We start from the raw sequence: 71,812 nt of genomic DNA, 5'->3' as shown, positions 1-71,812 counted from the left end.
AGCAATGTTGCCCTGCCCCTTACGGCCCAAAACCTGCCCATATTTTAAGTTGTCTAAAGCCAGGGGCACCAGGTGCTTCCTTTAGTGTGAGCCAAATACAGGGCATTTTCATGCACTTCTTTTTCTTTTCCTTCCTTGTTTCTTCAAACTTTCTCTGTGTGGCCCTGGCTGTCCTAGAACTTGCTCTGTAGACCAGGCTGGCCTCAGACGCACAGAGATCCGCCTACTGCTGCCTCCTGAGTCCTGGGGGAAAGGTGTGTGGCACCACCTGACTTCTCGCGAACTTTTATTTCATTCCGTTTGTATGTGTCCTGCTTGCCTTGGTCAGATTTTTCACTCTGGTGACAAAATGCCTCGCATGAATATGCTAAGAAGAGGAAAGGTTGCTTTGGCTTGGTTATTCAGGGACTCTGGTCTGTACTCTTCGGGGGATGGTAGCTCTGAGCCTGAAGCAAGGTCAAATATCACAGCTAAGGGTGTGGATGTTGCAGGAGGAAGCTTAGCTCATGACAGCCAAAAGCAGAAAGAGAAAAATGCCAGGGACAAAATAGGCCCTTTAAAGTTGTCCTCAATGACCCATCTCCCCCAGCTATGGCCTGTCTTTTGAGGTGCCACTAACTCCTAATAATATCATCAAATTATGTCTCCATCCATGGATCATTTCATCCGCTGGGTCAGAGCCCTCAGGATCTAGTCACCTCTTGATGATTAGACCCACTAGCTGGGGACCAAACCCATAACGAACCCTAGAATTCTGGGAAACATGTTGTATCTAAAGCACCATCCTGGTCCTGCTGCTGAGGCTGAAGAAGTCACACATGAGGTCCTTAGTCTTGTGGGACTTATACTTTAGCAAGACAAAGTAGGAACAGCAGCCAACAAGCAAGTGGGGTTGCCATGAGCAGAAGGTTAGCATGGCTGAAGCAGAGGATGGTGGGAAGTGGGCCCTGTCTGACTGTCCGCTGTCCTCACAGTAGGGCTGCAGGATACAGTGCCCACTCTTGCTACCAGATTCACAGGCTCCCCCTCTTTCTTCCTCCCTCCAGGTTTCCATCCTCTCACAGGTGACGCCTCCCTGGGCTTCCCTAAAGTCAGCTCACCACCTAGTGGACACACATCGTCACTGCATGATTTTTTTTTTAATTTTTTTTTTTTTTTTTTTTTTAAATTCCAGTCAACCATGAAATTCTGATTCAAAACCTGAATGTCTTCGGATTTTATCCTTCTGGTTCCTCTAATATTTTTTACTCTTGCCTTAGCCAAACAGGGCCAAAATAAAACCCCAGAAGGTGAAGGGCCAGCAGACACGCTGTCAGAGACAAACTGGAAGGCTGGATTGAGGTTCAGGCTCTGCCCTAAGCTGGGATCCGGCATGGAGCCACCAGGCTTTGGGGTCAGCACAGTCCCATGCATACTTTCTGCTCAGGGTCTCATGCTTGGTCTTATAATGAGACAAAGAGGACAGGAGGGAGGGCACATCTCTGTCACTGCTCATTTTATTGCTCTTTTATTTTCTGAAAAAGGGGAAAAAATGTTCTCCTGGGAATTAAATGTTTTTCATGCTCTTTCACAGGGAACAGATGAATTTATTTTCAAAAATTATAAGAAAATTATTTCAGCATGCTTCACAACACTCTCTTAAATTTTGAAAACAAGAGACATATTCTGATCTCATGTAAAATTGTATATTATAATAATAACATAATGTGTTCCACCTTCTTAATTACCAAGTACTCTTGCCTCCTTCTAAATATACTCACTGGACTGCCGCATGCCCAAGTTTTCCTTAACAAATCAATCCAAACAGAAACCTTTCAGACTACTGTCATCTCCCACCACTCCCTTGTTAATTTCTTTATTAATTATTTGTACAAATATTTTCTGAACACTTACAATGTACCATGTTCTGGTTAGGTTCTGGTATGAACAAGTCTTGATTTTTCTGCCCTACCCTTTCAAAGCCCTAGGGGTTGGTTATCAGACAAGGGCTTTTAAGTCTTTCTTTTTTTTCTTTTATTGGATATTTTCTTTATTTACATTTCAAATGTTATCCCCTTTCCCTGTTTCCCTTCTGGAAACCCCCTATCCCATCCCCCTCCCCCTACTTCTATGAGGGTCCTCCCCCACCCATCCACTCCCTCCCATCCCCCCATCTTGGTATTCCCCTACACTGGGAAATAGAGCCTTCACAGTACCATTGATGCCAGACAAGACCATCCTCTGCTACAGACGCAGCTGGAGCCATGGAACCTTGCATACTCTTGGGATGGTGGTTTAGTCCCTAGGATCTCTAGCGTATCTGGTTGGTTGATATTGTTCCTTCTATGAGGTTGCAAACTCCCTCAGCTCCTTCAGTCCTTTCTCTAACTCCTCCATTGGGGACCCTGTTCTCAGTCCAATGGTTAACTGTGGGCATCAGCCTCTGTATTTGTCAGGCTCTGGCAGAGCCTCTCTGGAGACATCCATATCAGACTCCTGTCAGCATGCACATCTTGGCATCCACAATAGTGACTGGGTTTGGTGACTGTATATGGGATGGATCTCCAGGTGGGGCAGTCTCTGGATGGCCTTTCCTTCACTCTCTGCTCCACACTCTGTCCACATATTTTCTTCAGACAGGAGCAATTCTGGGTTAAAAATTTGGAGATGAGTGGGTATCCCCATCCCTCAACCAGGGGGCTTTGCTTAAACTCTAGATGTGATCTCTACAGGTTCTCCATCCCCTTTCTTGGGTATTTCAGCTAAGGTCATCCCTGTTGGGTCCTGGGAGTCTCTTGCTTTCCTGGCATTTGTTACTTTCTGGTAGCTACCCCCAATCCCCCAACCCCCACTGCTACACACCTCTGTTAAGGTTCCTGACCCTCTGTATATTATCCCTGTCTCCTCCCATACCTGATCCACTCCCCCCTTTCCCCTCCCCCTCCTCTCTTCCTCCCAAGTCCCTCCCTCCCTCTACCTCCTGTGAGTATTTTGTTCCTCCTTCTAAGAAGGACTGAAGAATCCACAGTTTGGTCTTCTTTCTTCTTGAGCTTCATATGGTCTGCAGGTTGAATCGTGGGTGTTCTGAGCTTTTTGCCTAATATCCACTTATCAGTAAATGAATACCATGTATGTTCTTACGTGACTGTGTTACTGCACTCAAGATGATATTTTCTAATTCCATCCATTTGCCTGCAATTTTCATAAAGTCATTGTTTTTAATAGCTGATCTATTGTGTAAATGTACCACATCTTCTATATCCATTCCTCTGTTGAGGGACATCTGGGTTCTGTTCAGCTTCTGGCTATTATAAACAAGGCTGCTATGAACATAGTGGAGCATGTGTCTTTATTGTATGTTGGAGCATCTTTTGGTTATACGCCCAGGAGTGGTATAACTTGGTCTCCAGGTAATACTATTCCAATTTTCTGAGGAACTGACAGACTGATTTCCAGAGAGGCTGTACCAGCTTGGAATCCCATCAACAATGAAGAAGTGTTCCTCTTTCTCCACATCCCCACCAGCATCTGCTGTCACCTGAGTTTTTGATCTTAGCCATTCTGACTGGTGTGAGGTGGAATCTCAGGGTTGTTTTGATTTGCATTTCCCTGATGACTAAGGATGTTGAACATTTCTTTAGGTGTTTCCCAGCCATTTGATATTCCTCAGTTGAGAATTCTTTGTTTAGCTATGTACCCCATTTTAATTGGGTTATTTCATTCTCTGGAGTCTAACTTCTTGAGTTCTTTGTATATATTGAATATTAGCCCTCTATCAGATGTAGGATTAGTAGAGATCTTTTCCCAATCTGTTGATTGCCATTTTGTCCTATTGACAGTGTCCCTTGCCTTACACAGCTTTTTAATTTTATGAGGTCCCATTTGTCCATTGTTGATCTTAGAGCATAAGCCATTTGTGTTCTGTTCAGGAAATTTTCCTAAAATCAGGCACTAGACAAGGTTGCCCACTCTCTCCCTATCTATTCAACACAGTACTCGAAGTCCTAACCAAAGCAATTAGAAAACAAAAGGAGGTCAAAGGGATACAAATTGGAAAGGAAGAAGTTAAAATATCAATATTTGTAGATGATATGATAGTATTCTTAAGTGACCCAAAAATTCTACCAGAGAACTCCTACAGCTGATAAACAACTTCAGCAAAGTAGCCGGATACAAAATTAACTCAAACAAATCAGTAGCCTTCCTCTACTCAAAGGATAAACAGGCTGAGAAAGAAATTAAGGCAACAACACCCTTCACAATAGTCACAAATAATATAAAATATCTTGGTGTGACTTTAACCAAGCAAGTGAAATTTTTTTATGACAAGAACTTCAAGTCTCTGAAGAAAGAAATCAAAGAAGATCTCCGAAGATGGAAAATTCTCCCATGCTCATGGATTGGCAGGATTAATATTGTAAAAATGGCCATTTTGCCAAAAGCAATCTACAGATTCAATGCAATCCCCATCAAAATTCCAACTCAATTCTTCATAATTAGAGCAATTTGCAAATTCATTTGGAAAAGCAAAAAACCGAGGATAGTGAAAACTATATTCAGCAATAAAAGATCTTCTGGGAAAATCACCATCCCTGACCTCAAGCAGTATTACAGAGCAATAGTGCAAAAACTGCATGGTATTGGTACACAGACAGGCAGGTAGATCAATGGAATAGAATTGAAGACCCAGAAGTGAATCCACACACCTACGGTCACTTGATCTTTGACAAAGGAGCTAAAACCACCCAATAGAAGAAAGATAGCATTTTCAACAAATGGTGCTGGTTCAACTGGTGGTCAGCATGTAAAAGAATGCAAATCAACCCATTCTTATGACCCTGTACAAAGCTCAGTCCAAGTGGATCAAGGACCTCCACATCAAACCAGATACCCTGACTATAATAGAAAAGAAGGTGGAGAAGAGCCTCAAACACATGAGCACAGGGGAAATTTTCCTGTACACTGCACACTTTTTATCTTTTTGTTCCTCTCTCCGAGCAAATTAAGAAATATTTTAAGTGGCCTGGACTCAGATGCCATATGCCTCCTTCACTGAACAATGTTGGTGCCTCAAAGAAGGATGGTCGCTCCAGAATGTAGTTCTGGCTCTGAGGCAGCAGCGGGGAGCAGTCTGAAGGAACTGAACCTCAAACAGCTGGGCAGAAGCCTACTTACTGATTATTACACAAAAGCTGTTTTTTGGGTAAAACTAATTCCCCATCCCAAGGCCCCTCATCTAATCTATATGTTTCCTGGAGGAAAACATCACTCCCCCACAGCGTTGGTCCTTACTGTGCACTGTTTGCTGCGCTCAATAATGCAAGACACGTCAGTTGTGCTGAGACCGTGTGCGACCAAAGTTGTGCAAAGGCTTTAAGCTCCTTCAGAAAAACAACTCTATTGATAACAAACAGAAACAATCATGCTTTCCTATAGTGATTTCTTCAAGATCAAAGTACTTCTAGAAAACAACTATTCATTCCGATGTCTACCCTAGAAACAGTGAAAACCAACTATTGCATTCTAATGCTTACCCTAGCTATAATGATTCTATTACCGTTCCACTGCAGAATAAGTTAAGGGTCTACAGAGAAACGGAAGCAAGAGGATGTATTTAGGTACACAGGAAGACATCAACTATGAGGGGTGGGCTCATGATGATGCAGGCTGGAAGTCACACGATTATGTGTGAAAGCTGAAAGAGAGAGAGGAGAGAGAGGGAGGGAGAAAGAGGAGAGAGAGAGAGAAGAGAGAGGGGAGAGAGAGAGAGAGAGAGAGAGAGAGAGAGAACTTTCAGTGTCTTTTTGTCCTTTTGATTCTTGGTGAGTCAAATGATATTCACCTATAGTTTTAGAAGCAAACACTTTTATTCACTCCACTAATTCAAAAGGTAATGTCTTCCAGAAACTTCCTCACACATAATCAGAAATAAGATTTTCCCAACTGCCTCGGCTTCCCTTAGCCTGGTAAACACAAAGTTAGCTATCACAGCCACAATAGTGAAAAAGGACTAGAGCTATAAAGTGAGCCAGTGAAGAGGAGGGGCCGTGTGGGAGCAGTGACCAGACTATCAGATGTACCACCCTGAGCATCCCCTAAAAGACCTTAGTGGGATACAGGAGGAAGAAACCGGAATGTGCTACCCAAGCAGGTGAATCTGAGTGGATGGATGAGGCAAAGAAGCAAGAAAGGCCAGCAGAGAGGGTGGGCGGCTGTGTGGAGGAGGCTGGAGTCCCTGTCACCACCTCATGAAAGGGGTCTGTGCCCCTCATATAGAAACACATGGTGAAGGTGGCCACCTAGAACCCTAAGCACAAAGCAGGCACAGGGCACAATGACATATCCACCATGTCCGTTCCCAGGGACTCATTAGTGCAGAGCGGATTTTCCTTCACAGGAACATGTGTTTCTGTCATAGGAAGAGTGCGTGGTCAGAAGTGCTGGCTGAGTAGGAGTGAGGCTTGGACTCACATGGGAGCCACAAGCCGACTGTCAGGCTTCCAGCAATTACAGTGGGTTTTTTTTTCATTTATTTCAAGTTCATTTTAAATACTCCTGCTGGGAGTCTCCTCCTCCTCCTTCTTACTCCCCACTGTAGTACAGGCTGTGGTGGAGGGTCGGGGTGGAGTTTCTGGGTCAGATAGGCCCCTCCCTTGGCATTGATTACTGCCTCTTATTGTCTAGTTTTTTTTTTAAAAAATTAGTGAACTTTATGTTTTAGACCTGTTTAGGTTTACACTAAGCTGAATACAAAGTATAGAAGATATCCACCATCCAGGCCTCCAGCTCTCTCTTCCCATCAATAGTTACGCCAGCCACATAAGCCCCTTACTGTCACCCTAAAGTCACAGTGTCCTGCGGGGGTCACTTCTAATGCTCTCTCTCTCTCTCTCTCTCTCTCTCTCTCTCTCTCTCTCTCTCTCTCTCTCTCTGTGTGTGTGTGTGTGTGTGTGTGTGTGTGTGTGTGTGTGTGTGTGTGTGTGAGAGAGAGAGACAGACAGACAGACAGACAGACAGACAGAGGCAGAGACAGAGGCAGAGACAGAGGCAGAGACAGAGAGGCAAGCCCCTTTACTTTGAGACAGGATGTCTCACTGAAGCTGAAACTTGTTTAGACGAGACTAGTTTGCTGACAAGGCCTTAGGATCTTGTATCTGTCCATTGCACCCAGCTCCGGGGTTATAGACACCACCATGCCTGCCTTTTCCAAGGTGTGGTAGTTTGAATACTATGGCCCCCTTAGACTCATGTGTCTGAATGCTTGACCCATAGGGCCAATTATTATGAGGCCCATAAGGCACAATCTGGACTTCTTGGAGTGGGTGTGGCTCTGTCGGAGGACGTGTGTCACTGTGAGGGTAGGTTTTGAGGTCTTCTAGGCTCAAGCTATGCTCAGTATAACACAGATCTCCTGCTGCCTGAAAATCAAGATGCAGAACTCTCAGCTCCTTCTCCAGCACTTTGTCTGCTTGCACACTGCCATGTTTCCCGACATGATGATAATGGTCTAAACCTCTGAACTGTAAGCCAACCCCAATTAAATGTTTCCTTTATAGGAGTTGCTGTGTTTATGGTGTCTCTTCATAGCAGTAAACTCCAAACTAAGAAATGTGGGTTCTGGGGATCCGAACTCAGTTCCTCATGCTTGTCCAGCAAGTTCTTTACCCACTGAACCATGTTCCCAGAGCCTAGGCTTATCCCTCCTATGGGTTTTGTGATGCTTCTCTCTTGTGACGACATCATGCAACCTCGGTTACACTGCCAAGCAGCTCCTCTACATTCTTACTCATCGTCCTGGCCCCACGTCTAGCATCCACTGAGCTCACTCTTCCTGGATGCCCTCTGGTTAGAATCATATGAGCATGGCTTCTTCAAATCAGCTCCTCTCAGCAGAATGCATTTAAGCTTCCTCTGTCTTTTGGTAGCTTGACAGCACAGTCTGTCTTAGCGCTGAACACAGTTCCACGGGATGGCTAGGCTAGTTTGGTTATTCGTTAACTATTGAAGGACATCTCTGTTGCTTTTAGTGCATAGAGTATGAGTTTTCTACTCCAAATTGATTTTAGTCTGCTCTCAAGGTTGCTTACATCAAGGCTGACCTTTGAACTCCTGATCCCCTCTTCACTTCCCTGGTGCTGGGATTACAGGTGTGTGCCATAAATGAACAAAAAAAGTAAACTGAGTGGTGGCTCATACCCTTAATCTCAGTACTCAGGAGACAGAAGCAGGTGGGTCTCTATGAGTTCGAGACCAGCCTGGTCTACAGAATGAGTTACAGGTCAGCCAGGGCTACACAGAGAAACCTTGTCTCAAAAAGAAAAAGAAAAAAAGGATTCTGGGTTCTTGCTTAAAGTACTATTTCAAGGCTAGAAGAAGGCTTAGCCTTTGTCTTTGAGTGACATTTTTTTTTTTTTGCTTCTTTTTTTTCGGAGCTGGGGACCGAACCCAGGGCCTTGCGCTTCCTAGGCAAGCGCTCTACCACTGAGCTAAATCCCCAACCCCTTAGCCTTTGTCTTTGAGAGCACTTTACTCTTGGAGAGGGCCCAGCTCCAGTTCCCAGCGCCATAACAACTGTCTACAGCTGCAGTTCCAGAGGTTCTGATGCCATTTTCTGGCCTCCACAGGCACTGCATGCATGCGGAACAGACATACATGTAAACAAAAGACCTAAACACATAAAACAAAAATAATTTCTAAAACACTATTTTAAGTATTTTAACTAACAAGAAAACTATGTTTGATGAATGTTTACTTACTCCCTCCCAGCCTTCAAAATCGTCAGTCTACCTCCTGACCTTAAGCCAGCCAGAACTTCAATGCCTAGAGTATCTGATGCAAACTTCGCCACTGCACTGGAAGTCAGCTTATAGGCCTTGGGGGTTACACAAGCTAACTGTTACCCTCTGGCTCTTGTAGCTGTGGACCCTTGAGCAAGGGAAGGTGCTTCTCTGAACTTCTGTTCTCCCTCTCTCAAGAACCATCCATACATTGGCTACAGTATCATGGGAAGTCAGTTGGGGTGTTGACCCTGATGCCTCTCCCAAAAGTGGGAAATGACCTGACCAACCTCCACCCTGCTCCCTGATTCAGAGACTACTGTCCACTTTGATCCACTTTCTTCTGTTGTCATAAAACACTGTGACCAAAAGAAAAGTGAGTGAGGAGCGAGACTGTGTGGCTCACACTCCCAGGCTGAAATCTTTCACTGAGAGAAGCCAGGGCATGGACTTAGACAGGAACTTGAAGCAGAAACCATGGAGGAGCACTGAATGCCGGCTCATTCCCAGGCTCATACTTAGCTCATGTTCATGCTTGGCCTTGTTAGAAAACTCAGGGCCACTTGCCCACGTCAATCAACAAGACAATTCCCCACAGACACGCCCACAAGCCAATCTGATTGGACAATCTTTCCATCGAGATTCCCTTCTCAAATGACTTGACTCATTTAAAACTAACTATACCACCATCTTTCTCAGTTTCAGTTCTTAGACCCAAGAGGAGTAATTATTGAGAGAAAAGCAAGGATTAGCAGGGTAGGAAGTGGTTGGACAGTGAGGAGAATGGGTTGTGGGAGCAGTGGGGGAAGATAGAGCTGTACACACAATCCGTCTTGGTTTCCTCTTCCAACGACCCCAGAATACCTTCCCTGAACTCTGCAGCAGTCAGGGGTCTAAACTTGCAGAGTCTGAGCTTTGACCTGGGGTTGCCTTTGGACTTCATATCCTGGTTCAATGAGTTGTTGAAAGAGAACATAGTAGATATTGCAAGATAGACAGACTACTGCAAGTTCATAGAGCCTGAGCAGCTGCACAAAAAAAGGTACATGTGCCTACTCCCTCTGTGTACCTACCTGCTCCCTCTTACTCCCGACAACACCCATGGTTCCTGTATAGCCATCAGTGCCTGTGGAACACGATGAGAATTTATCAGTCTCACAAACTCAGTCGCACACCTACCCTAAGCCCAGGTCAGGCCAGCTTTTCTTTAATGCTACTGAGATGCCATTGTAGAAAGTAAGACTTCAGTTTCAAATGTCACTGGGAGTCAGAAAGAGGGGAATCATAGGGTTAAGGAAGAAGGTTCAGAACTTGGCATCATGGCTTCCAATATGTCAGCTACCTTTCCTCTTTGTGAGCAATTTCAGGCTGGTCACTGAACTGCTCTGAGCCTCAATGTCCTCATTTGTCGCATTCTAATACTGCCTGTCTCTTGATATCAGGAGGCTGTAGCTACCTTCAACAACTGTCTCCATGGCTAGTGTTGAAGACAGTGATGGTGGATGAGGAAGAGGAGACGGGGAGCCCAGTGAACTCCTTAGCATGCACACCTACCTTACCTGACCTGGTAAATAGGAAGCTGTCTCCAGGCAAAAGCTGAGTCCTTTTTAGATAAACTAAACAAAAAAATGCACATTAGCATTTTCTGCATTTGATCCTCACTGGCTCTTGACTGGGGCTCCACACTGAGGCAAGAGCTTTGCAAAGTTCTAAATGAAACCACCAAGTGGTATAGGAAGGCCCCTCCCCAGGCTCTCTCCCACCTATATCTTGATGAAGTAGCAGGGGGTACATGAGTCCAGCCCAGCCAGGCCCCAGACACTGGACACAGTGAGACCACCTCCCAGCTTAGCTCTCCGAAGACCAGGCTAGATACCCTAGAAAGGCATGTATGACTGCAACAGACAGACATGATTCGATCCTAAGCACTGGCATCTCGCTTGGCATTTGAGCACCTTTCATGATTCTACTAGGCTGGAAGTTGGAGAGCACGGGGTATCCAGCTGGAGCTAGCTGTAAGGCTAAGTGAGACACCAAAGAGAAACCAGATCCACATATACCAGAGGGTGACATGTGCAGCTCTTCCAGGGATGTGAGAAAGCTGTGGTGCATACACAATGCCTGCGAAGGACCAACCAAGCAAGAAGGAGGCAACATGGCGTTGGAACTCTCAAGTCATATGGTCATTCATAAATTGTCAGTGTTAAAGCCTCAACTGGCCATTAATAACCTGGTTTTATGGAACTAGGTGATAATTACAGAGATAGTGAGGAGGCAGGGGTGGGTGTGGGGTTAAATCTGACTCTACCTCTCTCCAACTCTTTGGGCCTCCATTTCCCTCACAATAAATGCCTACTTGGCATATGTCAGTGTTCACTCTGCACACACTGTGAAGAAACGACAGATTAGTGAGGGTGGATCTGGTTACAAAGAGCACACGCATGTGCTGTGCCTCCTGTGCCATCCACTCCCTAGTCAGACCTCAGGAGCTGTCCATGTCACTGTCACGGTTAAGTTTAAATTAACAACTTGACACAGTCTGGAATCACCAGGGGGAAATGTCTAAATAAGAAATTGTCAGGATTGAGCTAGCTTGTGGGCATGTCTATGTGGGATGTTCTTGATTGTGTTAGTAGACAGAGAAAGACCCAGCCCACAATGGGTGGCACCATTCCTTGCGCTTGGGTCCTGGATTTTATGAGTGGAGAAAGTGAACTGAGCACTAGCATTCATGCATCCCTCTGGTCTTGACTGTGGACATGACTGATTGCTAAAATTACCTTGGGCTGTCTTCAGTCCCATTAATAACCATTAATCAGTCACTTCTGTGTCTGACCTAAAATTCTTTAGACTACCAGGTACAAACATTTAAAATGTCATCAAGTAGGTTAGAGGTGGCAAAAGCCTTTAATCCAAGAACTTGGGATGCAGAAGCAGGAGGATCTCTGTGAGTTCAAGGGCAGCCTGGTCTACAGAGCAAGTTCCAGGACAGCCAAGGGTATACAAAGAAACCTGTCTCAAAAAACTGAAACAAACAGACAAAGAATATCATTAATAGTGTCTGAGGCCAACAGCAAAGAGCCACCTTGCTGTGACCCATCTACCCAATACCCTCACCCATGCAATTGCAACAACACTGGTTTATGACCTCTTTTGTTCTATGACCATTAAGAGCTTGGATAAACAGGTCCGTAATGGAACATGCCATTTGGGGCAACCCAAATCCAAGGTCTAAGGCTATGGTCACCCATATCTGGCTCAGAGCATTCATGCTTCAAGCACCTGCATGCTTTCTTATGGCTACCGAGAACATTAACACTTTTACACCATGTCCTTTCCTGATACTCCATCCATCTGCCATCACTTCATTCCACACAGGCTTTAGAGGGCTTAAAGGAAATCTCTCACTGTCACAGCCACGGAACTATGACTTCATGGGACACCCTGACAGCCAGAGGGCTGTGAGCTCTAGGCAGTGGGTGGGGCCACCTGAGCACAGGTCCACTCCTCGAGGCAGAGATGGTGGGGAAAAGGGAGTGTCTGCTGTGTGGAGGGCAGGAACAGCAGGCTTTGTGTCAGATAGTAGAGAAATAACAGCTTGTTAGAAGAACAGTAACAACAGCAACCGCAGCATGGACTCATCCCTGAAGGAACAGAGAGGTGACCTGGGAAGGCAGCAGGGACCAAGTCAGATAGAAAGCTCTGGGTCCTGGGACAGTGTTAACACCTGTTCCTGAGGGCCTAAATGCCCAAGAGTGTTCATGTGTTCCCTAAGCCCTGTGCCAGAGACCTGAGCTGTCTCTGTCTCCAGACTGCTCCCTGCTTCTACACATGCCCACCAAACCATACCCAAGGCTCCCCAGTGACCAGCAGGGTGGCCTTGGGCAAGCTACTTCTTGCTGATTGTCACCTCCATACCTATAAAACCAGGATGCAGCAGCTCCTATTTCTGGTCACTGAGAGGCGGAAGGAGGTGTATGTACGATGGCTGCACTGTGTCTGGTTCAGATATCCTTGCCCATGGTGTGAGAATTTGCCATCCATTGTTCTAGTTGTAATCTGTTGTGTCCCCAGACTCATCAATTTCCTTTTACAATTTGCCATCTCCCAGTTTTTCAGTGTGGGCAGCATGAACTTTACACGTAGGTTAAAACAAGGACTTCCACCCGCCACCAACACTTCCTCTACCCCCAGACAACACCTTCCCCGTACATCTAAGGATGAACCTGAAAGCTCTTCCCCATTAACAGACAGAACACAGAACACATGCTAAGGACATAAGACTGTTTGGATCCTTCCTAATTTGCCTGCATCATCACAACCGAGAGCAGAAGGCTGGACCGGGATACCAGGCCTAGAGATACTCCACACTAGTACTGGCATATACTTTGTCTAATGCCATCGAAGATCCTGCTTTCTGGCCTTCCACAGCCTCTCCAGATACTCCCAGTAGAGAAATTAATAAACTCCTCTTTCCAGAGGCTGGACCATATTGTTGATGTTATTGATTATCCAACCTTTGACCCCACCTCACACACTATCCCTCAAGGTAAAGCCACACACTGATTTGTTTGAGTGCAGCTGTCCGGGGTCTTGTAAAGTTTTCCCAGGGAGAAAGAGTGCAGCTGTGGAGACTATACTTGTCTCAGAGAGGGGCGGCTCTTATTTTGGACCTAGAGTAACTGAGTCTGCCTCAGGCCATTCCTGTGTCCTGGTCTACACTGGCTGTCTTTCAGGAGACCTGATTGACTACTAGGAGCCCAGAGAGCAGATGGCTTGTATCTCTCCTGCTCTGGTTGTCCTCAATGCTTGCTCCACAGCAGGACAGATGTAAGGACTTTTGGCACAGAGCAGAGGGCCAGGAAATCATTGCTGATGGATTGCATGATGAATGAGATCTACACACACACTCTCCTTAGTTTGACAAGCCCCAGAGAAAAGTAGAACTGTCCATTCAGTGAGCCAGGGCGGCCAAACAGGGTTGTATAACACAGGCAAATCCCAAAGGGGGATTTTGAAATAACTCGCAGGGCCGAGCACAGTGTAGCTAAATGAGGAGTGCACACGCGCTGACATAAAAGCCATTTCAAAAGCGCTGCAGTCTGATAAAAGAAGCACACCAAAATCTAAGTATGAAGAAGTATTTTAATAGCTGAAACTCAAAGTCATTGTACTCCTGATTCCAGGATTCCTAAGAGGCATTTTTTGGCCATCTCAGAAGCCAGGGTCACCCACCTGTGGTCTCAGGGCATCAATTTCCTCTGAGTGCTGACTCGGAGTAAAAGTGTAAACACACCCAAGACCAAGGCTGCAAGGACTGTCCTCTCATCCATCTATGCGTCTGTCAAGTGCATTAGTCGGACAACTGGGGCTAAGGGCAGGGACAGATGTTGACTGCTTAAGCAGGAATAGCCCAAGCTTGTAAGAAAAAGCAGGCTGCATGCGTAGCATACAGAGGGCAGGGCTTCGGCCTGTGCACCTCCAACATTACATTTGTTTTGCCCGCAAACTATCAAGGAGGATTCTGTCGACAGGGGTGTTCCCCGAACAAGCAAAATGTTGGACAAAGTCCTGGGTGTCCTGCGTCACCAGCTCAGTTCTCATGCGCCATCTCCTGGAGTCTTTGAGGGAAACATGAAGTCCAGCTCCTGCCTCTGCCTAGGGATCAATTTCTTCAGGAACCACCGTAATCACAATGTCTTCATTCCCTCTGCGGACAACCATGTTCAGGGTGTTCTCCTTTTTGATGACATCACTGACATCATTGGCAGTGACCACAGACTGTCCATTGATGCTGATGATGACGTCATTTTCCTTGAGCCCTCCACTGAAACACAAAGGGAAACACACACTGTTAACATTTCCATTCCTCACAGTCATCAAAAAAGGCACATCTTAGAACCCAAACAGAACAAATGGGGGTTATAGGAAATGGTGATGGAATGACTTCAAGGAGAGAAGATGATATTTCCTGTCGAGATTCTTTTTAAGCCAAATCAATAATATTTCTTGTAGAAATGCTTTACGAAATTTTTATGTGAACTATGATCAATTATCCTCAGAGGGGACAAGGAAACACCAGGTCTGATGACCACAGCCAATTTGCACATAAATGGGACTGTAATTTAGAAAGTGATTCTTCCAGGAATGTTGGATGCCTCTATTCCTCTGTGCCGCGGTTGGAACCTTAGTTCATACGTGACAGGATCACTATGCTACCGAGGTCCTCCTTGTTCTAATACAAGTCTACAGACTTTTTCCACAAAGGGCCAGATGGGAAATAGCTTAAGCTTCACAGAGCATCTGGTCTCTTTGTCTCAGCTATTCATTTCTGCTGCGGCAGCATAAAACTTGTTCCAGACAAGATGTCATCTTGTCAGGGGACACGACTGTGGTCTAATAAAACACGTGTGCATATTTGCATTTCGAGAATTTACAGTATCACAAAATACAGCCACTTGGATTTTTTTTTCCAACCATAAAAATCATGCGAAAACTGATTTTTCTCAGCTCACGGGTCATCCACCGAGAGGCATCAGGCCAGGTCTGGCCCTAGGGCCTCATGCGCAGCTCTTCAGTGCGTGTTACTCTCTAGATGTCATGGGGTCCTGGAAACAAGCCTCAGTTCTGGATGAACTACTACTATTGCGATGTCATCGGATTGTTTCCCTTTAGGTATTGGCAGCTATGACTTCACGAGTCACAAGTACAACTACAGAGGTTCCTCAAAGGATGAATCCTGCTCTGTGAAGCTCTCTCAACAGCCAGGCTTCCTAGGGATTCCCAGTGAGGCCATTAGTGAGTGCTCTCCCTATGTGGATGACCCTGGAGATGACCCAAGAGAAGAAACATCCTTCTGTGGACAAGCCCTGAACCCAAAGCAGTCAGGAGCCCTGGCTGATAGGAAAGGATGGGTACTCGGGGCCATGAGAGACAGCTCAAATACCTACACTGCCCCCTGGCCCACGAACCACATAGATTTCATGAAGAGGGATATAATGTCACACTCACGCTTCTGCGGGGGTGTCGGGGATGACTTCAATGATATATGCTCCGGAGATTACATCCGGGAAGTCTCGGTGACGATCCTTCAGTTCTTTGGCTTTGCTGCTTAGGAGAAAAAGTGCTTGTGTTGATATTAACCTCCCATGGCCTCCTCAGGCCAACACTCAGCTCTCACCAAATCCCCCCCTGAGTCTCAACTTCAAGTCTTCGTGACACCTATAGAGGCTTTGGCACAGCAAAACATGTATATAGAGGTCTGAGGACAAGCTCAGTACCTGCCTTACTTGAGATGAGGATCTCTTGTTTGCTGCTGTATACACTAGGCTAGCTGGCCTGCTAGAGGAATCTCCTGTTTACCACAGAGAAAGCACTGGGAGTATAGAAGACACATTCTTCTATGCCGGGCTTTACACAGGTCCTGGGGATTTGAACTTAGATCTTCATACTAGCATAGTAAGCACTTTATCCACTGAGCCAGCTCCCTAGCCCCTGATTCTGCTTTAAAATGGCCTGCCTGCCAGCATCAACAGTGCTCTGTGTAGTAGTAAGAAACTACTCCAAGCATCAGCACAGAACTGCTGCTGGCTATACAGTAGGCATGCCTACAGCATCAGCCTCACCCTGAAGGGAAGGGTACAGAGCACTCAGTAAGCTAGAAGCATAGGAGCTTGGGGAATGACTCAGGAAGGTGACCCTTAGCCTAGCTTCCCTCCCCAACACTTGTATCTCTTCTGCTTCCAAAGACAACCTGTGTGATTTCAGTCTCAGCTTGCCATCCTATGCTTGGCAACACTAAGTACCAGTGTTCATAACCTGTGTGGAATGTCTTAATATTTTAACAGTTGGATAAAACAGTACCATCAATAAATGTCAAGCTCTCGAATGACTCAGACATGCCAGTCACTTCGGTTTCCTGTATTTCATGAAGGCTCCCTCCCCACTTCCCCCCCCCCCCAACTCTTTCAGGGATGTCAGGAGCCTGGTAAACCCAAGCTGCAACTTCTACACTCAGGGAAACAAGTCCATCAGTCACCAGTCCCCGGAGGCAGGTCCTCGGCCTGCATTCCTGCAGCCACACCCCTCACACCAGCATGCAGGGGAGGTGGGTGCTCCAGGCTGGGGCAAGCCCTGGGGCGGGCACTGGGGCACTCCTGGAATGTAAGTTTCAACAGGATGCGTGGAGAGAGGCAAGCACAAAAGTGTGCCGGCTAGCCAGCCTTTAGATGCTCAGGCGTGCCTTCAGGGAGGAGAGTGGAGTCTTCCAGGTGGTCAGAAATACAAAAACCAGGCCCGAGCCCACACCCTTCCCTTTCCCCAGTGCACTTACTTGTAAGCAGAAACTATGATGACTGAAGGAAATAGTTTCCCTTCAAGAATGCCCAAGAAGTCTTGCAAAGCCCAAGTTTATATAAACATAGGCCTGACATTTATATTTATATAGTAATGTGTCCTGTTTACCCACCTAGATGTAAGCGACATCATTCGTATCCCAATATACTTCTTCTTGGTGACAGTTTTCCCTGGTGTGTCAACAAAGGGAAAAAAAAAGTCAGCCTAGTCCTCTGGGGTGTGGGGACATAGGATCCAGAGTTCTAAAGCTCCACCTTGTAGCATGAGGCACAAGAGGGGCCCCCAAAAACTGTACTTCAGTCCTGGCCTGGATTCCAGACCCGTGGTGTGACCCTTTGTTGCTAACCTTTTTGGGTGTCTGGAACGAGACTCCCTTTGTTCAGTCTCCACCACCACCACCACCCTGGTAACATATTCACTCTCAGCTTGAGAGGCCTGATCTTAGAGACTGTCATCTTCCCCTCTCCCAAGTCCTCAAGGGGTATCGAGGCCTCTGGTGTGAACCTACGAAGGTCCCCAGGATGCCCGGATCTACTTACCTTTGGCCTGTCGATCATGGGACTCTGTCAAGAACTTTTTTATCTTATCGGATGGAATTGCGAAGGAGATGCCCGCCGTCACCTTCAAGGTGTTAATCCCAATCACCTCGCCATCCTGAAAAGCAAGGGGCATGCTCACTAACTCCAGGAGGTCAGAGGCAGGCACAGGTTGGAAGGGAGCAGAGAATCTATAGGACAGGAGTCTTTAAAATGTGGCGCCAGGTGTAACGCCTCACACTGGCAAGACCAGCATTCTAGAGTATCCGAGATAGGATCACTGTGAGATCCTGGCCAGCCTGAGCCACCATTTGAGGCCTAGTTTCAAAAAAAAAAAAAGATTGAGAGGAAGATGCTATCTTACCTGACTGGTCATCCCACGCTCTACCCCACAAATGTGTATAATTAAAATAGTAATAAAAAAAAAAAGTGTGGGCTGAGAAGACAACAACGTGGTTAAATGTCTGCCTTGCAAATGAAAGCTCTAGAGGTTGGGATCCTCCGAGCCAAGCTTATCCTGGGTGTGTGTGGTGACCTGCCTGTAATTCCAGCCTCAGAGGCAGAGGTAGGATCCCAGGAGAAAGCTGGCTAGAGGGACCAGCTGTCACACCTAGCTCTGGGTTCAACTGAGAGACCCTGCCTCACTGAATAAGGAGAAAAGGGAATGAAGACAGCCCCTCATCAACCCCGGGCCTCCACAGGGCCTCCACAAATACACACATGTGCACAGGCAACACCCTCCCCCTCCAGTGCGCGCACACACACACACACACACACACACACACACACACACACACACACTTGGGGCCACATGCATGCAAATACTCATATATACAGGCACATGGGGGAGAGCAGTATTTGGGCTGTGTCTGAGAATCAGGAGGGCTGGAAAGAGAAGGGTCAGGGATAAAAGGAGAGACATTTGTTGGGGCACCTGGGTAGTGCCACCCACGCTCAGGTGTGGATGGAACAAAGAAGCCTCAGTGGAAGCTAATAGTTGTCTTATTGCATATATTGCATATATCAAAGTCCACCCTATCTTCTCTTTTCATAGGAAGGATGTTTCCAGAATCTCTGAATTGCTAAGGTGACTATCCACCCTCCCTTCCTCCCCTATTTCCAATGACCGTAGATGCTGGCTTGAGCCACAGGCCTTACTCCCAGCATCTGCCCCAGGGTATGGCTGGAGCAAGTTAAAGATGTGGCTCTTCCCTAAGAAGTTTCTGGTGGCCCGATGCTGTGCTGACAAAAAGGACTCTGTAAACTTTCAGTATAAATTGTTCCTGATGTGCTCTGTACATATCAGCTCCTGACACCCAGGGGACCCAGGAGGACATACTATTGGGTAGCCTCAACTTATACTCTCTCAAACAACCCCCAAGCTCTGGCATTCTATGACCTGAAGCCTTCAGCTTTATACTGAAGTCTCGGTTGAGTGAGACATCTGTGAGCAAACAGGTGGCTCCCCGTCATACCCACAGGCATTCAGGGAGAGTTTTGGCATGGGCACGAGCCAGGCCAGCTCGTCTCCACTCAGTCGCCCTCAGGGCTGAAGGTAACTTTCTGCAGCTGGCAGTGCCATGTGGACTTTCAGTCCCCTTTCTGCCTAGACTGGGTTTGAGCTCCTTAGCATCCACCCATGGCTTGAAACACCAACGTGTCCTCTGACCTTACTGCTTCCGGAAAGGGCTGGTGGGGAAAGGTGCAAAGAAACGCTCACATGGCTATCAACTGACTGCTTGTTCTGACAAGCTCACATGCAAGGGGAAAGCAAAGGTGTGCCCACAGAAGAAAGAAACACGGCGTAGGTACTGGAGAACCTTACCAGGTTTACTAACGGGCCTCCGGAGTTTCCATACTGAAACGAAACAGAAGGCAAAGGTTGGCTCTGTGTCATACCAACACCTAATCAATGTCTCTACCCAGATTTCAAAGCGCTGATGAAGCAGCCAGCAGGCTGGGCTTCCCTAGGCTTTGTCTAGGATCACCTAATTTTAACTGAAGAAAAGGACCTTGACCACTTTTCACGAAGCTTGGGGTGTGCCATAGTGAAATGGTTTAGTTCTGAGACCACGGTAAGCAGCTAACCCCACTTTTACCTCCTCCTCCGATGAGACTGGCCACCCACTGGCTTCAGGACCCCATAGTTCAACTCTGAACAGCTCCGAGAGGAACATTAACACCTAATGCCTAACACCAGAACATCTCAGATGTTCTGGGAATTCATGCAGTCTGTGAGACGGTTTGGGAATAGGAAGAAGCCCAACTTCCTCTGGGAAAAACTCGTCCCCAGCCCAGCAGGCAGAGGGAGCAGAGGGCTCACATTGATGATGGCGTCTGTCTGAATGTAGTCCATATCGGAGTTCCGGAGCCCCAGTTCTTTGCCGCCTCGCTGGGTGGTGCTGACGATCCCAGTGGTGACCGTGTTTTGAAGAGAGAAGGGGCTTCCGATGGCAACCACAAATTCTCCTGGCCGCAGCTCGGAGGAGCGGCCAAGCAGCAGGACTGGCAGCTTACCCTGTAAGCACAAAGGGAGTCATTGCTGCACAATTCAAATACAGAGAGCGAAGAGCAGTCCCTAGGGACTGAGCTTGGGGTGGACACTCCTCTCCTGAGGGCCAAGCCCCTGCCATAATCCACACACAGGCCCTTAGCGAGTCAATGAAATGGAAGCGCTTGTACCAGGGAAAAATGGGAAAAGGTGATAGACAGTTTCTAGGCCTCACATTTTGGAACGATCTGTGCAGCTGGAGAGAGGACAAGAGGAGACAACTTTGGTTTAAGGCTTAAGGATCAAAGTCCCAGACAGGGATCCTGAGTCCGTGTGCCTTAGGGGAAGCAAGGAACCATGGGTCTACTCTCCCACATGAATAACCTTCCTGAGGCCTGGGATGTGGGGAGCCCTGAGGCAGAAACTCGCACTGACTTTCTTGTGCAGCCCAGTGGTGGTAAGGCACAAGGACAAGCAAAGGCTGGCAGCACCCAGGACCCGATGGCGGACTGTCTCTCCTGTGCACACTGGGAAAATCCCTATCACTGCATCTGCCCCCAGCCGATGCAGACTGAGGATTCAGCTGAAGACATCCTATGTCCCACGTCCTATGTCCCACTCCCTCCTGATACTGGGCAGAGTCCGAAGCCCTAAATAACTCCTCATAACAAGATAGGACCATGGAGGTTAAAGGGCTGGGGAAAATGACTGGAGGCTGCCTTCTTCCACTGAGATGGCCCCAGATCCTGCTTTCTTCTTCCCACATTACCCAGAATTCCTGAATTTTCTATGCATTGTTCATGGAATACAAAAAAAAAAAAAAAAAAGTTAGTCCTGGATGCCTGCTAAGGGAACTCTTTATAGTCATTCAATTTGAGAAAGGATAAGCTACAAAAAAAAAAAAAAAAAAAAATCCAGTGGGTGGAGGTGGGATGGTGGGATGGGTAGCCCAGACAAGAGACTTTATCATCCTCTCTGCAAAGAGAAATGGAACTGCTGATGAGCTCGGACAATTGACTAGCAGATAAGGGAGGCCCCAGACCCTGGGTGACTTGAGATACAACAGAGATTTCACTGTACTCACTTACCCCACAGCACCATGATACAGATTTGAAACACACACACACTCCCTGCACGCACACATGCACTCATGCACGCATGCACACGGCCAGAAAGACCAGCACTGCCTACGAAAACATGTCGGAAGACACAGCACAAGCTCTCACCAGCCAGGAGCCTGAGAAGCCGCACCTCTACTCTCAGATACCACACACCCCACAGGGCACCAGCCATCTGTGGCACAGGCTGCCAAACTGAAATTCTGCATGACAAGCACGGACGCCTCGCCTGAGAAGTGGGATAAGAGAGCCCACCAATCTCACTGGTCTGTTATGATGGTGATTTAGGATAACGATGAATTAGGAGCCTGAACGGTTCTCTGGAAAGAGCCTACTCGGCTGTTTACTAGTTTTCAAATCCCTGAAAATCCATTGAAGGATTCCAGCAACTGTGCTGTGACAAGCCAGGGTGTGTCACCTTTCCAGACACAGTTCCACACTGGCTATGACCCTTTCACTTTAAGGTCACCTGAGGCCGGGGCCTATGGCATTCCCTACGCAGACCCACTCGGCATCCAATGGCACGCAGCGAGCTCAGTGTGACATGTTTATCCTGGGTGGGCGCCAACAGTCCCTGCCAGCAAGCTCTGCCAAGAATGACCTCAGCCATCGCGGCAGGGTGGGGCAGAGTCTGGCTGCTGATGAGTGCTGGCCACACTGGGGGAGGCCCACCAGGACAGTACCATTCCTTTGGGGCCTGGGGCTGGCTGGAAATCCTATCTTTGAATCTTCAGGGATAACTGTGAAGGACAGGAAAGAGAGGTGGCTACAGCCTGCAGCAGGTCGGCCTGGACATCCGAAGAAACAGAACTACACAGATAAGAATCAAGCTTAGGCATGGGACAGTGGGGCCACCTACACGGCGGGAGCTATATCAGGGCTGAGGTAAGATCCGACGTGAGAATCTTTATCAGCATCTGGCTATAACACCCTCCAGCCACTGCCCCTGCCTACTAGGAGGAGAGCCAGAGATTTAGGCTTTAAGCCCCACAGTCCTTAGAGAGCAGGGACCTAACAACACCCTGTCCAGTGCTTCTGTCCAAAGTCTGAGCTCAGGCCCAGAGGACGCTAGAAAGGAGATAAATGTTTGAGAGAAAGCTGTATGGACAGACAATAGAGACCTCTACAGTGGCAGGAGATAGAGGCCTCTATGCTATAAAACACCGAGAGGACATGCCAGGCTCAAGAACAAAGGTCTCATCCTCTGTCACCAAGATGCCCATATTGGGTTTAGACAAGGACACCAATGATGAGAATCCATAGGGATGCCATGAGACTACCCTGTCACGCCCGCCCAGGTGGGCAGTCCCAGTGAGCATGCCTCCTTAAATACATGTTACAGATCATGAAGGATGACTGTGACACAAACACTAAACAGGAAGACGCACGATGGCAGGGTAAAGAAGGGGATATCACAGTCTAGATTCTCCATTTATACGAAAGGAACAAACCCTTCTCTGCCAGATGACAAAGTACTTTCAGGACACTCTGATGATTCAGGGGCATAACAACACACACACACACACACACACACACACACACACACACACACACACCATGGAAGAGCTTCTCTCAGCCATAAGAAGCCTGGGTGAGCTGGAGAACCAGTTCCCAGCTGCAGGCCTCCATCCCCAAAGGCAGGAATTCTAATTGCTGGACTCCAACTATAAGCAGAAATCCCTGTATGGGAGAGGGAGGTGGTGCCGAGGTGGCGGCCAAGCCAGATTTACAGCTCCATGAGGTCAAGCTGCCTTAAGGGGCCCTGCAGGTGCTGGCTGGCTAGGAGCCTCAGGCTCTCTAGCCTTACTTAGGTCCAAATGGGGCTCAATCTCAGCCACAATCCTCACCCAGGCCTGTCTGCTCAGTAGCTGAGCTTTCACTGGCCAAATTCCTGCTCAGTAATTGAGCTTTTAATTCTATCCCTGTCTAGACAGCCACACTCTTGGGGGGACAGAGGAAACAAAATATACGTACATAGCTGGAAGGCACAGCCACACTGCAGCCTTGACCTGCGGGCACCCTGCCACACTTCAGGGTCCCTGCTCTGTGTCCACATGCAGGCTGCTTCCCGTGTGCCCACATCAAAGCCATCTCCAGGCTCCTGCTGTAGACGCTCTGTCTGGGGCTCCCTTTGAAGCAATGCCAGCCACAGGCCATCCAAGAGACCAACTCTTTTCCCAACAGCCACATCCATACCCCCCCCCCCATCCATCAACTCAAAGTTCCCCTAAGAAGGAAACAGGGCAAACATTAGTCCTGATTGGTGCAAAGTCTGAGGGGAAGGAAGGGACCCACCGCTACTATGGCCTCAAAGCTGGAGGGTTGAGGGGGGGGACACAAAAAGGCATAATAAAGTCATGAGATGACATCAGGAAAAAATGGCTCTGAAGCCCATATCATAAAGCCCAGAAGGAACCCCCAACTTCTACCAGGAGGGCTAGCAGCTTTTTAGGACGTAGGATATGCAGTCAGTCTCTCACAGTGAGTTCTCACCAGACTGAAAAGGAACAGCAGCCTGAGAGGCCAGCAGAAGAGACAGCTGTGAAGGAGGACAATGTATAACCACCATATCTTCAGGGCACTGCCTAAGGCAAAATGGCACCACCAGAATCATGAGAGAGAGACTAGAGAAAGAGAAGGATTCCTAGGGGCTGGGAAGATGGCTCAGCCAGGCAGCCAGATGACCTGAGATCCACTCCTAGAACCTTATTTTTAAATGCCACATGCGGTGGCACATATCTCCTACTTCAAGATGGGAAACAGAATACAGCATAAGCTCACAGACCACTTAGCCTGGATAATTATATGCAGGGCAGTGGCAGAAACAAGAAAATCTGTCTTACGTTTCTAGTGCTGTGAAAATACACCATGACCCTGGAAACTCTCATATGAAAACTAAAAATTTAATCGGGGCTGGCTTACACTTTAGAGGTTTAGTCCATCATCATCATGGTGGGAAGCATGGCGGCATGTAGTCAGACCTGGTGCTGGAGAGTGAGCTGAGACGTCTACATCTGGATCCACAGGCAGCAGGAAGAGAGAGTGACACTGGGCCTGGCTTGAGTTTCTGAAACCTCAAAGCCTACCTCCTGTGACATACTCCAGCAAGGTCACACCTGCTCCACATCTCCAATATTGACACTCTAGGAGGGTGGGAGGGCATTTTCATTCAAATCACCACAAGGTGAAAGAACAGACACCAAAAAGTTGTCCTCTAATCTCCATATGCACACTTGCACACATGTGCATGCATGTGACCACACATGCACAATTTAAGAAAAAAAAAGAGCCCATAATTCCCAAGTTATAGACCCAATGTCACCTGAGTAGGTGGAGAATGAGCCCGAGGGACAGTGTCAGTGGCCCTGAACATGGACTCCAGGTTTCAATGTCCACAAAAATCACTAAGTACCATCATAGGTTAGATGCTAATTGTGAAGTAGGGTGAGGGTTTGGTCCATAGAATGGTTTTATAAAGGTCTTCCTAGTTGGTTAAATTATCACCACCGTCCCAAGCAATCCCAGGAGTCACTTTCAGGATAAAAAGTGAATCTGAGAGGGGACAGTGTCAACAAATTGTCTTTCCAGTGCCTGGCATAAGACTTCAAGGACCAACATATCCAGTCCAGTTCTCCAGGCTTCCTGTCTGGTGGGCAGAGCATGGATGAACCACGGGGCTCAAGAGTAAAGAAGAATGAAGTTCATCCCCCTTGCTGCAGGTAACTGGGCACAGGATTGTGTATAATACTGAGCACAGAATAACACTGTAAGGCTCTGTGTCTGTCTCACATGCAAGCCAAATCCAATCGGACACAGCTATGTGACTGAGGCCAGGGTTGTACCAGGACTGAGAAAAAGGAGAAGCAAGGTTGGGGATTTGGCTCAGTGGTTAGAGCGCTTACCTAGGAAGCGCAAGGCCCTGGGTTCGGTCCCCAGCTCGGGGAAAAAAGAACCAAAAAAAAAAAAAAAAAAAGAAAACTCAAAAAAGGAGAAGCACTTTCTGAGGTGCACTAGGAGTGGGCTGTCTACTGTGGCCCGGCTTCAAAAGCTGAAGGGCAACAGTAAGAACCAAGCACATCCTCTCTACTCTGTCAACTTCAGTGTGCTCTCACAGTCAGAAGACAGCCACTACCACTGTAGACACCAACCAAAGGCAAGAAGGTGCCTGCCAGCAACATGACTCCTCAGAAGAACAGAGAGAGCCGATAAGATAGCTCATCAGGCAAAAGCAACCGAGCTCCATCCCCATGAAAGGTCCCACAAGGTCTGGACGGCAACATGTGTCTCAGCTGAGTCAAGATGCAGGTGACTGAGTGAAACCTGGCCACTGTCGAGAAACTCACTCCCTCACACAATTGCTTCCTTCTGCTTGGCTGCACAGGAATTGTGTCTGTGGGACAACGAAGATTCTCAGAGCACACAACTGACCAATGAGGAAAGGAATGATCTATGCACAGAGGGAGGGGACAGCAGCCAGTGTAACAGAGCAAAGCAATGACAGAGGAGTTTAAGAATCATGACAGAGAGACTAGGTGGACCTCAGGGGTAGTCTTACCTAGCATGTGCGAGACCTTGTGTTCTATCCCCAGCACAAGGAAATTTAAAAAACAAAGCCATCAGATGGACCAGCCAACAGGAGCTGGGCCAGTGGTTCTCAAGTGAAGGGCTGGTCTTACTGTTTATCCCATGGTATCTTTTGGAGAGTCTGTCTTATCCTCAGCCAAGCCCTGGTAAGCTTGTCCTTAGCTTCAGGGTCTCATGTGCTGTAGGTTTCATTTGTAAACAGAGGATGAATTCTAACTGCCAGAACTCTGCAGATCGGGAGAGCTGAGTCCCTGCTAAATGATGGCTCATTTGGACATGAGGTGCCAACATCAAACAAGCTGGTGCCAAAGAAAGATGAGGCAAAAACATTCTCACATGCACACACACTTCTAGTATGTTACATATTTGGATGAAATCCTGTAGTTTTAAAACTTTAATGTGTGTGTGTGTGTGTGTGTGTGTGTGTGTATGTGTGTGTGTGTGTGAGTGTCTGTGTGTGTGTGTATCTGTGTGTGAGAGAGAGAGAGACAGAGAGACAGAGAGAGACAGAGAGAGAGAGAGAGCGCATATATATGCTGGTCAGAGGCCATCTTTGTAGTCAGTTCTCTCCTACCTTTACATGGGCTCTGGAATCATACTCAGATCATTAGGCTTGTGTGGCAAATGCCTTTCCCCACTGAGCCATCTCTCTGGTCCTGGGTCTTATACTACCTCAGTGTGTTACTTGATTGATTTCCCTGGATCTTAGTTTTACTTTCTCCAAGAATAAAGACGTCGCGTCTAGAGTTGGTTATGACGATTAAGGGCTCTTTCCAGATGTGCCTGTTGCTGAAAACTCCATTAGCAGTACTTAAATGGGTAAAATCAGGAAAGGAACGGGGGCCTCAAACTGCATACAACCCCCAAGGAGATCTCAAGATCACTGCAGCATCTGAAGCATCATGTGGACAGATGTCTGGAATTTGTGAGGTGGTCGTTTGACCAGTCATCCTCCAGCAAAGACAGCAGAAAGCCAGGTCCCTTCACCAGCTCAGTTGCAGCTACCAGTCTATGCACTCACCTCATCCCCTTAAGCTTAAAGAGAAGAGCAATGAAGTGAACCAACAAAGCCAAGAGGAAGGGAAAGTTGCCCATCTTCTTTTAAAAAAAAAAACAAAACAAAAAACTAATGAGCCAAGTTGATCATCTCCTTGGAGAAGTACAACAGGTTCCTCAGCTACAAAAATATTTTTGTTGCTGAGCCTGCAGTTTTCTGTGTCTGCCAGCTGCCTGCCCGGCACGCTCCTGTTTAGGGCTGGGGCTTTCAGGCTGGGCCTCATGTTGGCTCAAGTTCTCATCAAAGACTAATGTTGCAGCCACTGGCTGCAACTCAATTGAGTGATTCAACATGCCTTCTGGAAACAGTTATGACAAACGCTCGTTTTCTTTAAAACTATGCAGTAGGGGGAAGTGTGTATCCCCCATGCCCAGAAAGAAGAAAGCAGAGGGACCTTGGGGAAGGGGACGTTACCATCCAAGAACTTGCCTAAAGCATAGGGGAGAGTGTGCTGGCATAGGACTGTGGGCTGTGGACCAGGTGAGCCTAAGCTTTTCTGAGGACCGGATATAGCATCTGCAGGGCAATGTGAAATAAAACATGGTCCCAGGTTCATAGGTTCTTTTCTTTTTGTACATACTCTTCCCACATCTTAATGGTCCGTATTTACTTTGGTCCTTGAAGAACAAAGAAATCCGCAGACTGGCAAGTGCAGACAGCCAATTGACCTCATAACCCAGTACTTTGCCACCTAGGTATATAATCTCCACACTGTACCAACTGGGGTAAGGAAGAAAAGCCTGGCACCTCTCCTTCCCAAGGTCCAACCCAGAGATGATGGACGACTTCAAGGGCTCTGGCATTACCATCCTATACGTATCTGTAGGACATATTGGGGACCTAGATCAAATTAGAAGCTTTCCCTTGCCTGGTGATCCATGGAACAAGCCTTTAGTCTGTCACTCCAAGCCCTGTGTAACTCCCTGCCCTAAGATCTGTGAAGTGTAACACTAACTCCAATCCCCATGTCTCCTTTGGGCATGGGATATCTTCCAGGCATGGGATATAGTTACAATCACCACACAGACAAAGGAAGAGGACAGGCAGGGTCAGAGGTCCCTGTAGCACAATACTGGGAAGACCAGGAGCTATCCTGAGGAGGAATGAGGAGAAAGAATCACCTGATCCAAGGCTCCAAGCCCACTGAGCACATACCATTGTCCCATTGAGAATCTAGGACAAGACACAAATTCCAAGATCAAATTGAAACAATGGCCTCAGAGAATAGGACCTCTCTGAGCCCAGGGGTTCACATGCACATAAAGTCATCTGCCAAGTGGACCAAGAGTGAGATGCTAGAATTTAGTTTATTGAAGTGATGGTCTTCCTCCTCCACTTTCACAATTTTTATAATTAACATGGGCTCATCTTTATGAGACTATCCTCACTTTAACTTTGTCCTATGTCTGTCAGAGGACCCTGAGGGACTCTCATCAGTCTGGGCCCAGGTAGCTTACCCAAGTCTAGATTTTTCCTATGCGACTCTTTTCTGCCAATTCCTACTTCAACCTTTCAACCCGAATTCAACAGCAGTAAGATGTGGATTCAGAAGAAACTGCTACAGAGCAGAACATGTCACCTTTACAAAAGGGCTCGACAAACTGCTCTCATATTTTTTCTTGACCAAAGAGGCCATGAATGATGGCACAGTCAGGTATAGAACTTTGACAGAGCCCAGGATGGCTGTGGTGAATGGAAAGATGTAACTAATAACCGAGAGGCTAGGGCAGGAAGGGCCTGCTCCATGGGTACTGACCACCAATGTATACAGGCTCATGAGATTCATTTTTTCCCCATTGGACATGCTATTGGTGTCTAGAGATGCCGGACACATGAGAAGCTGGTTAGAAGGGAGGTGGAAGAAGTGAGAGCAATGGAGGGAAACATGAGAAGGAGAAGGCAGGAGGCAAAAGAAGAGAAAGAATGTAAACTCTGAAGTGCAACCTCCTTCCTCCTCACTGTTTATGAACACATCATAATATTTAGTCTCCTGTGAGATATATCAAGAAATGTTTGCTATTTCAAATATCCTCTTGTTCTGTTTTTGACCACAAAATGTCAACAGCTCTATATGGGAGCCAACAGCCATACATATTCTGTGTCACCCACAGGAGAAGAAACAGGACATTGATTGAATCTTCTAGATGCATCAACCCATTTAACCACCAACCTCAGCATGGCTGCTACGGCAGTGTCCCGTCGTGAAGGATGCTCAATAAATATTTAGAAAAATCAATGAACAAGATAAAAAAAAATCCATTAGACCCTTAGCAAAGGAGTTGGGGTGGGGTGGGGCAATTCTCATATTAGCTAAGGCCTAGCATTTTGGCCATGGTAACAGACTTGAAATGCCTTGGTTTGCAATTATCTCTAAAGTGTCCTTGCTATGAGACTTCAGTGTTGTGTGTAACTCATGTCTTGTCAATTAGTGTGTTTAGTAGACCAATCGGTCCTCAATCCACCACAAGGCCTTACCTTTCCATTCCCACAGAGGTCTGGAGGATTCAGCAATGAGTTAGGGGAAACTGTGTTCTATGTCCAGATAATTAAGAACCCTTTTCATTTTGAGCCTCTCAGGAAATTAAGTGCCTTGAAGGCCTCGGAAGGTCCCAGAGGAGGAGCAGGCCAGCAAGGCGCCTAAACAATACAAAGAGATAGCAGCTAAGGAGAAACGCTGGCCTTGCATTTTAGAAGTTATCATAAACTTGCTGGAAAATGCCTGTTTGCACATAGTCCACGATACAGATCATCCAGGCTGGGGAGAAAGGGAGAAGTAAGAAGCTTCACCAATCATTTCCTACCTGTCCACATGGCTGGCTCAAGGCATCTCATCTCACCCAACTGTCCCTTCTGCAGATAAGCTTCTGAACACAGCATTTATGGAAGCCTTCCAGCCTCGGGCAGGTTCTTGCCCTTTTTCTCTTTGTCTCCTTTCCTCCATTTCACTTCTGTCCCCAACACTAATCTTCAGCTCCATAACTTGTGCCCACTATTGCTATGTGCAGACATGTGTAAGTGTATATGTGTATATGTGTATATGTGTGTATGTGTGTATGTGTATGTATGTGTGCATGTGTACATGTGTGAATGTGTGAATGTGTATATGTGTGTATGTGTGTGTGCATGTGTGCATATGTGTGTATGCATGTATGTATGTGTATATGCGTTTATGCGTATATGTGTTTATATGTATATGTGTATATGTGTATACGTAAAGTAGTTGGAGCTTTGCTCCATCTACTAAATGTGTGTATGTGTATGTATGTGTACGTATGTATATATGTAAAGTGGTTGGAGCTCGTTGAAACTTGCTCATCCACCGTGGATGTGCACACATACTTGATTTCCCTCACCCTTCCCAGCAGCCCCAGGGAGCGTCTTATCAGCCCCACAGAATCAAGCTTTGTCCCCTCAGAGGAAAGCCTGCTGAGTGACCAATCACCAACTCTGCACCCCACACCTCGGTTTACCCTGGATGTCTAAGCAGGCCTCACAATGTCTGGCCAAGACCGGTGTTCAATAGCACATATGACACAAGCCAATGAAAGGACTCAAAGTTGGATCGTAACCTGGAAAACGTCTTGTAATTCTAGTAAGTTCCTGTTTACCAACACCACAGAGAAGTGACAGGCTTAAGGCCTCTCTCTGCTCAGTCTGGCAAGACCAAAGCCTCGTTTTCACAGAGGCAAACACCTCCCAGAAAAAAGACAAATGAAGTCAGCATCACCATCCTCATTTCTGGTCCCTTGGTGCTTCACTGAGCTTTGAACTTTCTCGCACATTCCTCCCAGACACTTGCTGCTCCCTCAGAATAAGGATTCGTCACTGGTGCTGGTAAAATCTCACTATGAAGCATTGAAAACCAAATGTCTGGCTTGCCTCGCTGTATGGTCTCCAGGCCAAGTATGCAACTTCTTTGGTACAGAATGAAAGCGGTCATAGACTACGCAAATGAACAGGCATGGGTGTGATCTGATAAAACTGTTTACAAAAAAAGATGGGGGTCAGATACGAACCGGAGGCTACCGCTGGCCAATCTAGACTAACACAAGACATGCTTACAACAGTCAAATAACTTCCCATGATGTCTCCCCCAGATGAGAAGGACAGGAGAGACTCCCAGTGACCTGAGACTTGTTTTGCCTGAACCATCATATCCTCCTTCTGATTCCTTGCAAAGGGTGCCAAAGAAAAAAAAAGGCATGGCCATATTAAGAGAAAAATGGAGCCAAAGAATTTCCTCAACCATCAACGAAGTTCTTGAAATGGGGCCAGAGAACACACAGGGCTCCAGTTCTGAGTTTGGGGAAGTGAAATATTTTCACATGCCAAAATGACTACAGTCAGAACAAAGAGGAGCCAGGCAGCCATTCGCTTCTGGACCGAGGACTTGCACTGCAAAGTAAAAGCCACCTTCCACGTCCCTGTCTGCACTTCTTCCTTCCTGAAATATTGATGCTCACCTCCCTATAAAAAAAGGTAAAAATCAATCCAGTAATAGGAGCTTTGCACATCAACATGATCTGTAGCATCTCTGACAACTGCAGCAGAAGCCCTTCTAGTTCTCAGAGAGAAGACCACAAAAAGAGCAGCAAGAAGAACCCCAGAAAGGCATCCAAAATGGACATACACAAAAACCGGATGGGAAGGTTTGGGGCAGTTCGTGTCTACTCCAGGCTCCAGCCTGCTTCAGGGGAAGAGGAAAACGTCCAGAGGATGCACAGGCTTTGGTTATCTGATTTGCTTTTGGAGGAGCCCAGGGGCTTAGTCAGCATCCTCTGACAGTCAAGTGGCCTGAGGAGAACCCGAGTGAGTCATCCCCAGCGGCCGGCCACCAGAGGCTGACTCTCCACGTACAAGGCCAAATTATGGGAGGTTTAGATATGAAAGCCCCAGTCCCCACAACCCCCACCCCTAGGTGACCCTGCTCTGAACTCCACAGTGAAGCATCAGACTTCAGGCCCTCTCAGCAAGCTCAGCTGTAAGAGGACCCCTCGGTAAGCAAAACCAACGGTACCCAGAGGCAATGCCTCAGCCAATTCAAACAGGTCTGTGGGACTGGTGGGCTAAAGGTGGCCAGGCACCTACCTGCCATGGTAGGCCTAAGGGGAGAAAGAAAACCACCTCAAGCCTGGATACAGGCTGTGTCCAAATATTTACCTGGTTGTTGGTGTCAGGGAAAAGAACCCACAGGAAGTCTCCTTGCTTCCTCAGCACTCTGAGGTACCAAGACCACAGGCTCAGTGTAGCCCTGACTCGGGCTGTATCTGGCCAAAGCCAACAGTGGAAGACAAGAGGGCGCAGTCTGCCTGCTACACAGTCCTCTTCACCTGAAGCTGGTTCAAAGGAGCTAGGTACTAGCCATGTTTTCTCTCTCTCTCTCTCTCTCTCTCTCTCTCTCTCTCTCTCTCTCTCTCTCTCTCTCCATCACACTGGGGAGCTGTGGGTCTGGCTAACCTCTAAGCAGATGCTATTGTCTCCACCAGGGTTTTGATTGGTCGTGGTCTACACCATGACCAAAAAACAAGTTGGAGAAGAAAAGGTTTATTTGGCTTACACTTCCACTGTTCATCATCGAAGGAAGTCAGGACATAAACTCACTCAGGGGAGGAACCTGGATACAGGAGCTGATGCAGAGGCCATGGAGGGATGCCGCTTACTGGCTTAGTCCTCATGACTCCCACAGCCTGCTTTCTTATGGAACCCAGGCCCATCAGCTTGGGGATGGCCCCACCCACAATGGGCTGAGCCCTCCTCCATCAATATTAAGAAAATGCCTTATAGCTGGATCTTATGGAGATATTTTCTCAATTAAGATTCCCTCCTTCCAGATAATTCTAACTTGTATGTCAACTTGACCTAAGACTGGCCAGCCTGGCTTGTCCAGTACCCATGACCTGATCAGAAGGCCAAAAGAAATGCATCCTTTATACTCTAGCAGAAGAATGTGGAGTCTGAACAGAGATGAGGCACTGGGGAGATGGCTCGGTCAGTGAAGTGCTTGTCTCACAATCATGAGAGCCTAAGTTTGATTCTCTGAACCCATGAAAAGGCCAGGCACACCTGTGGTCCCAGCACTGGGGAGGCAGAGCTAAAGGGATCCTTGGAGCTTGCTGGCCAGCCAGTGTAAACATGTCAATAAGCTCCCGGTTTGGCAAGTGACCGTGTCTCAAAGAATAAGGTGGACAGCAGCTGTCACCTAAACAGAGAGAGACAGATGACAGAGAGGCAGACAGACAGACAGAGACAGAGAGACAGGGAGAGACAGATAGAGAAATCGGAATCAAGTGAGGCTGAGTTCAGGTTACATGCCTAAAATCCTAGGTATTTGAGAAGCTGAGAAGATTACTTGAGCCCAGCAGTTTTAGACTATTCTGAGCGGCATATTAACGTGCGCGCGCGCACACACACACACACACACACACACACACACACACACACACAAATAATGAAAAATTAAACAGCAACAAATTCCTATTTAAATGAGGAAGGAGGGCAAATACAGAATGTATGGCGTCTCCGGTCTTGTCCGTCTCCTGATGTGGGGCGGTTGAGGACTCATATGTGGGAAACTATTTTGTGCAGTGAGTCAGACACGGAATGTCCCTGGGGTCTAAAGCAGGATGTGACTGCATACCTGAAGGACAAGGGAAGGCCAGGAAGAAAGACCGCTCTAAGCCTCAGAGAGCTGTGCAGAGATGGTGAGGAGTAGGAGCGTGAGGGAAGGGGCTCCAGATCAAGTCAGGTGGTCCCAGGAAGGAGTTGTCAGGACACTCTGAAATAGGGCTCCTCAACCTTCCTAATGCTAAGACCCTGTGATACCGTCCCTCCTGTTGTGGTGACCCCCCCAACCATAGAGTTATTTCATTGCTACTCCATAACTGTAATTTTGCTACCGTTATGAATCCTAATGTAAATACCTGCTGTGCGACCCCCAAGGGGGTTGCAACCCATAGGTTGAGAATGGCTTCTCTGAAAGAGAGGATTTCCATAGCATAGGTGGGAAAGCATCTGGAGGAATCAGTACAACAGCTGGAAAAACAACCGCGTGACAACATTTCCCTTGTACTTTCTTAATACTTGCCCATATGCTGCCCATGCCTCTGTTCCAGACTAAAAGACACCTGATAGGTTGACGTTTTACATTTCCCTCCAGCTCTTGTGGCTCTATCCTCCTCTTAAACTACTGGAGGGGGAAGGGGGAGAACAAAAACTGCTTTTGGATGAAAGTTAAAAATATTCTGCATACATGGCCAGTGGCTCGTGTTAGACACATTTGGAAGTAGTTTGTATCCCAAGCTGAACTAGTTTGCCCTCAAAACTGCTTTCCATTAAAATGTTTACATGTGTGAGCCCCACCCCCCACCTCCAGACCAGCACTGATCCCATTGAGGACCCTTAGTTTCAGCTCTAGGACAGGAGCATTCCGTGAGGCTAGAGGGAAGACCCACAGGGGTCATCCTCTCTCGTCCAGGGGGTGGAACAGGAGTCAGGACCACGTAGGCTTCCCCGTGTAGGCCATTCCCACTGAGTTCTTCAGGGTCTCAAAATGCAACAGGCAGAGTGAGTGCACATGTGTCTGCTCAGCAGAGAGAAACAAAAGAGAGGCTTTTGGTCACCAGCCCAGAAAGCTCTCTGGCAACTGCAAGCCAAGCAGCTTCAAGCCCTTAGAGATGTGCGGCCTCTCTGTGAGAGGGAGGAAGTGAAGGAACTTGGGAAGGGCCTGCTCTGTGGTGCTAATTACAGAGGCCTTTACACACGTGTACTTTCCCGTGATGGTTTGCAATTTTAAGGGGCAGCATACACTCATCAGATTGGGCCTTATGGGTTGAGGCATAGGACCCCCTCCCATACACACATACACACACACACACATACACACACACACACACACACGCACACACACACACACACAAGCTGTACACTGGTGGGTCTCCCCAAAGAAAAGATGGCTGATGCTCTCAGGAAAGAAAAAAAAAGAGGAGGAGGGATAAAAATTGCACTTTCATTTCACGAAAAACAACAGTTTCAATGTGAGTCACAGACAACTCAAGCAATCTCATGCTGATAGGAAGACCAGCCTAGATGACCAACCGTTGAATTAGTCACTGGGCTTAAACTCCTGATCTTCCTGCCTTCACATCCCCCCCCTCCCTCAAATGCTAGGAGGGTAGGTATGCACCACCACACCCACACACAGTCTTCTCTGACCTTCTCTGACACGTTCCTTTTCTTGCTGCCCCTAAGATGACCCAGCACCAAGCAAGCAAGCACCTAGCCCATCACTGCCCACCACACACCTCACACCACACACCACACACCCTGATCACACCACGAACTACAGGGTAAATTCTGCTCGAACACCATTCACCTGGGTGGCCGGCCCATTCCTTCCAAGTCAAGCTTTATTACAAGCCAGACTCTCCCTACAACAACTCGCATCAGAACAGGGACAGAGAGAAAAGAGGGGCGGGGTCAGGCTAGTCATCAGAAATCAGGCTTCAATGTGGGTGTCTGCAATACAAAAGCCTTTCGTTTCCAATTCCATTTTCAAAAGCTACATCAGTCCGATTTACATTTCCAAACTTGGGGGGCAGGAGGATGTGTGCGGCACATGTCAAATAGCAGGCTTCTGGCTGAAGAGACTCTTAGGGCCCGCCTGCCTGAAACCCTTCACACAGATCCTCTGTTGAGCGCCTTCACATTTTGCCTGGATATACCAGAGGTGACATGGGGCTCCTCCCATCTCCACATTGGCTCGAAATCAGAAAAGAATATCCCCAGACTGGAAGCAATCACGTGGTATGCACCCACGCATTCCAAACATGAAATTACTTGAGGAGACAGCTCACGAACCACACAGGCCAGAGCTCTGCCTGCAGATGGCCAGGAGGCTCCCAGCGCTGGCTGCCTTCCAGGAACTGAGTCTGAAGGTCCTACCTGTGGTCACTGGCTGTGCTATTCTGGCCAACCTCCTTCCTTCCGGTGCTACCACCGGACTCTAGACACCTTGCTCGCAGCATTCCCAAATGGGGACACGCCAACCTTTCCATGGGCTATTTAAGGTCGTGCTAGTCCATCCCTGTGAAGGCCAGGCTCTGGGCCTGTGCAGTGGAGTTGGGTGCCTGGAATCTGCAGCCTGGCTCCCAGGAAGCTAGGGGTGAAAAGATGGAGAAGCGGTCTCTGAGCATTCTTTCTTCTCTTATAAAATGGGAATAACACAGCTATTCTGTGTATTAGAGAACGGTTAGATGTGAAGTCAGAGCCTGGACCAACTGTTTTGGTACCAATAAACACATTTAGAAAGATGAGCTGTTGGTAGAAATTTCACAGCAACTTAGCAGAAATAACACACATTTGTGATCACACTAAAGTCAGTCACCTACATGGGCCCAGAGCCTGTTCCTGCAAACTTCAGCCCCAGCCCTCACCACCCCAGCCTCTGAGAAGGTAAGGGAACAAGCTGGGTGTGAAAGGGGTTCTGAAAGGCTGCCTGGCGCTATAAAAGAAATAAAGGGACCCAGAGTCCTACTGCCCAACAGTACCCTGAGCTTTCATAGTAGGACTTCACACCTAGCTGACTTCATAGCTCAGTCAGATGAGAAGCAAGCTAGAGCTTCACAAGAAAATGCTACGCTTCATTACCCGCCCCACCCACGTCTTTTTCTGCACCAACCACAAAATTCCCACTGACCCTTCTACCTTCTTTCTGAAGGAATTTCCAATGGCAGGAAGAAAACAGAAACTCCAATCTCACCAGAAGTGCAAACAGACATCACATCACCATGAGGAGGACTAGGAATTTTTGCTGGTGATCCAGTAAGAACTGTATTCAGTTTCGGGCATGAAGGCCTCGCTAAACAAGTGTGGGAGGTGTGGCAGAGTGCTTGGCTAGCTCTCACAAAGCCCTGGTTTGGTCCACAATACTGTGTGAGCCCGGCTTGGTCCTACATGCCCATAATCCTCACATACACAAGATAGAGGCAAGGGAGTCAAAGGTTCAAAGCTATCCACAGATTATAAATGAAGGCAACCTGTGCTACTCGAGACCTAAAAATAAAAATAAAGGCTCTGCTGAGCAAAAAGTAACCATAAACAGAATATTAAATTAAAATTATTTTCTTTCTTTTCTTTTAATAAATTTTTTTGTTGGGTGTGGTAGCACTTGGGAGGCAAAGCCAGGAGGACCTCTGTGAGGTCAAGGCCAGCCTGGTCTATAAAGTGAGTTCTAAGACAGCTAGAACTTGAGACCTTGTCTCACAATCTCCAAAAAGTAAATAAAATAATAAAATTCAGATAGGACTAGAAGTAGTTACCCCAATAACCCACAAAGCAATTCCATACAAGCATTTTTCAAATGGAGCTCACTCTCACTGTGACTTAGTTTTGTACTGGCCCTGATTCTAAGTTCCCCACCATGGAAGGCTATAATTTGGGTAGATAGAGCACGGCAGCCCTTTTAAGGGGACTATGACCATGACATCATACTAAGGATTCTAAGGGACTCAAGGAAGAGGTGTTAATTTCGTCTTAAGGTTCCCAAAACCTTGAGTATAAAAAGCTTAATGAGCTGGAGAGATGGCTCAGTGGTTAAGAGCACTGACTGCGGGCTGGGGATTTAGCTCAGTGGTAGAGCGCTTACCTAGGAAGCGCAAGGCCCTGGGTTCGGTCCCCAGCTCCAAAAAAAAAAAAAAAAAAAAATTAAAAAAAAAAAGAGCACTGACTGCTCTTCCACAGGTCAGGAGTTCAAAGTCCAGCAATCACATGGTGGCTCACAACCATCTGTAATGGGACACAATACCTTCTTCTGGTGTGTCTGAAGATAGCTACATTGTACTCATATATATATATGTGTACTCATATATATATATGAGTATACATACATACATACATACATACATACATACATACATACATTAACAAGGAGCTGGAGAAATGACTCGGTAGTTAAGAGGACATACTAGTTTTGCAGAGACTCAGTGTCCAGTGGTTTATAACCCTGTAACCCCAGCCAAGGGTATCCAACATCTCTGTGTACACACCCACTTACAAACACAACATACAATTAAAAATAATTTTTAAAAAATTTAAAGCCCATTCTTTAGCCACAGAGACTCCAGGTTCACCTCAGTGGAAAGAAACATAACTTTGTAATACATGTTTCATCTCAAGGACCAGAGTTTCCATTCTCACCAGCTACCCAGTAACTTCTTTGTAGCTTGTTGCTTTATAAAGATAAAATGCTACTTTAAAAACCTCTGATCTGAGAGTGAGTTTCTTCCAAGGGCTTCTCTCCTCCCGGCTCCCTCCTCCTTCCTCCCTCCTCCTTTTCTCAGGTCTCTCTTTGATGAGACCTGTCTGGTCCTGCAGCTTCTGTGTTGTTGCTGAACGTTCTCCGAGTACCAGGGAGCTGATGTCCTCACCATCTCCACCTCACCTTCTGAGAGCTGGGTGCTGCAGGCCCAGAAGGCACTTGGGCCTCAGAAGCATCTCACCTGGTGGTCAATCTTGATAAGCGCAATGTCGGCCTTTTCATCCACATCCTTGATTTTGGCTTCATAAGTCGCTCCATTCTTCAGCTCAACCTTGACCCGGTTTTTGTTGGTCACCACGTGAGCATTTGTCACAATCAGTCCATCCTCCGACACAATGAATCCTGACCCACTCGCCACTGGCACCTCCCTCTTCGAGAAAGGAAGCCTGGAACAGACATTGGTTGAGCTTGACCAAGCCTCATTTGCACACACAAGTGAATGACCCCGCAAGCGCAGCTCGCACACATCTAGCGAGCGTTTGATGTCTTAAAAATAACACCGAGCTACTTTTTGGAATGCACCAAAAATATTTCCACTTAGGAAATATTCCCTAGGAATCACTTCAGAGCTAGAAGTTATTAAAACGCTTAAAGGGCCAAGAGTGTCGGTCTAAATAGAGGACTTTTCCTAAGGCAGAGAACTTGAGTGTAGTACAGGAGTCTGCCCGGTGACATTCCTGACACTTTAATGTGCTTCAAAAGCAGCTCTGGTGCCATTTATTACTGAGGGGAAAGGAAGGCCTCTTTACTTGCGATAAAGTTCAATGTGAACCACAGCAGGGGCGATCTTCTCCACCACATCAGCGATAAAGTTGTACTTATGACGCAAACTGTTGGGATCTTCCTGCCCTGGGGACAAAGGCAATGAGACAGTTTAGTGCTACTGAGCCTGTGCAGGGGGCCTGCAACAAGGTATAGGATAGAGGGAGCCAAAAACACATTACATATATGTGTGCCCACTCAAACACACAAACTCATACACATACATGCACTTACATACACATGTGTATACTCACATGTATAGAACATACATAAACATAGGAACACATATGCACATCTATGTAATCGTGCATAACAAGTATATGCACACACACATACACACACACACACACACACACACACACACACACACGCTTCTCTGTGGAAGAGAAACAATCACTCCCTAGGCTCTGTGCTATGAGTAAGAACTGGGACCTTTCCAGTCCTCTTGTGACCCATCACAGCTGCATGTCCCCAGGCTCCCCCAAAAAGTTCCAGGGTATCTGTGGGTTCCATCAGGGTCTGCAGTGCTCCAAGTGGACGTAACTGGGCACAGGGACCAGCTTCCTATGCAGGAAGGAAGGGAGCCTCCATCCGCCTAGTTCCCCACCCTGAATTGCTTGATACAGCCATGAAATCTGATCCCATGGTGTGATGATGTTCTTGGGTTCAGGAAAAGAGCTGTTACTTTTAGGGAGACAAACTCGTGGCATAAATACCTTATTACATCTACTTATAAAGCCTTTAATTCTCTACTTTGTTGCAGACTTTGAAAATGAGCATTGTTACCATGTTATATTTGGGGAAACTGAGGGGAGGATTTCTCCATGTATACTAAGTGGTCTTAATAACAAATATAAATAACAGGAAAATCTGGGAACTGCCCCTAACTCTGTGGTCATCAAATGCACAGCTTTTCCACCTCTGTATCGGCATCACACAGAGCTTGTCCCTGCATCAATCACCTTCTGTTGCTGTGAAAAGACGCCATGACCAAGGCAACTTATAGAAGGAAACATTTAGGGAGATAAGAGTCTGTCGGGGGCAGGGGAGGGGGGAGGCAGAATCAGGAACTGAGAGCTCGAATCCTTAACCACAAGTGCGAACCAGTGAGAGTGAATTGGGAGTGGTGAGAAGCTTTTCATCTCAGAGCCTACCTACACCCAGTACCGTACTTCCTACAAGACTATACCACCGAAGTCTTCCCAAGCAGGGCCAGCAACTAGGAACCAAGTGCTAAGTACCACAGCATAAGGGGTGGGGGTTAGGGGGTCATTTAAACCACCACAGTTCTCCCAGGTTCTTAGGTAGTTGTGATTAATAGGCGTGTCCCCCTGGACACCCAAATAAAAGACGGAACGAACTATGGAGTGGAAATGTTCCTCCTAAACAGAGTCTGGCAAACATCACCAGAGACAGCTGTAAACAAGTGTCTCTGGGCTTCCTGGGACCAAGTGGACGTTTAACTCCAGCTGGCCAGCAACCAGAAGACACATGGTATTCCGAAACCACCAGCTGCCAGACTCCTGCCCTGAAGAATAATTAACTCACTTCTTCGGCTTCTGAATTAGGCTTAAGATGGTCTGCCCACACCGGGGTGAACATAAATATAGGATTTTCAGGTTCGAATGAGAAAGCAGGAATCTTTCTCAGACAGAGTAGGGAAAGTGGTTCCAATGTCTGTCCACCAGGAAAACTACAAGAAGGATCTGGCCTAGGCACATGAAGGCCTGAGGCCCCTCCTCAGAACACAGGTTAGTCTCCATTTCCTCACCAGCAAAATGGGGATGAGTTGTGTGTGTGTGTGGTCTGCTCCATATGGTTTGAGTCCCGACTGTAACTATCAGCATATCAGGAAGCATCAAAACAAAGTGTGGCTCTGGGAATGGGTACGGGGCTCTCCCATTGGCTAGTGGGGCAGAAGGAACAGAGAAGAGGACAGTGACAAGCTAGCTGCTGACTTCCGTTGCTGTCACCTGATAGATATCCACAGAAAAACCAAACACAGACAACTAAACCCAGGAATGCCCACTCCTCAAAGATGGCCAGACGTCAACCCAAAGAGAAGAGATGCGTGATTCCTGCCCCTGTAGTTTCACAGCACCTTTAGATGTAAAGGCAGAATGGTTGGGGGCCCATCCCTGTTTCATTTAACTGGAGGGAGTGACTATTAGAGCCTCCTTGTGTCTGCAGTCCCTGGTGGCCCTGCTTCTGACCTCCGTATAGAATGGTCAGCCCAAACAGAGACACTCACTCCATAGGTGAAGCCAGGCTGGCTCTGCCAAGCCCTGCTCTCCCAGGGAATGCAGAGAGATGGAGGGTGCTGCATCTAGAGCCCCCATCAAGGGAAGAACACCAAACACTAGCTCTGACCTCTGATGGTCACTGAGGGCTCGGGGCACCGCACCTACTACTGTGTGACCTCAGTCATACCCCAGACCCTACTCCTCTACGCCTAATCCCATGTCAGAAAAGAATGTGAGGATAAAGGCACAAAGCTCGGGCGCTTGCTTCACAGAATGAGAATGTAGCACTCACCCCCAGGAAGCGCCCGATGAAGCCACAGAGTATAGTAAGAATGAGATGGCTGGGCAGATGTGAGCACTTCCGACATCAATGAAACAACAGGGAGAGGAGGGAGGCAGAGGTCCAAGCTATGCAAACTCAAGTGGGTTCTGAAGCTTCCAACAGCATCGCTATGGCCACTCCTGCACTGGCTGATGGGTAGAGTCTAGGAGAAGAGGCTCATTTTTCTGATCACAACCTGAACCAGCTCACAGTCACCCCACGGCTTTGCAGAAGAAGCCAGAGGTTGAGTCAGCACCGATCTAACCACACTGCAACCCAGATGGGCACTCCACGGAGAGACCCACCCGAAGGCAAGCCCGCCACACCCTAAGGAGCAGGACCCCATCCCCCACTCCCCATTCCGTCTGCTCCCTTAGCTGGGGGAGAAGGAAGTCTGTGGGGCTGAGGCTGGCCCTTCCTAATTGTCCCATGGCTAAACAGAGCACAAAGCTGGAACTGGCTGCCCTATAGTAGTGGCCCACATACAATGAGGCAGGAGAGGAAAACTAGAGACATGGGGATTGGAAAGAAAAACATAAACATTGCTTTGATATGAACTGATGGTCCTTCTAGAAAACTTTTAGGGAATATAAAAATAAAATACCCGGATACATGAGTTTAGTGGTGCCGTAGGAAAGCAGGTCAATACGCAGAATGCATTAGACTTTGTATGTTTATCAATGAACAATGACAGCAAAAAAAACTTACAAATATCATAACGACATCAAAAGTATTAAAAAAATACCTGGGGAAAACATTAACAAGGTTGTGTAAGAACTGCCCCTCGAATGCTCCAGAACAAGTGTCCAAACAAGTTAAACTAGACCTAAATAAATGCAGAAAAATACCAGACTTGCAGTTTCGAGGCTCAGCACTGCTAAGTTTTCAATTTCCCCCAGTGGATGTGTAGATTAAAACACACTTCCACAGAAAACCTCAGGAGTTTTAGTAGAAAGCCTACTTCTAAAATGTATGTCGACATTAAAGACTGGTACCATACATGCGAGTCTCACACAGGAAGCACTGAAGGACCTACAACAGGACTTCATTTTTAAACAAAAATTAATCTAAATAACCAGAATCGGCCCGCGGAAAGATGAGTCACAGCAATTTACAGAGATAAATCTTTCCGCTTGGCTAATAAATATTTAGTATTACTGATTTTAACACCACAAATGGCCCATTAAGCACAGCCAACTATTTCTTATCGTTTTATGAGCTAATGGCTGCCAGACTTCAATCCCAAAAGGCAAATGACCCGCCTTTGTCTGTTATAAACTAATAGGCACACCACTTCATAAATGTCAAACCCTTAGAACTCATCATCTCTGGGGGTTCACAGACGGTATCATTAATCACTTTCTTTTATTTCTTTATTATTATTTTTTTTTCAGACAAGATCTCTCTGCATAGCCATGGCTGTCCTGAAACTCACTATGTAGACCAGGCTGACCTTGAACTCACAGAGATACGTTTGCCTCTGTCTTCTGAGTGCCGCGATTAAAGGTGTGCACCATCTAAACCACCATTTGTTTCTTTCCTTTCCTTTTTAAATTAAGCATTTTCAACAACTACCTTTTAGGAACAAAGAGAGAAACACGCAGCTCCCATTATACAGAATGCTTACTGGAAAGACCTCTGGTTCAACAACCTGACGGTTTCCAGGTCCTTAGCAGATGCCCAAATCTGTCTGTAAATGCTTACCTTCCTTAAGTGAGGGGCAAGGTGTCTTTCATACATATATATGTGGAAGTGAGAGAAAAGGGATGACAGTCTCAAAACTTTTGTGTCACCACATTCTTTGGATGACCCCCCTATCTCCACAAGGTGAGGCTGCTGGCAGTTGCTTTGATAAAAGAACCGGACCACAGAAAAATTACTCAACACTGGAAATGGTGGAAGTTGTACTGAATTTGTCTGTAGTACTGGAAAGGTCAAAGGTCACTAGTCTTATCTGTTTTCCTTTTGCTGTGATAAATAGCGCGGCCAAAAGCAACTTGAGGAGGAAATGGTTTATTCTGTCTTAGATTTCCAGTCCATCATTCAGGGAAATCAGGGCGGGAATCAAGCAAAAAAACGATGGAAGGACACTGGTTTCTGGCATGCTCTCCCTAGTTTCCTTACACTGTCCAGGACCCCTTGCCTAGGAATGGTATTGCCCACAGTGGATGGGACATTCTTACCAATTAGCAATTAAGAAAATGCCCCATTAACCAGTCTGACTAGTAATCCCCCAAGTGAGACTCTCTCAGGTAATCTGGGTCCTTCCTGTATATGAAAGCTAACCAGGAAAGCCACCAAAGAGGGGTGTGTGTGTGTGTGTGTGTGTGTGTGTGTGTGTGTGTGTGTGTGTGTTCCATTCAGTGGCAACAGTGGTAAGGTGAAGTGAAAGGTAATTGTTTTTTCCCTGATGACTACTATGTCGTAAGGACACAAATAAGTTGTTAGGATAACACTCTTGGCAATTGGAACTCTTCGGTGTTCTTTTGGCCTGGGAATGTCATGAAAACTTTGCTGTGATACAACTGTCTCCTGGAAGGAAGGAGAGGATGTGCTAAGACTATCAGAAGCCAAGGCAGTTAGGGACCTCGGATGCTACTGAATCCCTACACCAGTGCGAAAGATGCAGAGCAGACGGTGTATAGCGAAAGTCAGCCCAACAGGGCCCATGTCTCTGACAAGAGCTGTAACAAGGCATCAGCATGTGGAAAACTTACAGAGGTAAAACAGTTCATCCGATGCAGTTGCTTCAGTGTTATGGGCTGTGTAGGAATAATTCTGGGATTTTGTTTCATTTTTAAAACACAGAAACATCGGAAGACTATGTTTTCAAGTTAACTCCAGGTGCAGGGATATGGGGCCGCTTCTGATCGTCCACAGCAGTGGCTATGACTTGCCTCGTGCTCTAGCAGAGGCGTGGTTTTGCCAGCTGCAGAGTTTCTGCAATTGTGTGACGTTTGGAATTCTGGGAACTTTTCAGAGGGACTATAAATGCTAGAGCCTCAATAGGCAGGGTTGGTGGTTGACGGCTGTTGAAAGGGGGGTTGTTAGGGGTGTGTTAATAATCATGCGCAAAGAAGAAATTAAATCCAAGAATCTTTATCTCTCTTCCCTCTATCCTTCCTTTTCTCCTACCTAGTGAGAGGGGTGAGACAGGGTGTGGGGAGGGGATGTTAGGGTAGGAAAAAGAAGAATCCACAAAGTAGCAAAGACAAGCTACAGGGCTGGACATGATGTATCCTCCCATAGGCTTTTGTGTTGAAGCCTTGATCTCATCAGTGTTGGTGGATCCGAACACTGAAGACTCTGGCCTCACCAATGGGCCAATCCACTGATGACGTAATCACACGATGACATCACTAGGTGGTAGCAGATAGGTCCTGGCTGAGAGGAGATTGCTGGGGTGTGTCTTTTAAAAGGGTGTCTGGTCTCCAGATCTTTCCTTCCCCCTCCCTCCATGCCCTTCCACCCATCCCCTCCTTAGCAGACATGAGATGAGCAGACCCCTCTGCCACCAGTACCTGCATGTGCCTCACAAGCCCACTGAAATGGAATCACAAATCTTCCCTCCCTTGGCCAGGAGGGACGTAACTCAGCTGGCAGAGTTACTGGGTATAGCGTAGCTGGTAATCACAGCATCCCGCAGAGGCAGGACCAGAAACTCAAGTCATCCTTGGCTACAATACTGAGACCAATACGAGCTTGAGACTCCTAAAAACCCTGTCTAGAAAAACAAAATAGAACAAAAGCCACTCTCCTCGCTTAAGTTGTTCATATCCAGTGGTTTTGTTTGTTTGTTTGTTTGTTTGTTTGTTTGTTTCCGGAGCTGGGGACCGAACCCAGGGCCTTGCGCTTGCTAGGCAAGCACTCTACCACTGAGCTAAATCCCCAACCCCTCATATCCAGTGTTTTGTCACAGTGATAAAAACACTAACAGATGCCACAGGCTCTGTCCTTCTGCCACAGACTCTGTCCTTCTCCCACATGGCAGCTATCCCAAGTGACGGACTGCACAGAGAGCGCCTCAGCCCAAAGTCCCTGCTACCATTTCCGAGCTCTTGCTTAGCCCAACTCTGTGGCCATTGCCTCGCAACAACCCTATGGGGCTCATCCTGTGCTTCTGAGAACTTTAGGCTCCTCCCTCTCAGTTCCTAAAAAAGATGGGGCTCCACTCCAGCCCTCTCTGTGTACTCACGACCATTTTGCTTCCTGCCTGGAATGCTTTATTCTTCCCAACAGCTAGTCAGTCAGACCCCAGTCGGCCTTCAATATTGGCGGTAAAATACTAGGCGATACCAGCCAATAAGACTTTGTGCTTAAGCACAATGCTAGACACAGATGTTTCCTCTAGTTTTTCTTCAAAGCCTTCAGGGTGGCCCTAATACTTGAATCTATACAGTAGGAAAGTGTGTGGCTCAAAGACCCAGAACTGGACTAGAGATAAAAGAGTTTTGGCCTAGCGTGCATGGATGAAGCCCTGTGGGTACCACACAGTAATCCAGGCACGGGAACCGCACCTGTAATCCCAGTGCTCAGGAGATAAGGAGGATCTGAAATCCAAGGTCATCCTTGACTGCCTATCAAGTCTGAGGCCAGCTTGGGCTACAGGAGGTTTCATACCTGCTTGCTCCCTGCCTCCCCCTAAAAAGCTCAGAGCCAGTGAGTAGCACAGCGGGAAGCTGGGCTGTGCAGAGACTCCCAGCTTCATCTCTGCCCTCTGCAGCCTCCCTCCTCAGCCTCAGCTTTCAGCTCCCTACATCCCATACCACAGTGGGATCCTGAACCACACTTCTGGACTGAAAGATGGGTGGGGTTGAGGGGGGCAGGATGCAAGCCTTCACTTCCAGCAAGAACAATGCCGCCATCTAATTTATCTGCAGAGTTGATATGTACAGAGAATTTGGAAAACAGGACACAGTGTATTCGAGGGAAAAAGAAATGAATCCTTCTTTATTCCCCGGGGAACGGCCTGTTCCCCAAATTCAAATCAGTTGCAAGTACAAATTGATCAAATGCTTGGCATTTAGTGTAGTGACCCACATTCAACACTGGCTTCATCATCTGCAGGGCCCAGGGCAAAATGAAAATGAAGCTTTTGTTCCAAGGATTACAAATGTCAAGGCGGTCACCCCAGAGCATTAAAGCAGGTAGAACCCTCTGACTATAGTTACAGGACCCTGTGGAACTAGACGGGCCCATGCTGGAAGGAGTCAGTCTGCCAACTCACCAAGTTCTTCGGATTTTAAAGTCATGCTAGAGTTCCTAAAGGTGGAAGCCAGGAGCCCACGGACCATCTCACACAAAGCTCACACCGCATCCATCTGCTGGGAGCTGAGAAGCCTTCCTTGTCCTTGGTGATTTTCAACGTCAGGACAGTGCACAAAGGCAGAGGCAAGCTATACGACCACAGGCAGGACCCTCAGACTGGGTCCTCTGCTTCCCAGTGAGAGAGTTCTACTGGGTGGCCTCGATGGTCCCTCTCAGCTCTAAAATCAGTAGTGGTCTTCCCCCTAATTTCTTCAACTCCAAAGCCTAGCACAGCCAGTCACACCTGAATTCATATCTGAAAAACTAAAAAATACAAGCACAGGTCAGTTTTGCCAGAAACCAGGACTCAAGGAAAGGAGGGTTAGGAAGGAAGATAAAAACACACAGGGACCATACCAAGGCCTGCTCAGCAGGAAGGCAAGGGGGACGGAAGGGGCTGGACAGGCCCATGAAGGGAAAGCATCTTCCTCCCAGACACTTCAAGTTCAGAATGGCTTCCTTCTGCCATGTAGACCTGGCCAAGTAACCCAAGTCCTTTCAAAGGAGCCAGAATGCCTTGCACAGAAGTTGGAGAGGAAGCCAGTGGTAAACGTGTGCATTCCTACGGGAAGGCACCTTGACCACCTGAGGTCAAAGAGAAGCTGTTATCTAAATAATTACCATCTGAAGCCCTGGCTGTTGTAAGCCGGAAGTCCTTCCCAGGAGTCTGAGGGAAAATAAACAACACAAGCAAACATAGCAAGCACCCTGTGGGTGAGGAGATCTTTGGGAAAGGTGTGAAGGGGTAGGACACAGTCCCCAGCTGTCACCTGCACCCTCCCACAGCCAAGTGGAAGGTACACACTGGGTGTGTCCTCTTCATCTTTCAGCCGCCCAAGAGCCATGTGTTATATTTGATAGTGTGATCAGTCCAAAGCATGACCTAATGACAAGGAACTACAAAGAGCTACTAAGTCAATGCAGGACTAGGAGAAAAACGCACCCCACTCAAGGTGCCTGTCTGCAAGTGCTCCTGTCTGCTCCGTTCACAGCGTACCATCTGTGCTAGACAGGGCAGAACAGGGCTCCTGGGGCTGGAGTACAACTTCAGCCAAGGCCCCAGACTCCCAACTCAAGGCGAGTCCCCATACATGCACTGCCTGCTCCCTCCCCTCACATGTGCCTGTGTGCTCAGCCACTAGAGATAAACCACGAATAGTATCCTTCAGAACAGTCATTACATTGTATTTTTGAGGCGGAGTCACTGGGACCTGGTGCTTGCCAATTTTGCTAGGTTGGCTGGCCTACCCTGCCTCCCTCCCCAGTGTTGGGATTGCAAGCATATGCCGCCCTGCTTGGCTTTTGACGTAGGTTCTGAGAGTCAGCTCAGTCTTTAGGCTTCTCTGGCAAGCACTTTACTCATCCCCACACTTCTCTGCCAGGGGTGTAGTAAGTGAGTTCTTACAGAGCAGAGAGAAGGAGCAATCTGTGTTATCAAATCAACTAGTACCAAGCACACCAAGCAGCCAATCCCTAGAAGGAAGAAGCAAACACCTGGGCTATCCTTCCATGGCTAGGAAATCCTTCATGGCTCACGAACCTTGGGACTTTCCCTGTCAGGGTAGAATACAAGCAGCTGAGACCGAAGCAGGTATGGGTGGCATGTCGAGACAGGACTAGAACCTGTGTCTGGGGAGAGGTGTGTGCTACAAAGCCAGAGAGAGGAACAGATAGGGAGGGGTGTGCTGCACCATCATGGAGGGGGACAGACGATTTGTCCCCAAGGAAAAGCTCCCTTTATGAGAGTTCTTACTGAATTTGGGAATGACCTGGGAGACCAAGGGCCAAAGTCCAGATGAGCAGAGTGGGGAGGAGGGTTGGAAAGTTCCAAGGAGAGAGGCGTGGGGGTAAGGGAAGCTCGCAGGGCTCCGCCTCTGCCAGTGACCTTGGACCGCTTTCTCTGAGGATCAGAGAAATCTGTAGGGCTGATGAGGTATAAAGTGGGTAGGAGATAGACCTCCTGTGCCTGAAGGAAAGAAAAATAAGAAAATATAACCCAGTAATCACAGCAACGATGTCTCACCAGGCCCATGAGCCCATTCAAGTCGAAATGGCTGTGTTCTGTGTCCCACTCTCTTAAATTCCAGAGTTGGCACCAGCCAGCTGCTGGGTCTGAGGTGGGAAGGCAGCAGAAACAAAAGGAAGACCTTGAACATTCCAGGAAGCCAGAACCCCTTTTCTGAGTGGTGCTGCGACTGTACATTCCAGGCTGCTGAGCACGGGATACAAGCAAGAAGAGAGGGCCCGGGCAGGACAGCCAGCAGAGGTCCAAGGTTAACCTGAAAAAACGAAACCCTGTGCCATCATCGGCACAAGAAGGGAACAGAAAAGAAGCACGCTCCTCGAGGATCCGGTGTGACGTTTATGCAAGGACTATTTTGTCCACTGCACCACCTTCTTTTTCCATTATGTGGGGGGGGGGGGGGTCGTCTGTGTAGTCCAGGCTGAACCTGTGGGATTCTTCTTGACTAGGGTAACAAATTTCTGCAATGTCTGACTCAGATTTTTCTTTCCTACCATCAAAAATTTTAGAGGAGGGCACTAGGGACGTGGCTGCATTGACTGAGTGTGTAATGTTGAAGTTAGTCCTGGTCCTTCCTCCCAGCCCCATGCTCCCAGAAGTAAGACTCAGACCCAAAATATATTTGCAAATACCTTGGTTATATAGCTAGGCTCTCCTCTGACTGGATCATAACTGAAAATAACCATTTATTCTAACCTACATCTGTGCTCAGGGACCATGCATCAATCTCCTCACACCTTCCCGGCCAATCTCCCGCCTCTATTTCCTGCCTAAGCCATAGGCCAGAGGCTTTTTAATTGACAGGTGATGCATCCATACAGTACACAAGATATTCTCTCTACAATCTAGTATGCACAAAGTCCTGGGTTTAATCCCCAATGCACACACTGTAATCCTAGCACTCAGGAAGTAGGTGCAGGAGATCAAAAATTCAAGGCCAACCATGAGTAGATTTGTGAGTTCAAGGACAACCTGGATACTTGAGACCCTGCCAAAGAAAGAAAGAAAGAGAGAGAGAGAGAGAGAGAGAGAGAGAGAGAGAGAGAGACTGACTCTGCCCCTATCTTTTGCATAAAATTCCTAAGTTTCCTGTGACCTCTTTCTTTCTTCCTAATGAATAGAGAAGGAAGAGGAGGTGGAGCCAGGGACCTTAGCCTTGGTTCCCAGCCCACACTGGCACTTCCAAGCACTGGCAGCCCCTCTTTCCGGTACAGTCTCCCAGACGGCTCCACGTGGGAAAAGCTTGCCCTGTGCCAGACCTCAGGCTGTGAGGGCTGAGGATGGTGCAAGAGACTGCTTGCAGGGGCTAGGGTAAGGCTGCAGTCCAGGTACCCAGACACTCACTCACAGCAGGTAAAGGGAAGGGGGTTGGGTCACCCAAACAAGTCTAAGGCTGTCTCCCTCAGGACCCAGCTGGGGGCATCTGGCCAGTTGGCCCACAGCCCCTAACTGTGTTGTGACTCACAAGCTCGACCTAATTCTGTAGTTTTGGCTTTCCTGGGAAAGGTGCCTTTGGAAAAGCATGTGTCTACGTTAAATGATGCTTTCATTTTTAAAAAGTTACTTCTGTCTCAAGGATGAGAACAAAGAAAATGATAGTAACCTTCTTCGCGTGCGGGTGGTGAATGCTGGGGATCTCAGTCAATACCATCTCCATCCACTCGCTCTGGGAAGCGTCCGTCTGGCTCCAGCACTGACCTTCACAGATTTCTCAATTGAGTTCTCTTCCTGCTCTTGATTCCTCTGGTTGTTTTGTCTGAGGCTGCCTGGGTGTTCAGCCCCTGAAACTCCAACCTCCAGGGCAGGGCTGGGAGGGAGGTGGGGCCAAGAGGCTGTTTCTCTAGAGGCAGGAGAGCTGAGGCTCAGCCCGGAGAAGCACCAATGCCCTCTTACTTGCCAGTGTACTGCCGTTTCTATATGGAAAGCCAGACAGCAAGGCGGGGGGGGGGGGGGGGGGGGGGGCTTACAAACCTGAGACGTACCCCAGAAGGAAATGATGCCTCAAGCAAGCTGCTAAAGGGGCTCGGGGGCTGGGTCCAGAAACAAGGCCCTTCCTCTTTCTAGGCCTCTGGCCTGTCAGATGAGAGGCAAGCCCATTTCCGACATCCTTTCTATAATTACAAAAAAAGCTGTGTGTTCTAATAAATCTGAAAAGTACACTTCCTGATCTTTTCAACGTGGGATTCTCAGTCTTATGGAATATTTCATTCCGGCTTCATAACCACTAATACATTAATACTGCCTGAGTATTTTAGACTTTCAAAGTGACTTTCAAGACTGGGATTATGTGTCCTCAGCAGGGAGAGTTGTCTTCCCATAGCCACACAATGAGAAGATTTTTTTTTCAGTTATGAAAATGATAACATGATACCATCTGACAGAGGCCAGTCGCAACAGACCACGTTATAGGACCCCACTTGTAGAAAATGTCTTGAAAAGGCAAATTCTCTGGGATAGAAAGTAGGCTGGTGGCTGGCTAGAGCCAGGGAAAGGGAAATATGGGGTGTCTGCTAGTGAGTGCTGTGTTTATTTTAGAGCTGGTGGGAATGTTCTGGAACTACAGGTGATAAGTCCACAGCTCCAAGGACATATAAAAACCTGTATGTGAATTATATCTTGAATATGTTGTCATTAAAATCAAAGTTAATAACAATAATGTCATGTTTTTATTTTCTTTTTGAACGGAACTATCAAACTAGAAAATCAAATTTATGTAGCTCATATTCCCTTACATGTGTCCAAAACATCTGAATAAACACATTCTTCACTTTTCAAAACAGAAACAGTCTGGCCTCAATCCACATCCTTGGAAAGAGCTAGCATCTAGAAGGTTCCATTTAGTGAGCCCTGACTAGACACCCGGACATTTGCATTCTTTGTCATATACTGGGTGAATGTCTTTGGACCTTCAAATCCCTTCACTTGACCCAGGCTCCTCAAAAACACATCACCAAACCACAAGTGACCAACCAGAAGGCTGACATGGCAGTCACAAGCCCCTTTTCAGCCTAGATTAGCTATGATCACAACTCACTAACCCAGATAATTCCAATCTCTGGAAGTGCTCATTCCACCCCAAACACTGCTTCCCTTTACCCGTAGTGAACGGAGACAAGACAGGCAACAAACAGGAAAATCTACGTCTGAATGGTTCTGCTGGCTTGGGACCCACATCTGCCATTTATCATGAAGGATTTCCTTCGAAAGAATTTCTTGTAGCCTTTCAGCAACATGGGAGGCTGACCTTCCACAGCTGGGATGGGAAGATAGCTCGGTCAGTACAGTGCTTGCCACACAAACACTGAGGATCTGAGTTCAAGCCCAAGAACCCACAAGAAGGCTGGGACAGATGCCTGTTATCCCAGCACCCAGGAGGCTCAGACAGAAGACCCCTGGGGCTAACTGACCAACCAGTGTAGTCTACACGGTAAGCTCCAGGCCAAGGAGACCCAGGTCTCAAAAAATACCAAGACAGAACCCAGGAAAAACACCCAAGGGGCTAGAAAGATGACTCAGTGGTTAAGAGCACTGGGTTGCTCTTCCAGAGGTCCAGAGTTCAATTCCCAGCAACCACATGGTGGCTCACAATCATCTACAATGGGATCTGATGCCCTCTTCTGGTGTGCTGTCTGTACATGAAGTCAGAGCACTCATACACATAAAATACCTAAATAAAGCTTTAAATAAAAGAGACACCCGAGACTGACCCCTGGATTCGGGACCACCACAAATAGGTATGCACACACGTGCCCCAGACTCATACATTCACACTCTCTCCCAACAAACACTTTTAAAATCTCCATCACTGATGACAAAGGACTTCAGCAACCCTTTGGGGACAGAGTTTGACAATAAATACCAAGGGTTACAGCAAACCGGTCCACTTCTCTCCAGCTACTGTACTTGGTACTGTCTATCCTAAAAGAGTTCAACACACCAAAACACCTATGAACATAAAGTGTCTGTCCTTGAAGTGCTAACAACCACGGCCCCCTGAGGTGAGGCTTGAGACTGTAGGAACGTGACTCTCTTTCCTTGTGTATTTTTGACGTGATTATGCTTCGGGTTTCTAAAAACTGATAGAGTACAGTTTTAGATCATCAGACATATAGAGGGAGTGGCTAAATAACACAGAAGAAAGAAACCAAGCCTGTCTGAAGAGAAGAAAACAGGCTCATCCTGACAAAGTTCAAACCGTAGATAGGTTAAGGCGCCAAGGCTCCTCGGCACTGAATCATTCGCAATAATATTTGCGCAGATTTTTCCCTGAGGCAAGTGCACTGCAATTAGTGTTCCAGAGCCTCAAAACGCTTGCAGGGAAAAGCCAGTTACCACACGGGCTACCATGTAGTCATCTTTACAAGTAGGAAAAAAAAAAATCTCTTCAATGACACTTTGAAAAGTGAGACTGAGTGAAAACACCTACTGTTTCTCGGGCCTCATGGGAAAAATCTCCCATGTGGACCCCAGCCTCCTCCAAACACCTAACTGCTCCAGGAGAAGGAGGCTGCCAAGATGGGTTCATAGAGTCGGCCCCCACCACCAAGCTGCACATTTATACGTGCTTTTAAAAAGACTTTATTTTTATTCTTACTTGTTTGCCCACGCATGGGGTTTGTGCATGTGAGGGCCAGAGGAGGGTACTGGATTACCCATACTGGAGTTATGGGCAGTTGTGAATTACCCAACATATTGGGAACCCAACTTGGGTCCTCTGCAAAAACAGTTCATACGACTGAGCATCCCTCCAGCCTCAGATATGAAGATAGTCTAAAGAGACTCTCCTGGAACACACACACACACACACACACACACACACACACACACACCCCACCCCACCCCACACACCTTTGGCTATCATTCTATTGAAACAATGGTCCCCAAGGAGTTGGAATTTCCCCAGGAATCTCATGCTGAGAGATAAAAAAGGGTGACGCCTGTTGCTAGCCAGAGGAGGAGCTAGTCTTTAGGAAAGACATTTCACACAATCCTGACATATCAGAGCATCTTTCCAGTGAGACTGGAGCGGAGACAATGATGGGTCAGTGATGGGTGGGACCACACCATGACCTGGACTGCTTAAGCCACATACCCTCTGTTTAAATCTAAACTTCATGTCAGAATTCCCACAGATAAACTTGGGACTATTCTGTCTTCCTTCCCAATGTGGTCACATTGAATATCTCATTTCTGCTTCTCACTATTAATTGTGTCTTTTATTGACCTGTTGAGGACATGCACGTGAATGTAGTTTATTAGGGCTGACAGGGCCCAGGCTCTGACTCCAACAAGTCTAATAACACAGCTTGTGAGAACCAAGTTCCCTTCGGGTGCCTCAGCTTTCCCACCTACAGTGTGAGGAACTGGGCTGTGAGGCCGGCAGCACCTTTCGGCTTCAGGTACTGAGATGCTGTCTTCCCTACAATTAGTTGGTGGCTTTGACCAACCTCTGGTGTCTCCACAGGGCAGTGTCTTGATCCACAAACACCAAGGAAAGACAAAATCAAGGAGCTCGTGTGGCTACAGATGTGTAGTGGAAAGTACAGCAGATTCCATGGTGGCAATGTTGAGCTTCTGTGGTTAGAATGTGTCCCCATGTGGTGCCGTTAGGGGGTGATGTGGAACGTTTGGAGACAGGGCCTTATAAGGAAGCAACTGGATAACTGGAGGGTCTGGCCTTTAGCGGGAAATAAGGCAGTTCTCCTGGGTCCTTGGTTAGTTCTTACGAGAGGGTGGTTTCCACAGAACAAGCCTGGCCTCTGTAGGTCTCTTTCTGACTTCCACATTGTCTCACAACCTCTCCAGTTCACACTCCCATGGTGCCACCCACCATGACATCTCTACCAGAGTCAAGCATATGCCTGCACCTCCAGAAAAGTGAGCAAAATAAGCTTCTTTGTAAAGTACCCAGTCTCAGGGATTCTTTGACCGTGACCATGGACAGAAGTGACCCAGTAAGATCCACCCTACTTTTCTATCTTTTCTGGATCAGTCATGGTGTTTTGGGGTTTTTTGGGGGGGGGGGATTGGTTGGTTGCCTGGTCAGTTTTGTTTTGTTTTGTTTTTTGTTTGTTTTGCTAGCACGAGATCTGGAAGAGTGTGGACCTACTGTCTAGCAGTCCAGGTATCGGTCAATCATTCCTATTCCCGGTTGACAAAGCTCATTCACTATCCCATTAGTTTACCTGACCTTAAAATCCCCTGCTGGTGTTCCCAGTACCATTATCCTTAAGCAACACAATCAGGAAACAGAGCACAGGGAGTCAGTGACTCATGCGGGGTGGGGGTGGGGCTGAGGAGGTCCAGTTCCCTAAAATGGAGTCCCAGAAGACAGACTGTAGCCGAGGTTGCTTTAGCATCCTTCCTTCAGACCCTGCCAACACAGGTGCAAAAGCAGTGTCTTGTTAAACAGCACCACCAGCCTGCACCATCTAACTGATATCTAGAAGATTCCAGTCAACAACAGCCAAACACGTGCTCTTCTCCAGCCCATATGGAGCTGTTCCCAAGACTGACCACATTCAAGGCCAGAAAACACACTCCAATGAATTCAAAAGATCAGAAATCCCCAAAGGTGTTCTAAGACCACTATAGAACTAAACCCGAAAGTCTTATAAAAGGGAAGATGTTGGAAAAGACTCCAAATGTCTGAAGATTAATCAGCATGCTTTTAAACAACCTGAGTTAAGGAAGCCCCCCAGTCTGATAGTGAGGCGGAGCCAAGTTCAAATCCTAGCTCTCTCCTTAGTGGGTGGCCCTAGGTAGATAAAACCTCTTGGAACCTCTTCTGTTTCTATAGCTAGGCAGCAGGGTTAATGCCACTACCTTCCCATATCCACAAAGGAACAAGACAAGGCCTGTCGCCCAATTAGAACAGTAGTGGTCACTCTTTAGATCACTGTGATTTGGTGACATTTCCCTCATCCTGACCCAAGAATATAATATTCCACCTCCAGGTGGCTCACTCTGTGTGTGTGTGTGTGTGTGTGTGTGTATGTCTGTGTGTGTCTGTGTGTGTATCTGTGTGTGTGTCTGTGTGTGTATATCTGTGTGTGTGTCTGTGTATGTCTGTGTATGTCTCTGTGTATGTCTGTATCTGTGTGTCTGTGTGTGTGTGTGTGTGTGTGTGTGTGTGTGTGTGTATGTGTGTGTGTGTGTGTATCTGTGAAAAGCAGGTGTTAACTTTTGGATGAGCCCTCTCTCTCCCATATCCAGCCGGCCGGCATATACTGAGGCAACCCCAACTGGCAGCAGTCTGTATCCATCTGTCTACAGAGTAATTACTGACTGATGACTCCTACTTTGAGTATGGGTACCAAATAGAAAACTCATCTTAGTCACAGGGCGTGAGATGCCCCAAGTGTTGGATGATCGGGTAGCATCTTGCCCAAGACTGTGGAAGGGAATTCTACATCTCATCCACACTGAGACAAACATGCTCACTGCACAGGCAGCCTAGCATCTCCTTCTAGAGAGCTCATTGCACAACCCAGGGAAGAAGACGTTCCTGAAGTCTAAATTATTGCACAAGGCTCTGACTCATGAAGACATGGGTTATTCAAATTTGGAAATTATCAAAAATTCCAACCACGACTACCAGCCCTCCGAGAATTCAGTGCACAGATGTGACTGTCCCATGGCTAGGGAGCAGTTGCTGTCAACCAATGCTATACAGAACCATTTACAAAATATGCTAACTCAACAAACTGTCCTAGCAATCAAAATAATAGGCTATTTGTAAACTCCCAAATTGTTTGGGTTCTTTTTCCCCCTCTTTCCTGAAGACATGACAAATTTTTCCCTATGAGGAATTTCCAGAACATAAAAACAAAACCAGGCCAGGTTCAAGAAGGACATAGAGTGTCTATCAACTGCCGTCTCCTGTAAGCTCTAACCCAGTAAATGAGATAGTGCGTATAAAAGTCTTAAGGACTAGGGAAATGCTCAGGTCAGTAAACTGAGGCACAAGCATGAAGTCCCAGTTCCATCTCCTGCACCCATGTGGAAAAGCCAGTAAGTGTTTTATCTCTATCATCCCAGCACTGAGGAGAGTCTGTGGGGCTCGCTGGCTAGGCAATCTAGCTGAACCTATGGACTCTAGGTTCAATGAGAGACCCTGTCTCAAAACAAAAGGTGGGGGTGCGTGATGAACGGAGATGCTCAACATATGTCGCTGGTCTCGGCATGCACACTCACACATGCACACACACACTCCCGGGGTGCCACACATGCAGCCACTTCAGAGGAAGCCACATACTTTTCAGAAGCTCAACGCTGGGGTAATGATTGGGACTGGACGGTCAGAGGCTATAGAAAAGCAGCCTTTAACTCCCTTGGCCCAGAGAACCTTTCCAGACTAGCAAACTCCATGTCCGTCTCAGGCCACGTTTCCACTCCTCTGTGCACCTTTCCTAAAGCGCCCAACTCACCCACATGAAGTGTTGCACAGGACAGACATTCTAGACCTTTCTTCTGAACTGACTGCCTCGCTGGAGCTTTGATGGTCATGACAATGGTTGCCACTACAGCTGACAGGGCAGAGTTCTATCTAGAAATACACCAGATGGTGCTGAACACTTCGTGAAACGATGTCCTTCGTGCTAATATCTCTGAGCAGGGTGAGAAAAAAAAAAAAACCTTATTTCCATTATTGTTTTACTCGTGAGGAAACCAGTCACACATTCAAAAAGGGAAGCTCAGACAGAAGTTTAGCCCACAGTCAGGCATCGCGAAAGCTTCTCAATAAGAAAGGTCAGTTAACTTGACCTCTCATTCCTATACCTGCCATACTCCTGAGTACACAGACACTGTTCAAGGAATGGTTTGGGTGGATTTGGGATGTATTCTGCCCTTCCAGCGCTCTAACTCCCCCCCTCCTTACCACTTATGTCTGTTTCTGAAGCATGTTGTCCTGGCTAATGTAACCCGGTGGTTCTAGATACCTGTCACTTAGCAGGTCTGAGTCACACCAACTTTCCAGGGGCTTCTGAGTTTTTAGGGAAACATTCAAGATGTCTACTACCCTCTTCAGTTTCTCTGTTGCAAGCATTTTTCTTTTCTGGTGTCAGAGAAAGTGTCGAAGCAAAAGACACAGCTCAGTAGGGCCTTAACCAGAAGGACCAGGAGGGGAAAGTCCAAGGTCACAGAGGGGAGCAAAGAATTACCCTGTGGCATTGGTTCTTAGGAGTGGGCATGTGACTCCCACTGACTCCCAGAAAGACACATAAATGACTGAAAGCTGAAGTAAGGGTGGCTATGGTCAAGATGGAGGCATTCCTTCAGTGCCAAACATGGCTTTACAAATCATAATTTAAAGTGGGAGCCTCTCCAGGGCATCCAAGCCTTTGAGCGGGATACAGGAGCACAATCTCCTCACAGACTGGTGGTTTCCTTCCTCACAGGCAGCTCTAACTAAAAGGGATCTCAAAACCACTGACCCAGGCCCTTCACTGCTATGGCCCTGAAGGCCAGGGAGGCTGGCACCAGTCAGGTCTGGTCCCACACAGGCCAGAGCCAGGGGTCAGTACTCAAAGCACTGCCAAGAGTGACTGCTCCCTCACAGGTTCCGGGACCAGAGCTTTGTCCATGAGAAACGTAAGCTCACGGAAAGTCTGATGTCTGAGTCCAAGGCACAGAATTTGCCCAGGATCACCCAGCTCCAAAGGGACTCAGAATTCATCCTGCTGCGCTGAGGCATCTGGCCAGCCAGCTCACCATCCTGACGTCCCTGACCAATCTCACTCAAGTTCCGGGACAATCTATTTATTGCTCCCCGGGATGGGATAAAGTAAACTTAATGCCTGGCTTTCGATCCTGTTAACTTACTAATTTTATCGAGCCTTACTATTTAACACTTGAGCAGACCATCAGAGAGCATTAAGAAAAGTAAGACACCAGCCAGTAAGGCAGGCTCTACAAATGCCAGGGAAACGGTTTAGGACCGCAGAAACTCCATTCATGCTTTCTACCAACCCTCGTCTCTCCTTTTTTTTTTTTTTTTTTTTTTTTTTTGGTTAAAGAGACAAAAAGTGCATCCAACTACCAATAGCAAAACTTGCACTGTAGATGAGAAACTGTCTAACTGTCTCCAGGAATATGAATGACTGTCTTTGCCCCGACTGTGTTAACTGTGAGCTTCCTCAGGGGAGGACTTTGTGCTGCCTCTTGAATCTCCTGAGTTCAGCAGGACCAGGTACTAAAGCTCACAGTGTCAGCCTGCTCAAGGCTCACATAAAAGAAGCCACCTAAATAAAACCCGTTTAACAAAGAGTCCGTGCCTCCAAGAGGCGTGGTTCCGTGGCCTCTGCCTTCAGAGGCTCTGGGGTGAGGCTATGAGGGAGAACTTCTGAAAACCTCTAGCTGTCCCCTCTAGCCCACCTCTGCCCGCACATGAGGCTTGGAGACCTCTGGGCTTGTCGGTTTGGGATGTCTTGGGTAGGACTGGCTTTGCTGGAGTAAGGATGGGTAGACTGAGTTTCTCCTATCCACAGAGTCTTTCCCTGGCTTTTTACATGCAGCACCTCACATGTTGATTACTCTTTTGAAATGTCTCCAGATCCGGAAGGGCCTTTCCTACCCAAAAACAATTTACAGTCTAGGACTCTGGCTGGGAGACATCTTTTCTACAACCCCTTATACTCTGGGCTTCTCCTGGGCCAGTAGCTAAAGGCAACTCTGTCCCAATTCCTATGCCCGTTGGAGAGTCATCCTTCGTCATCATCCCAAAGCCACGGCCATCTGGGGCACTGTTTTTCGGCTCTTAGCTCTACTTAGCTGGATCTGGTTTATAATCTCCGTTGCTCTGTCAACAGCACAGGCTACGAACGGGTTCATGATCCATGCATGGGCTCAAGGTGCTGCTGCGTGATAGTCAGCTGTACCAGGAGAATTACAGCACTGGTTCTGTAAAAAGGCGCCTGAAGCAGAAGTATGAATTATATGATACCTTTGTTGCTGCTACCCTATATGACTATACCTTTTCGTTTTAAAACGTGACACAGGGTCTCAATCTGTTGCCCAAACTAGCCTCGAACTCGTGGGCATTCACTCTCACTCTCTTCTTGTACTCTCCTGGTCAGTGATAAGTAACAGGTCCTTGTCCTCTGGTATACGTGTACGTGTCTCAGCCAAACCCTGATGCGCTGATAAATTTATCTCTATTTCCAAACAAGACATGTTCTCTGGTGTTTCCATTAACCGACCTGCAGACAAGGGTTTTATGCAATGATGGCACTTTCTCCATCCAAAGAGCCATCGTGACTCCCAAAGCAACGCCTTGGACATCGCCTCCCTCCCACCACACTCCCACCTATCTCCTGAGCTTTCTGCTGAGACCCTGCCTCAGAACCTCTCTGACCTCAGTGTGTCTCACAGTCGATTCCCCTTCATGTTATACTCAGGGGTGCTTCTCAAAACAGGCCTCTGTATCCTCCCAGCATCCCCACCTATACTATGCACCGGAGCAAGCAAGCAAGCAATTCTTACTCAACCGTGACATCAAGTGAGCTAGCTGCCCTGAGCACCAGCTGCTGAAAGCAGGAGCCAGAATGGAACTGAGTCAAAGGAGCTGACTGTCTCCCACATCCTGCTCCGGGAGATACCTTAGGACACAGTCTCAGATGGCGAGTCAGGGCGAAGCAAGGCTAAGGGCCCGTGATGTACTCCTAGCATCTCCTATCTTTCTATCCATCCACCCATGTAACTGGTAGTCCCTAAGTATCAGGCCCACAGACACACTGTGTCAGACACGATACAGAGCAACAAATATTTACAAAAGGAAGGGAGAAGGCTGCCCCCCAGCTCTATATTCTATGGCTGTCTCCACATTGGTGGCCCTGATGGCCAAAGAAGGACCTGTCTCCCCAAAGCAACTCAACCAGCCAAGTATTCAGCCTCTGCTTGTGCCAGTAACCCAGGGCCTGGTGCAGCTAGGCCACCAACAGTAAGAGCTACTTTGTTTCCCACGTGTGTTTCTTTAAAATGTCACCGGTACACACTCAGATTCTTACAAAAGTAGCCCAGACTCCTACCTTCTGCCCTCCTCCTCTAGGCCTGTCCTACACCAGCCCTCCTCCAAACAGCGCCTGTTCAAGAACTACTCAAGGATGTCAGCACGTGTGACACACTACTTCCTCCCCAGGGGACTGTGGGCCACCAGTGTGGGTCACTTCTTCTGCCCATTTCTAACTAACTCCTGTCACACCAATCTCTTCTCAGCAGCTGCATAGCTCTTTACTTCTCCCCAAAGTGAGATGGTAAGTCCGGCCCCCTGGAAGCCCATCTCCCACATCTAGGTCTAGCTCTGGCCTGTTCTGAAGGAACTTGCCTGAGTTCAAGTTCCAGCTCTCAGTTCCACCTTGTCTAAGGCAACGACAAGGCCAGAAGCTTCCCCCTGCAGAAGCTGTGACACCGAATAGAGTCACAGGACAGCTCACCTGTCGCATGGGCTGGGGCTTAGTAGGTACCCCTGGATCAGTCCTCTCTGGGGGAAAAAAAAAACCTTCTTCTCTCTAATGATGCCGAGTTTCCTGGGCTGAGGTCCAGCCCTGTGCTCTGGTAGTAAGAATATAAACATCAGCCCACCTCTTCCTACACCACCCGGAGTACTTTCCTGACCATTCGAGTAAAGTTTTGCCAAATCCAAAGTGGTCATATGGGATCATATTCCTATAAAGAAAAATCTAGATCTATCCCTCTCTCCTGTGCTATCCTATCCTCTCCACCACATGCCCCTGGGGAGGTGCTAGGTTTGGGCAGGAGCCCAGTAGCTGAAGCCAAGTGCACTGGAGCCCAGCTGGCTGGTCCCCACACCGCTGGAGTGGCCAGTCTGAATTTACTGTTTTTCCACAGGGTATCTCTGGATTTAACTGAAGCATTTTTCTGGAAGGTCCTGCATGGAGCTGGGCGGTTCTCCAAGCTCTGTCATCCTGTTACCATCACCACCTCCAACTCTTTTTGGGACGGAAAGGTCACACGTGGAGGGGAAAGAGGGTGCATTTTTCTTCATCCCTAGTGGGCCCTCTACCTCAAACTTCGAGGTCCACTATCTGACTGAGTTCAAAAAAAAGGACCAAAGGACAAGTGTGGGGTTTTTTGGAAAGTTGAAATCAGTGGTGGAAGAAGGTCGGGTTACTAAATCAGTTTCTGCTTTGGAGGCAAGATGAGAAACGGTACTTGCTAAATTGAGCAGAGCTGTTCCCTCTCCCCAAAGTGAAAGTTTTCACGAAGACGTTCTACAAGAAAAACACTGCCTAGATAGTTCCAAGAAGAAAGGGAGCAGCCGAGAGGGAGAAGAAAGGGAAGGCGACAGACAGGAGTTCTTGTGGTCCCAAGGCCATGTGTGTCAACATGCCAAGTTCCGTGGTGGGTCACCACAGCCAGGGGATACTGGACCAAAGCGTACAAAGCACCTGCTTAGTGTTTCTCAGAACGACCTGATGCTTGGCGAAGAAATAGAGCCCGAGGGAGCCCATGAAACACGACCACCCCGAGTCACATCTCTCTCCCCAACTAACTGGGATGCCTAGAACAGCCCGCAGTGCTTCTCTGCCCCTCTGCATCCCCTCCCAACGGTCCCGACTGGTCCGGCTGAGTTGGCGAGGGTGGGAGCCTCCCAGGAGTGCAGCGCAGGGCGGGGCGGGTACCTTGGCCGCAGGCGCCGCGCTGCAGGACGATGACCGGAGGCTGGCGAAGCTTCTCGGAACGGCGGCTGGCGGCGCGCAGCTGGCACAGGTTGGTGTACGTCTTGGCGTCGCTGCCGCACACCGGCTCGCTGCTGGCACACACGCACAGACCGGCCTGTGCGCGCCGTCGTACTGTGGCGGAGGCCGGCACCCCGAAGGGCACTACGCATTGCAGCCCCTCGCCGCAGGGACCCTCCTGCAGGCCGCACACTGCACCCTCGAGCGCGCCGCACACCTCGCAGCAGCCGCACGCGTCGCGGACGCGGCCACCCTCGCAGTCCGTGGGTGGCGGGGCGCAGCGGGTAGGATCGCAGTGCTCCGGACAGACAGTGGCAGCGGGGGCCGAGCGGCTGATCCCCGACGGCAACGCCAAAGAGGGAGCCGCCAGCAGCAGCAGTAGCAAAGACAGGAGCGCGGTACGCAGGAACTGCATGGCGACTCCGACGGCCACGGGCTGGACCACAGCCGAAAATCCGCGCTCCGGACGGTGTGCCGGGGTCTTGGGGACAGCGGGTGCGAGTGCGCGAGGCCGTACGGTCAAGCCCATTGGCCTAGCGGCGGTGACGAAGCGCCAGGGGGACGGGCACCGCTCCCGGGAGGGGGGCCGAACGGGGACTGCCTGCGGGGACGAGGCGGGGCAGCGTGCGACTCCACCCTCCAGCTGGCTCAGTTTCCCAATTAGGTTCTTTTCCTCAGATATTGAAGACTTTAAAACCAAAGTGACCACTTAGCAGAGGGAAACCTGCCGGGCAGCGCGCGATCGCTTGGGAAAGTTCCCAGGTCGTCCAGCGCGCAGGGCGGTCACATCGACCCGGGCCACAGCTGCAGTAGACCGGTGGCCAGCATTGGGGACTGTGGCTGTGAACTTGACGCCACCGTGGGAAGGCAGCGTCAGCAGGACTGGCAGAAACCCAGTGCCCAGACCTAGTTTCAAGTGGAAAAAGCAAAAAAGCAAAGAGAAATGGCAGCATAAACCTTCCTAACGCTTCTTTTTTAAAGTTGTTTTCCGTGGAGTGCAGGCCATAGCACGCCGCGGGTATCTGGGGTTGGTACCTGGAGGGCCGCCGGGAGAATGCAGTGGCCGCCCTGCTTTGTACTGTTTGTACTTATTCACCCCGAGTTGTCAGGGAATGTGTGGTTACCACACAGAAGCGCCCAGCCTGCGCCTGCAGTCCCAGCGCTCGGGCAAATTAAGGTGTCTCAAAACAAAATGTTTCCCTTTGAACTCTCACATGAGGATTTCAGTGGCTTCTGGGAAGTGGCTGAGTCTAAGAATCATCGGAAAGGACAACCGTGACTCTGGAGGCAGATCCTGTACCTGGCCCACACGTTTGGCCAACACAGAACACATAAATCTTGTATTGGAAGATGAGAGAATTAAAGTTTGTGTTGGTCCCACCTAAGTTGCCACGCTACTCCCCCCCCCCCCCTACCGCACGGTGACACTCAAGAGTGGTGGGTAGAGTGCTGCTGACCTTGGGGCAAGGAGGAGTCACTGATAGGGCACTAAATTGCATCAGGGTTGCTCCCCTGTGCAGAATTTTTTTTCCAGTAAGCATATTTAAAACTCCCCTCAAAGCAGCCCCTAAGTCCCAGGTCCCAAGTCCCAGGGAGCCCTCCCATCAAGGGGCAAAAGAAACACACACACACACACACACACACACACACACACACACACACACACACACAGCCTCTGGCATGAGAAGTACTTTCGTGTCTGTGACTGAAATTCTCAGACCCTATGGAAACATATATGTCTACTGGTCCTCCTCTGCCCCCTTCCCCAGGTCCTCACTCCTCTCCCCTCCCCCCAATAAACTCCCTTTTACACCAGGTCTGTTGCATGGCATGATTTCTCTGGGCACACCTTGACATGGGCTCACCGTGATACCCCCATGCCGCATGATATTTCAGAGCATTAGTGCTGCGACCCAGGCTGTCCTGGTGCTGTGCTCCTTCCCATGGTTCTAAGCCACGCACTGAGATCCTATTCCAGCTGCAACAAATCTGCTTTCCTCCTCACTGGTCGCTCAGCGCCCGATCTACCATTTCCCTGAGTCTGAGGAAGTGACCTTTGAATGTCTGGCACTCCTCTGAATCTCTCGGAGGTGAAGATACCCCAGCCAGTCTTCAGGCTATGGCAAACCCTCTTCACAGGATCCCATCCCACCATCCTGTTGCAAACGTGCAGTTTCCTTAGAACCTACTAGACTATTGTTCCCCCTTCCTGCCCTCTTCTACCACCTCCACTTTGGGGCTGCCTGTTAATCCCACAGCTCCTCTGTCTAGGTCCTTGTGGCTTTTGTTCCTCAACCATTTCCTATGGTTGAAACTCTACTACTAGAGCTCCACTTTCTTCCTCACCCCCTTGTCTCTATGAAAGCTGAGGTACCAGGCATCGAGTTGCCTCTGACTTAGGGTGAGGCCTCAGCTGTTCTACGTGGTGATAACCCACTGAATAGTTTGGTCCTCAGTTTGTCTCCCGGGGACACCCATGACTACAGGATGCAATGACATTTTCCTTCCGCTTTCTCATCCACAACAACCATGTCTTCCACATCTGCTCATTCCCCCTTGGGATTCCTCTTAGAAAACCTCGAGCCTTTACACCTGAAACCCGACCTCAAAGAACTAAACGTATTTGCCTTTCCAACCAGATTTGGCTTTTTTTTTTTTTAATTTTTTTTCTCCACCTTTATTAACTTGGGTATTTCTTATTTACATTTCAATTGTATTCCCTTTCCCGGTTTCCCGGGCAACATCCCCCTAGCCCCTCCCACTCCCCTTCTATATGGCTGTTCCCCTCCCCATCCTCCCCCCATTACCGCCCTCCCCCCAACAATCCCGTTCACTGGGGGTTCAGTCTTGGCAGGACCAAAGGCTTCTCCTTCCACTGGTGCTCTTACTAGGCTATTCATTGCTACCTATGCAGTTGGAGCCCAGGTAGCCCTTATATAATCAATCCGACAACACCCTTGATCCTAATTTTATTCAGGACCTTTACAAATACTGTGAGCTATCAGGGAAATAGAAAGAGATTCCCTATTCCCTATTTTTCTTTTCTCCAAGCCCTGTTTCTTTCTGTCTGGCCTCGCTCCCCAAACTGCTTAACCGTCTTTCCTGTAAGTTTGCAACAGGTTAGGGACAGATGGGACCAGAGACTACAGGGAGCACGCATGCGCACACACGCGCATGCGCGCAGTCTCTCTCCCCTCTCTCTCTCTCTCTCTCTCTCTCTCTCTCTCTCTCTCTCTCTCTCTCTCCCTCCCTCTCCCCCTCCCTCCCTCCATCTCTCCCCCCTTCCTTCTCCTCCCTCCCTCCTAGACTCAGATTTTATTACAAATTGGCCATGGTACACCCTTGCTGCTTTATATTTCATGACGACCTTTCTACTTGAAGTCTGTCTGCCTTTGCTCAGCTCTTCTGATAGGAGTGCTCTTCTTCCCCTCCATGTGGACTTATGTGACCTGAGAAACTGATGGGGGATTTGAGTTTCATAAAAGAGAACTCTGCCAAGAAGCTGTACCTGCAAAGGCTGGTTGATCAGAGTTTAAACCAACGCGGAGGGGTTGGGATGATGCAGGTTCAGACCCTAATTTCAGTTTATCTTAGGATATCTTTAGACACTTAAGTAGCCATCCCTTGCACACTTCTTTGTCAGCTAAAAGCCCTTTGGAATGTTTTAACTTGGCAAAATCCTGTTTTTACCAAAGGACTAAGAATATGTTGGAACATGGAATTTGTAGTAAACAAAATCTGTATAGCCAGGATCTGGCCATTCATATTTGGTTTCAGAGTAAACTGTCTCCTACCCTTTTTGAGGTGAGATTTGTGTTTTTGCACGGACAGTTTGGGTCACATTCCTGGTTCTTACACATGGCTCTGAGCACACTGAAGACCTGGGGAAATCTCACCAGGAGAATGGCAGTGACCGCAAGTCTCCCTGAGACCCGCAGTCCTGTGACCTGCCTTAGGCCTCCATCTTTACCACACTGAACCAAACTTCTAGCTTGCACTCCAATCAGACCCAAACCAGAGCAGGTCCCAACAAATCCTCCCAAAAGGGCTCCCTCTCACTAGAGGATCATGGGAGCCTGAGTTTGCTCACAGGGTGGGATAGTGAGAGAGAATGTGTACACACCCGCATGCACACCTGTGCACGCACATCTATTCGTGTGACAATCTGAAGTGTACCCGCGGAAGGAAACAATGAAGTTCAGCTTGGTATCAGGGCCTCGTGGGGATGTCCCTCCATCCTAACCCCTTCTTACCCACAGCTAATACTTAATGCGCTTCATCAGAAAACCTCTGCTTTCCTTCTACAGCCTTCCCCATCTGCAGACACGTAGAAAGACCGCTTCTTTTTGCTTTTAATGCACTTTTCAGGACATCATGAAAACGCACTTCTTATCCATCAGATCTTGGCACCTAGAGGAGTTTTGGAGTTTTTGTTGTTGTGGTGATGGTGGTGGCTGTTGTTTTGTTTTGTTTTCAAGAGGGAAGAGGGAAGCTTTGAGGAACAGTTCCCCGCCATTCTTCCTCAACCCGTTTCTCACATTTAAGCTTTAATTCTGAACAGTTGATCTAGTCATGAATAATGAATGGTGAGACACCAATAGCTGCCAAAGCCTTACTCAGCAAAGGAAGCTTCAGAGTTGCGGCCAGCAGCTAAGGTTACTGTGCGGCAGGAGAAAGATCTGGAGTGGGGCACATGCGCGCGCATGCGCGGGTGCTTCATAAGGCCCAGATCGAAGTTCTACTGGTGACTTTGACTCTTCCTGTAGTGTGCACACTCCACTCCTCTGTCAGTTCCAGCAAGATGAAGGCCAGGCTTCTCCATTTGCTTGCCTATGTCCTTCTGGCTCTGACCAAACTGCCCTTGAGTCAGGCTGCCCACTAATCCCAGGGCAACGGGCAAGCATTTTGACACATCCATTCCCCTTTTGTATCAGAAGCCTGATAGCATTTCTGAGCTGGTTTAGGTGTGCATTTTCCTGAGCACCTGGGACATGTCCCCTCATTCCCCTCACTCCAGCATCAGAAGCTACAAGATGCACTCCACAGGCCATCTTCCCTGAGGCAATACAGTATCTATTCAGTTTTGTTCGCTGGGAGGGAAACTTCGGCACTTTGAATGACTGAGGTCAGCCCCCCCGGAACTCAAAGTGTAACATTCCCAAAACAATGGAAATATTCTCAGTGTTTGCAGCCCAAGTGTGACAAGCAAATAAAAAGATTGGGTCTTTATTATCAGTTTAAATTAACTTAAAGCTGCAGCACCAGTGGACCCTGGAAGCCAGTGCCCGCTGCACTGCAAAGGGGGAGCATACAAAATCAACTGCAAGGTGAGCAGAGGATGTTTGATAAGAGCTGGGGAGATCAAGGCATTAAGGGGTTGGTTAGTTCAACGAGTCAGGCAGACAGTACATGCTGTCACTTATGTGTGCGAACTGGAAATCTATCTCACGAAGCAGAGGACAATATTGGTCACTGGAGGCTGGGAAAGGGAAAGAAAAGAGACAGAGAAAATGGGTGCCAGAGCGGAGTTAGCTAGGAGAGTAGGTGTAGTCCTAGCACAGCCATGTATCTATGGGCAGTAACGCTGTGTGACTCCAGGAGGTGTGGCCTTCTTGGAGTGGGTGTGGCCTTGTTGGAGGAAGTGTGATCCTATGGGCATAGGCTTTAAGACTCCCCTCGTCCTAGCTGCCCGGAAGCCAGTCTTCTCCTGTTTGCCTCCAGAACAAGATGTAGCTCTCTCAGTTCCTCCTGTGCCATGCCTGTCTGGATGCTGACATGTTCCCGCCTTGATGATAATGGACTGAATCTCTGAATGTATAAGCCCGCCCCAATTAAATGTCCTTAGGAGAGTTGCCTTGATCGTGATGTCTGTTCACAGCGGTAAACTAAGACAGACAATGACTTTGATGGTTAATCTTGATTTACAACTTGACATATCACTTACAAGACGTGCCAGTTGTGGTGGTACACACCAGTATGATTTGCTGAAGGAAGCAGAGGTAGAAGGATCAGGAGTTCGAGGCCAGCCTGGGCTACAAGGCAAACTTCTAGGAGTGTCTATGAGGACATTTCCAAAGAGGCTCAATAGAAGTGAGCAGATCCGGTGGTGGAATGAGCAACAGAAGCTGGAGTGAGGGGTAGGGGTAGGGGTGGAATACCGCCCATTGTCTGAGATCCCAAGCTATGTAAAAAGAATGAACTGAGACCCAGCATTTGTCTTTCTGCCTCCTGAGAGTGATACAAGGTGACCTGCCACCCAGGATCCTTCCGTTATACTTAAAGCCACTTCCCACGACAGACTGACTGACTGTACCCTCAAACAGGGAGCCAAAATAAACCTGTCCTCCTTAAAATTGCTTTTGTCAAATATGTCAGGATAAGAAGAGTGAATGATATAATGAATGACATAGTTGAAGATGAGAGGTGAGGAGGTGGCTCAGTGGTTAGAGCACTGCCTGATCTCTCAGAGAACTAGAGGTCAGTTCCCAGAACATGGTGGCTCAAAACCATCTGTAACTCCAGTTCTAAGGAATCTGATGCTTCTTTCTGACCTCTGTGGGCACTGCATACACATGGCACGCATACACGTATGCAAGAAAAAAAACTACCCATACAAATAAAATGAAATTATTTTTTAAAAAATTTAAAGAGAACATTTTTGTTTGTTTTTGTTTTTTGTTTTGTTTTGTTTTGAGACAAGGTTTCTCTGTGTAACCCTGGGTGGCCTGGAACTCACTCAAAGATATGTCTTCCTCTGCATCCGAAGTGCTAGGATTAAATGCATGTCCCACCACCCCCTGGCTAAAAGTGAGAGGCTTTAGAGAAAAAGAGTTCAAAAGTTCCTACATTTACAAATGAGAAGCATTTGAAGCAGCAAAAAGACTGTTTACAATGTGCTTTATCACAACACATCATGTGCACACATTGAATGATCCTTAGACCCTATAAATATGTAAAAATATTATATCTACTCAAGTATTCTAAGACCTTTTCTTTTCTAAAACCTTTAAAAAAGAGGTTGGGCTATATCTCCAAGGATAGGGAGGGACTGAGCAGGTAGGATGCAGCTAGTGTCAGCTAAAGGAAAATTAAGTCATATGGCCAATAGGCCTGCTTGGAGACACCCCACCTCTACCACCTAAGTTTTCTAAAAGAATTTTTTTAAAGATGTATTTATTTATTTTATGTATGTGAGTACATTGTTGCCCTTTCCAGACATACCAGAAGAGGGCATTGGATCCCATTACAAATGGTTGTGAGCCACCATGTGGTTGCTGGGATTTGAACTCAGGACCTCTGGAAGAACAGTCAGTGCTCTTAACCGCTGTGCCATCTCTTCAACCCTTGAAAAGGAATTTTAAGTAGTATTTCTATTAATTGACAATTTCATACAAGTATACAATGTATCTTGATTGTACCCTTAACCCACCATTTCCCTGGGTCCTCCACAACACAGCCCTCCTGCCTTTATCTCTTCTCTTGTTTTTTATTATTTTGGCTTTTCAAGATAGGGTTTTTCTGTGTAGTCCTAGCTGTCCCAGAAATTGTTCTGTAGACTAGGCTGCCCTCAAACTCAAAGACCTGTTTCGGCTCTCCTGAGTGCTGGGACAAAAGGCATGTGCCACCACTCTGGGCTCTCTCTTAAATAACCCACCGAGTCCCAGTCAGTACTGCCCACGTGCATGAGTGTGGGGGCTGTCCACAGGAGCATGGGCAAACCATCAATGGCCATACCCTGAGGAATAATGACTTCCTCCATACCTTACACCTCCCCATCTATACTGGAGGTTGAGAGGTAGGTGAATCTAGGTGGAAGCTGGTAACCCGTAGCAGCTGTGGGCTTGCCAGTGTAATGGCCGCCCGTCATGTGCAGATGACAGCAGTCCACATTAGTCCTGACTTGGTTTCACTTTTGTTGCTATGAGGAAATACTCTGATCAAAACACCTTAAGGGATAAAGGATTTATTTTGGCTTTTAGTTCCAGAGGGCTAGAATCCATCCTGGCAGACACAGCATGCTAGCAAAAGCATGAGACTCTTAGTGACCCACTTCCTCCAATGAAGCTTCCACTTTTCCAAAACAGTCCCTGCTTCATCCAAGTGAGGTGAGGACCCCAGCCACACATTCTCACTACCACAGAGCCAAGAGCCTCCTCCACCACCACAGAGTACATCTTCTCAAACCAGGGGCCAAAACAAATCCTTCCTTAAGTGGCTTTGCCAGATCCCAACAGTGCACAAAGTCACTACTGCCACAGAAGGTGAGGTGCAGACATCAGCAGCTGGGGCAAGCCTGCAACAAAGACACATTGGCCCCCTGCCTGTCACCAGTACAGTCCTGCTCAGTGGGGACCACAACCCCTCCCTGGGTAGGAAGGAGGGTAGACAACCAGCAACTTCTGCAACATCCCAGGTCTCCAGCGGAGTCCTTGATGGATCGTTCACTTTCTCACAACCACTGGGTCTTAGAAGGGGAAGAGTGCTGTGAGGCAGGGAACAAGAGCAAGGCAGAGACAAGGCCACTGTCCTCTTGCTAAGCCAGCTTACCGTAGTCCCTCAGCCTGAATCAATAGTGGAAGAAAGACAGAGAGGGAAGGGAAGGGAAGGGAAGGGAAGGGAAGGGAAGGGAAGGGAAGGGAAGGAAGAAGGAAGGAAGAAGGAGGGAAGGAAGGAAGGAAGGAAGGAAGGAAGGAAGGAAGGAAGGAAGGAAGGGAGGGAGGGAGGGAGGGAGGAAGGGAGATAGGCAGGTAGATAGGTAAGAGTAGGTAGGGAAGGACATGACTGCTCCTACATGTGGCAGAGGAGAAAGTTTATTGTAAATATGTAAGAGAGCATAGCCAGAGGCAGACACATCTGGGAGAGTCCAGAGTGAACATGACCCTGAGCCAGGTCATGAGAGGAGAGGGGTTTGAGGAGAGGGAGAACGCCAGGGTGGTAAAGGGTAGACCAACAAACGGGCCTGATCACCAAAATGGCTGGATTATACAGGGAAGGGCAGCTGAGGGAAGAGGAGCCCAGACCCTGTATCGGAGAAGTTTAGGGTAAAGGTCAGGGTATGCTAACCATAGGTGGAGACTGAGGGATGTCGGGAGAAGCTGGTGGCCAGGTCCACCTTAGTATGCTAACCAGACACCTAAGTTGGCAATTTGACCTAGGTTGACCTAACAGATTTGTCTTTCCCTACATCAGACAGAGGGGTCAGGGAACCCTGACAACTCTACCCCAATTATTGAGTTACCTTGGG

The 71,812-nt window shown here is 47.9% G+C and overlaps 1 protein-coding gene and 1 long non-coding RNA gene across 2 annotated transcripts; both read right to left on the bottom strand.

Annotated features, from left to right (window-relative positions):
- Positions 1-13,885: 13,885 nt before the first annotated feature.
- Positions 13,886-63,023, bottom strand: Htra1 (HtrA serine peptidase 1). Its single transcript, NM_031721.1, has 9 exons — positions 62,512-63,023; positions 38,961-39,060; positions 38,393-38,597; positions 19,971-20,165; positions 19,473-19,505; positions 17,651-17,765; positions 17,224-17,281; positions 15,768-15,863; positions 13,886-14,583 (listed from the first exon to the last, which is right to left on the bottom strand). The coding sequence occupies exons 1-9, from the start codon at positions 62,981-62,983 to the stop codon at positions 14,415-14,417; spliced, it is 1,443 nt and encodes a 480-aa protein (NP_113909.1). The 5' UTR covers positions 62,984-63,023; the 3' UTR covers positions 13,886-14,414.
- Positions 46,461-50,644, bottom strand: LOC134485181 (uncharacterized). The gene is made up of 2 exons (XR_015652622.1): positions 50,472-50,644; positions 46,461-49,124 (listed from the first exon to the last, which is right to left on the bottom strand). It is a non-coding gene; the product is annotated as an uncharacterized LOC134485181 (long non-coding RNA).
- Positions 63,024-71,812: the final 8,789 nt, after the last annotated feature.

Source organism: Rattus norvegicus, chromosome 1, assembly GCF_021556685.1.
Source record: "Rattus norvegicus strain SHRSP/BbbUtx chromosome 1, alternate assembly SHRSP_T2T, whole genome shotgun sequence".
Classification (NCBI taxonomy): domain Eukaryota; kingdom Metazoa; phylum Chordata; class Mammalia; order Rodentia; family Muridae; genus Rattus; species Rattus norvegicus.
The sequence above is the reverse complement of the archived record's forward strand: the minus strand, read 5'-3'. Positions and strand labels throughout refer to the sequence as shown.

Excerpts from the sequence above, each read along its gene's own strand:
- Htra1 (NM_031721.1), bottom strand. The coding sequence starts at position 62,983 with ATGCAGTTCCTGCGTACCGCGCTCCTGTCTTTGCTACTGCTGCTGCTG. Across the intron at positions 19,506-19,970 it reads AGACAGACGCCATCATCAAT|TATGGAAACTCCGGAGGCCC; the intron begins GTGAGCCCTCTG and ends GTTTCGTTTCAG. Across the intron at positions 17,766-19,472 it reads GAGGCCCGTTAGTAAACCTG|GATGGCGAGGTGATTGGGAT; the intron begins GTAAGGTTCTCC and ends CTTGCTTTTCAG.